Source organism: Mustela nivalis (genome assembly GCF_964662115.1).
Source record: "Mustela nivalis genome assembly, chromosome: 9".
Lineage (NCBI taxonomy): Eukaryota > Metazoa > Chordata > Mammalia > Carnivora > Mustelidae > Mustela > Mustela nivalis.
In genome coordinates this window covers 67,079,723-67,151,811 of record NC_139028.1, presented here as the reverse complement: position 1 = coordinate 67,151,811, position 72,089 = coordinate 67,079,723, and the positions used below count along the sequence as shown (strand labels likewise).

At 41.0% G+C, this 72,089-nt stretch overlaps 7 protein-coding genes and 1 pseudogene across 8 annotated transcripts; 3 read left to right on the top strand and 5 right to left on the bottom strand.

The window, feature by feature from the left end:
* Positions 1-7,245: 7,245 nt before the first annotated feature.
* LOC309840190 (olfactory receptor 51I2-like) lies at positions 7,246-8,184 on the bottom strand (the record flags this gene model as incomplete). The annotated part of the gene is made up of 1 exon (XM_082682263.1): positions 7,246-8,184. The coding sequence occupies one exon, from the start codon at positions 8,182-8,184 to the stop codon at positions 7,246-7,248; it is 939 nt and encodes a 312-aa protein (XP_082538389.1).
* A 10,671-nt stretch (positions 8,185-18,855) lies between these two features.
* LOC309840156 (olfactory receptor 51I1) lies at positions 18,856-19,800 on the top strand (the record flags this gene model as incomplete). The annotated part of the gene is made up of 1 exon (XM_082682229.1): positions 18,856-19,800. One exon carries the CDS (start codon positions 18,856-18,858, stop codon positions 19,798-19,800), a length of 945 nt encoding a protein of 314 aa, XP_082538355.1.
* A 7,007-nt stretch (positions 19,801-26,807) lies between these two features.
* On the top strand, positions 26,808-27,758 carry LOC309840136 (olfactory receptor 51I2-like; the record flags this gene model as incomplete). Its single annotated transcript, XM_082682203.1, has 1 exon — positions 26,808-27,758. One exon carries the CDS (start codon positions 26,808-26,810, stop codon positions 27,756-27,758), a length of 951 nt encoding a protein of 316 aa, XP_082538329.1.
* Positions 27,759-35,475: 7,717 nt separating this feature from the next.
* Positions 35,476-36,429, bottom strand: LOC309840122 (olfactory receptor 51Q1-like; the record flags this gene model as incomplete). Its single annotated transcript, XM_082682189.1, has 1 exon — positions 35,476-36,429. The coding sequence occupies one exon, from the start codon at positions 36,427-36,429 to the stop codon at positions 35,476-35,478; it is 954 nt and encodes a 317-aa protein (XP_082538315.1).
* A 7,877-nt stretch (positions 36,430-44,306) lies between these two features.
* LOC309840126 (olfactory receptor 51Q1-like) lies at positions 44,307-45,260 on the top strand (the record flags this gene model as incomplete). The annotated part of the gene is made up of 1 exon (XM_082682193.1): positions 44,307-45,260. The coding sequence occupies one exon, from the start codon at positions 44,307-44,309 to the stop codon at positions 45,258-45,260; it is 954 nt and encodes a 317-aa protein (XP_082538319.1).
* A 10,354-nt stretch (positions 45,261-55,614) lies between these two features.
* LOC309840123 (olfactory receptor 51J1-like) lies at positions 55,615-56,568 on the bottom strand (the record flags this gene model as incomplete). Its single annotated transcript, XM_082682190.1, has 1 exon — positions 55,615-56,568. One exon carries the CDS (start codon positions 56,566-56,568, stop codon positions 55,615-55,617), a length of 954 nt encoding a protein of 317 aa, XP_082538316.1.
* Positions 56,569-62,182: 5,614 nt separating this feature from the next.
* On the bottom strand, positions 62,183-63,605 carry LOC309840195 (olfactory receptor 51I1-like; the record flags this gene model as incomplete). The annotated part of the gene is made up of 1 exon (XM_082682268.1): positions 62,183-63,605. One exon carries the CDS (start codon positions 63,603-63,605, stop codon positions 62,667-62,669), a length of 939 nt encoding a protein of 312 aa, XP_082538394.1. The 3' UTR covers positions 62,183-62,666.
* A 5,133-nt stretch (positions 63,606-68,738) lies between these two features.
* LOC309840215 (olfactory receptor 51L1-like) lies at positions 68,739-69,660 on the bottom strand (annotated as a pseudogene). Its single transcript has one exon. The product of its transcript is annotated as an olfactory receptor 51L1-like (transcript).
* Positions 69,661-72,089: the final 2,429 nt, after the last annotated feature.

The window sequence follows — 72,089 nt, the reverse complement described above, 5'->3', positions numbered from 1 at the left end:
AAGGCTCAGATAGACAGATGATGAACAGTGGAGGATGAACACAGTGGTCTTCTGATGAAACAGGCTTGAAATCAAAGGCGGGAATAGAAGATTAGAGATATGGTTGCTTAAACCCAGCTCCTGTGGAATTTAGGACTAACTGATTTCTTTATTCTTTTATCTCCTGGGTAACTTTACACTTTATCTCAGAATTTATGGTCACTATTTGCATAGATATAGAGTGAAATGGAGGGGATTATGCTAAGTGAAATAAGTCAAACAGAGGAAGACAATTACCATATGGTTTCACTTATATTTGGAACAGAAGGAATAGCACTGGGGACCTTAGGAGAAGGAAGGGATAAGTGAAGGTCTGGAAATCAAAGCGGAAGACAAGCCATAAGGCCATAAGACCAATGGAAACAAACTGAGGGTTTCAGAGGGTAGGTGTGGGGAGATGGGGTAACTGGGACATGGGTATTAAGGGGGACACGTACTGAATAGAGCACTGGGTGTTATAGGCAAACAATGAATTGTGGAACACTACATCAAAAACTAATGATGTCCTGTAGGTGACTAACATAACATATTACAATTTTTTGAAAAGCAAAAAAAAAAAAAAAAAAAAAGAATTCATAATCAAATGCAAAGTTTGTTAATGTTAGTCAATCCATTTTGTAGACTGTGAACACTTTGCTCCAGGATTTCAGAAATTTGCCCTTGTCCTGAGCTGACTTTCCTCCCTGAACTGCTACAATGTTAATGAGTCCTAGCAACATGGACTCAAAGGACATTAAACCTGCAAGCTGAGCTATGTGTCGAAACAGAGTGTATTAGCCAGAGTTCCACAGTTAGTGGCAGTGCCCAGGAAGGAACCCCCAGTCCACGGCCTTTGCACCCATGCTGCTGGTTCTACTGTAAGCTCCTTCTTCCTAACCTCCAGGCACTCTCTCCCTCTTCTCCCTCCACTGCCTTCCCAGTTGAACTCCTTCTTAGAGCAGTGTTCAAGGAGTCAGCTAGCTGCACCCTAATGGATCTCAGAACTTACCAGAAGCCAGACAGAGGAGAGACTCTGGAGGAGCAACATGCCCATCTCTCTATCTGCTCCAGTGAATTCATACCTGCCCCTTTTGTATCTAATTCTAAGCCTCTGGAGAGAGCAGGGTGATGCTGCTTTGTGTCTGAAAATGCATCAGGAGGGTTTTAGCCTCTAGAGGTCCTTAAGGACCCTTAAGAATAAAGCATGTGTTCCTGTTTCTGAAAAAGAACCCAGCAATTAATCAGCCCGTCCAATTCTCTACCCACTGCAAGACTCCATTAGTGATGGCCGGGCACAGGTGTTAAGAGTTCAGGATTATGCTGTCTGTTGACCAAGCCCAACAAATAAGAAAGAAGTAGAAAATTTGGCTTTACTCACTGTTCAAATGGATTGACTCAGGCTGGTTCTTTCTTCTACCCTGGATGAAAACTGAGTTTCCTAAGATTTCTGGTCACATTCAGATGACAGTACATCCTCTGGTGAGACTGGCAGGTGTTCACAATTACTAATGTAATGATCAGGCTGTCCAGCATTCCTATGCGCAGCATTTCTCTTCTCCCATCCTTCACTTGCTAACCATGTCTTTGAAGTCTCCTTTGGGAAGAGAGAGAATGAACAGTGGATGATTGACAATCCTTGAGTGCTTCAGTTGGCTGCTAACAGGTTTACTATGTGTATTGAATGTATAGACCTGATTCTGTCATATTGCATCTCATAGATTATCCAGGAAACTTCTTTTCCTAATTGACTTCTTCTTTATTTGATTTAAATGAATGTCTCTTTATTCTGTATGGCAGCTCAGAACTTTGTCAAAACAGAGATCACCCTTGTGGAAACCTATGCTCTATTGGACCAGATCTAAGACCACACCATGACATTCATCTCTAGCATAGAGCTCATCCTGGCGATGCTCACCCTTCCACTATTGCAACAAATACCCACCTGAAACCAGCACTAGTCTCTCATTCCAACAGCGTGGGAACTGTCATCTCTCCACTTAAATTTACAGGCATGAGTAAGACTGAGACCACCATGTCTCTCCCCAACTTCTGAGGGAACATAATGTACCTTGTAGAATCATTGAGGTGCCTCTCTCTTGACCCAAAGTTAATGGGGATGTATCCCCCATCCCTATACAAATCCTCTAATTCACAACTCTTACAACTTTAATTAGGGTAGAATGTTTCAATCACAGCACAAATAATCTTCGGGGCTGGATAATTCTTTGTTGTGATATGATGTCCTTTGTGTGGTGGAACACTTCATGCGGCAGAGGCTCCACCCCAGTCATGACATCCAGAAATGCCCTCAGACATTGCCAAATGTACCCCGAGGGACAAAGCACCCCGGTGGAGAGCCACTGAATTCTGAGAGGAAGTTTAAAGTTTATATAACTAGTTCTCTGAAAACTAATTCCAAACTTCCCCTTAGTTGTTCATTGAGAATATAGTACCCACTGTCTTCACGTATTAGCCATTTTGAGGTATGAAGAAATCATTTAAACATTCTGGTCCATGTAAGTGTTCATCTCAAACTATTGGCAGATTGGAACATGTTCTCTCCAATGGCCATTTTCGGAGCTGCAGTTGTGCAATCTGTGATTTGCCGAATTTCTCTTCTTTTCTTTCTTTTTTTTTTTTTTCTGCCTAATTTCTTTATCAAACCCCTCCCTCTGCCAGAATTGCAGATTGAGTGCAGACAATGCCTTCCTTGCTCCTCTTTCCCATCATCTTGGTGCACTCCCTAATGTAACAACACAATTCAGGAAGAGTCATCACCGCACCTTGTGCAGGTTCCCAAACAGTGCTCTGTTTCAGGTTCTGTGCTTCCGTCACGGTGCTCCCATCATTTCCTCTGCATGGAATTCAGCCGCCTAAGCCCTTCCTGCTGAATCCCACAGCTCTAAGTTCATTCTAAGCTTTATCTGATCTGTGATTCTTCTTGTGAAGCTGGAGCTGAGACTTTGAAAGGTGGGTGCTATTGAGGCGGTGCTGGGGTTACAATCATAGGTCATGGTAAGACATGTTCTGGAAATGTGGGAAGGTGCAAAATGGAACCAGTAATGCTCTGAAATTCCTTCTCACTGGGGCTACCTTACTCCTATTAGCCGATCTTGGGAACTGGCTGGCAAAGAAGTGTCAATTGCAGAGTTCCAGCCCCAGAATCACAAATAATAACATAAAGAGTGGGATTGAGTCAGAGAAAAAGTAACGTAATAACGGGTAGGATAAAATAATGAGCCTCATCCTGGGAATGGTTTACACAGGTTTCAAAAGAGGAGAGAAACTGACCAGCAGAAGGGAGTAACACCTAGAGATTTGCAGCAAAGGAAGCCACTGACTGCTACCCGTAGAGGGGGGAGTCACAGGGGTGTTGCTGGAGCTGCAGCCAAGGTGACTTTGCCCAGAAGAAGCTAGAGGCCTGGCAAAGACGCAGACCCCTGCCGGCTACTCAGCTTCAGGTGGCAGAGTGGAGTGAGTGAGTGACAATACTCCTGTCTCCCAATGCTCCGGATACTTGAACTGTTGGATCTCAAGGTCTTTCAAGACTTCCCAGGTGTCATCAGAAACCCACCCCTACAACTGGAGGGGAGGGAAAGACCAAAGTAAGGCAGGCCTCTGATCACTAGGTGGCAGAGCTCCTGAGCAAGGGAACTCAAATGGGAGGTTTGTTTGAAGGGTAGACCCCTGCACTGGGTACCAGAAGAGTTTATGCAGAGGCCTTACCTGAGCTCAGCCTCTATGCTATCCACATGGTCTCAGCAACACAGGATTATCTCAAGGTCATACCCTTGCGGCACCTTTTAGGAGGGGCCAGACAAATGCTAGGTACATTCCAACGACAGGGTCAGGGGTGAGGAGCCTTGAGTGCTGAGGCCGAGCTCGTGGGTCAACTAGCAGTCATATCCTCTCCCTGACCTTCCCAGTAAACATTCACATCCAGGCATTGCCTGATAATGGTCTTTCTCTTCCCCTGCATGGTGTGATGCCTCCGCAGGACTCAATTACTTGTTTGAGACAGGAGGATGGTAGTTCACAAAGGGATGGCTGACTTCATGAGCCCTTTGTTGTGTCTATGAAACCTGAGCCCTCTTCAGGGCACACACCCCACTCAGCTGTGTGGAGGCCCTCTGCTTGCCTGTGCTCAATGCAGAGTCCCCAGCACATGGGTCCCCTCCTCTCTGAAATGAAATAGCACAGTGCACGGTCCTGAGCCCTCAGCTCTGAGTCCTGAGCGAGAGAGTGACACAGAGAGAGAGAGGAAGTTATTCTCCCAGTGAGGCAATGCCCTTGCTGTGGAGAACCCTAAATCAGAAGAAACAGTCTGTGCCCCTGCTCCTAGGTCTCCTTTTGCACGACAGTATTTAGGAAGGAGCTCTTCTCATCCTGCTGAATCACAGCTGAGGCATGAAGCTGACTCCTCCTAGCAGAACTGACCAGGTCTGAGGATGGCTTCCTGGAGGTGGGGCTGTATCTCAGTGGTACTGAGCAAGTGGGGCTGATGGTCAGCCATGCACAGGGGCCTGTCCATGACCCTCTGCTACCACGTTCCTGTTTCTGCAAGTTCTCCTGGTTCCTGGGCTCACACAGATATTAATCCCATAGAAGGGCCCCTGACAATGGATGTGTGTTTTCTCAATTGTGCATTACATTCTACTTGTATGGGTTTTCCTATGAGGCACGGGTGTCAGAAATCCAACACTGCCATAATTCTTGTTCTACTTTCTTGTCTGTCCCTTCAAAGACCCGCCTAACACAGACCCTGGGGGATGAGATTGACACTCCTGACAAGACCATGCAAAAGCACGACTTTTATTTCTCAGAGCTTTTTTCCCCCCACAAACCTCATTATAGTTTCCTTGCAAGCTTAGCTGAGTCGTGGTCATTAGCTAATTTCTAATGTGACCTAATTTATGCGGTAGACCTAAAGGGTCTATAACAAAAGAAGTATGCAATTTTTCTTTTCTCCTTTTTGGTTGCCCCAAATCTGGGTTTTTTCCCATTTTGATAGGGAAAAGTGGTGAGTTCAAAGAAAACTTCTTATATACAAAGAGGCAAAGAGAGTCTGTATGTAAACCAGAAACGTGGTGTTCTTATTGGCCTTCTCAGGTTGAAAGATGCAGGACTGCCTGTAAGTTACGGCACCTGCCTCACAAGAGGAAGAGAACCTTAAAAGCATCATTTCTCTATCCCCTCAAACAAGCCCCATTTCTAACAGATGATGGCGGAAGAAGGGTGGTAATAATATCAAGAGGAGCTAGAAGTGCTGATAGGATGCTCCTATCCCAGTGCTCCTTGTCTTTTTTCCTTTCTACCCTGACTGTCAACGTGAGGCCTGTAGTCATAGGATGGTTTTCCTCTCTCCCCCCAGCGTGGGAATCAGTGAGTGTTTTCCACACTTTCACATACTACAGTTTCCCCCTCTTGTTTTGCATTTCCATATTCATTCAACAACACTTTCATGACATACACATTAATACTATTTTCTTTAATTTTTTAATTTTTATATATTTTTTATTTTCTATTGTGTTATGTTAGTCACCATAAATACATCATTAGTTTTTGATGCAGTGTTCCAAGATTCACTGTTTATGCACCACAACCAATGTTCCATGTAATATATACCCTCCTTAATACCCACCTCTAGGCTCACCCGTCCCCCATGCCCCTCCCCTCTAAAACCCTCCATTTGTTTCTCAGAGTCCACAGTCTCTCAGGGTTCGTATTCCCTCTCATTTTTCCTTTCCTTCTCCTAATGTCCTCCATGTTATGTTTGTTCGATTTGACAATATAGAGCTTTTTGTAAGAATCAAAAAGGTCACTATTTAAACTGACTAAAGGCTGTGGTCTGACTCCTTCTTTTCCATTTGAAATCATGGTCAGTGATGGTACTCAGTACTTTATTTAGTGGACAAGGCCACTTATAGGAGTCTCCTGTTTCACTGATGGGCATGTTTGGAAACCTGGACTGCAAATCCTTACATCATTTCCATTCAGAAATAGTTCCCTCCCTCTGGTCCCCTGATACTATTTCTTCATGTTGTGTCAAGAGAACTACATGAAAAGGAAAACTCTAGATGACTTTATGTTCAGTTGCTTGAGGTCTCTGGCTCAGCCTCCCTGGTGGTATTTCAGCCTCCAGAGGATCTGCTTTAATTTGGTCTGTATGAGCCCAAACCTCATCTTGAGAGCACTCTAATTCTGCCAGGAAATTACATTGCTCTCAAGGAAAGAGCATGCAGAAATACCAACCCAATAGAAATTTCAAAATACTTTGTTTGTAGTGTTCAATCATATATTCTCTGTTCTGCTTTTTCCATGATTTGTAGCTGGAAATTCTAGAAAGGCATAATTATTTAATGTCTTTGTCATTGTGTGGAAAAATTTAAAATCCCAAAAAAGAAAATCAAGAGAATCCTGTACTTAGTACAATGTCAAAAACTGCAAGGGTTTATGGTTCAGCTATTGAGTACTGTTTTCCCTGTGGGAGGATGGATTGGTGAGCAGATAAGAGAAGTAGAGAAGTATCTGGAGTTTCTTCTAGATGTCAGGTTTTATCATTTCTCCTGAGTCATAATTATTCACACACTTACGGCAAGTTCTGACAGTCCATCACATTTCACTTTGTGAACTTGAAGCAGGGGAGGTGAAGGCAAGGAGACTGGGAGTGTGCTTAGTAGTGAGGCCAACAATGCACCAGGTGGGAGGGGTCCTTGGTGCCAGGTGCACACAGTGGAGACAGACAAGTATTGAGTCTCATCTGGGTCATGTACTATCTCTGTTACTCTGAAAACCTGACTTAATTCTCTACACCTCCTGATATTGTTAAGAAAATAACATGAATTAGTGCGCATCAGAAATTTCAAACAGACATTTTCAAGAACAATATATTAATTATTGTTATAGCCACGATATTTATTTTAAGTAAAATGAATAGCTTAGATTAATCTTCCTTTGGAGTGTCAAATCACTCAGTTACCTCTGATATTTACCTTTTCTGAATGCCCCGGAGTTCTGCTCAACGTACTGTCACTGGTTTTGTATTACAAGTTCAGTAGCTCCATTTCCTGAGTGCTTACTTTTCCTCCACCACACAAGCCTGTCTCATCATTTGGGATATGAGGTTGATACTGCTGATGACAATGATGTTGATGATGATGAAAATGACACCATGGATGATAACTTATGACTACAGTCAGCATCAGATATTAAAATCAAACATGACAGTCACATTTTGACAGGGCGAAACATTCTGATAATGGCTCGGCGGATCTCCTTTGTCTTGGCGCTATAAATGAGAGGGTTGAGCACAGGAGGGACAAAGAGGTACACATTGGACATGAGGACATGTACAAAGCGTGGGGCATGCTTCCCAAAGCGGTGCACTACTGAGACTCCAATCATCGGCACATAAAATGCAAGCACAACCAAGATATGTGAAACACAAGTGTTGAGAGCTTTCAGACGTTCCTTGCGGGAAGCGATGGTCATGACTGAATGCAGAATGAGCACATATGAGAGAAATATAAATATCATGTCCATGCCAAACGTGGATAAAAGAACAAAGAATCCATAGATGCTGTTGATAGTGATATCAGCACAGGCCAGCTTGATCATGTCTGGGTGCAGGCAGTAGGAATGGGAAAGAACATTGGATCTGCAGATAGGCAGCCTCTTGAAGAGGAAGGGAAGGGGAAAGAGGATTATAAAACTCCGAGCCGTCACAGCTACACCTATTCCAACAATAACTTCATTGGTGAGCACAGTGGCATAGTGTAAGGGATCACAGATGGCCACATAGCGGTCAAAGCTCATGGCCAGCAGAATTCCTGACTCCATCATGGAGAAGGAATGAATGAGAAACATCTGGATGAGGCAGGCATCAAAAGCAATATTGCGGACATTGAGGCAGAAAGTTCTGAGCACCGTGGGCAATGTGGCCATGGACATGGCCACGTCACTGAAGGACAGCATGGACAGGAAGTAGTACATGGGCTCGTGGAGGCTGGGCTCCACTCGCACGGCCTGTAGGATCAGAACATTGGCTCCAAGGGCCACGGCATACATCACGCAGAGGGGCCCTGCTAGCCAGGAGTGAGTGCTCTCCAGACCAGGGATGCCAGTCAGGACGAAGGAAGCAGGATGGGTGACATTGAACAGTCCCATGGCAGGGGCAAGCCAGCCACACACTTAACAGGATCGGACCTGGAGGACTTCTGAGAGTTGCCCTTACTGGAGGACACGAAGCCAGGGAGTAGCATGCACAGGGCATGAAGTCTACAGTAGAAACTGTTGCCTTTCTGAAATCACTGGTCAGGGGAAAACATTGGCAAACTTATTTTCTTCATGTTTCCCCATCATCAGGCTAGAAGCTGGGCTAATAACCCTCTGCTTTACACATGAAAGGAGACAATGATCAATGTTTCACAGATCTCCATTAGGTACAAGAAAATCTTCAAGTCCTATTATGTTAAGCTATGATATCCACAACTTTAAGGTGTCCTTGAAGGAGCACTGAACAGAAATAAGTCCAATTCATAGGTAGTTAGTAGAAAGAACGGTGAGAGTTTGAGTCATCAGAAACTCATGTTAGGAAGCCCTTACCAGGCAGGCACCGCCTCCGGCACTGCCTTACTCAGCTCTTCGGACAGTGACACATGCTGCTGACTGCATTCCCAGACCTTAATCACAAGGATTTCTCTGTGAGTGTGATTACAGTTTGTATTGTCCTGTTATTCTGATGTTCTGTTAACTCTTTCACCTTCATTGCCTCATGATGGATGAAGATAGGGCTGGAAGGCTTTCTGTCGGGCAGAACTGTTTCAGGCTAAGGCACCCTCCTTTGGGAGAGGAACTCCTGAAACATTTTCCATTTCCCCTTCCTCTCCCAACCCTAACAAAGCAAGGCTGGAGTATGATCTCAAAGTCCTTGCTGATCAGATGGAGCAGAAGGGGACATGGGATGTCCAGGTATCCATAGGCCCCAGAAATGCTTCCTTGAGGACTAATGCAGCCTCATCACATGGGGAACATTCCTGGCTTATCTGGGGTACTATAGGACCCGGATTGCTCTGTGGTTGATAAAAAGTCAGCGGCCACTTCTCTGCATGATGGATTGCATCCCTTCTAGTCATAGAGCTCAGTCTACACAGATCTGTCTCCCTCCACACGTGTGTTTGCTCCCCTGAACATCCCCATTCCTCACTTTGTCCCTCTTCCCTGACGACAAGTCCTATTCTTCATACAACCCTCAGTGAAGGAATTTAGGGGAGAAATATAGGAAGATTAGTGAGCAAAAGTGAAGTGAACTGAAAGAAAAGGGAGAAGAAACCAGTCTTCAATGAGCAGGATTCTCTGCAGGGCAGGCCAAAGCCAATCTGTGTGTAGACATCTACGCTTTAGTATTTGTGGAAAAAACTTGACAGTCCCAGGATCACATTCCTGATCATTCCCAGCAGTGACTCACCTCCTGGGTTCCCTGGAAGCATGGGAAGAAAGAAAATCAGTGACAGGAAAGCTACATGCACTGAGCACATTGCGTGTCAGATAATCTGTAGGAACTTTCTATCTGTTTCCTCAGTTCATCCTTGACCATGAGGTGGAGGCTCCTGGCTGTGAGCAGGCCTCTCAGAGCATGGTCAGTAGGTGGCAAGGCTTCAGCTTGAGTAAAGAGGTATAAGACTCTAGTATCTTCTTCAGTCTTGGAGGCACCATTGAGGGGCAGAAAAGAAGTCGAAAGGGAAAACAGAGTCCACATTTCTGGATGGAGACTTCAAAGGTGCTGTTGGACCAAGGAGATGGTCACAGGGAGATTCATGGGGCAAAGAAGATGTGGAAGTCCCTGTCTCCAAAGCTGGACTTTAGTTCCTGGGCCCCCAGAACTCAGAACCCTTCCTTTCTCTGCCACCACGTGGGGACCAGGTGGTTTAGGGGACAGGGTGCTGGAGGGGGTGAGGAGCCCTGGACTCACTAACCTGCTCTGGCTTGCCCTGGCTGTGTAAGCTTGCCCTAGCCGTGTGAACTTGGGAGAAGCTAGTTCTCTTTCTACAGAGAACCTCTTTCCCCTTATCACTCTTTTTTGTGATGTCTTTTATGATCCTTTAGGGCTCTGATGTTCTTTCACATTTTAATTTCTAGTCAAAGACAAGCTTATGAATGTTTGCTGTGCAAGAAGGCTCACATAGAGGATGAACAGCTGGAGGATGAACACAATGGTCTTCTGATGAAACAGCCTTGAAATCAAAGGCAGGAATAGAAGATTAGAGATGGTTGGCAAAGCTAGCTCCTGTGGAGTTTGGGACTAGCTGATTTGTTTACTCTTTTATCTCCTGGGTAACTTTATATACCTTATCTCAGAATTCATAGTCATCATTTGCATAGATATAGAGCAAACTGGAAGGGATTATGCTAAGTGAAATAAGTCAAACAGAGGAAGACAATTACCATATGATTTCACTTATATGTGGAACATAAGGAATAGCACTGGGGACCTTAGAAGGAAGGGAAAAATGAAGAGTTGGAAATCAGAGGGGGAGACAAACCATGAGAGAGTATGGACTAAAGGAAACAAACTGAGGGTTTCAGAGGAATAGAGGGACAGATAACTGGGTGATGGGTATGAAGGAGGGCATGTACTGAATAAAGCACTGGGTGTTATAGGTAAACAATGTATCATGGAACACTATATCAAAAACTAATGATGTCCTATATGGTGACTAACATCACATATTAAAATTAAAAAAAAAGTAAAGAATTCATAATCAAATGCAAAGTTTGTTAATGTTAGTCAATCCATTTTGTAGACTGTGAACACTTTGCTCCAGGATTTCAGAAATTTGCCCTTGTCCTGAGCTGACTTTCCTCCCTGAACTGCTACAATGTTAATGAGTCCTAGCAACATGGATTCAAAGGACATTGAACCTGCAAGCTGAGCTATGTGCAGAAACAGAGTGTATTAGCCAGAGTTCCATAGTTAGTGGCAGTACCCAGGGCCTTGCCCCTGCACTGCTGGCTCTACTAACCTCCAGGCACTCTCTCCCTCTTCTCCTCCCTCCACTGCCTTCCCAGTTACACTCTTTCTTAGAGCAGTGTTCAAGGAGTCAGCTAGCTGCACCCTAATGGATCTCAGAACTTACCAGAAGCCAAGACAGAGGAGAGACTCTGGACGAGCAACATGCCCATCTCTCTATCTGTTCCAGTGAATTCATACCTGCCCCTTTTGTATCTAATTCTAAGCCTTTGGAGAGAGCAGGGTGATGCTACTTTGTGTCTGAAAATGCATCAGGAGGGTTTTAGCCTCTAGAGGTTCTTAAGGACCCTTGAGAATTAAGCATGTGTTTCTGTTTCTGAAAAAGAACCCAGCAACTAATCAGGCCGTCCAATTCTTTACCCACCGCAAGACACCGTTAGTGATGGCTGGACATGGGTATAAGAGTTCAGGGTTATGTCCTCTGTTGACCAAGCGGAACAAATAATATATAAGCTGAAAATTTAACAACACAGTTCATGAAGAGTTATCACTGTACCTTGTGCAGGTTCTCAAATGGTGCTCTAGTTCAGGTTTTGTGCTTCCGTCACTGTGCTCCCATCATTTCCTCTGCATGGAATTCAGCCGCCTAAGCTTTTCCTGATGAATCCCACAACTCTAAGTTCATTCTAAGCTTTATCAGATCTGTGATTCTTAATGTGAAGCTGAAACTGAGACTTTGAAGGGTGGGTGCTGTTCAGGTGGTGCTGGGGTCTCAAGAGTTCAGACATGAGGCTTGTGTGCCTGGGACATCAGCCCCTGGATGGAGCAGCAAAGGTGGGTGGGGACTTCCCTAGCTTGTTCTGAGGTGTTTCATAGGTCATGGTAAGACACGTTCTGGAAATGTGGAAAGGTGTAAAATGGAACCAATAATGCTCTGGAATTCCTTCTCACTGAGGCTGCCTTATCCCCATTAGCCGATCTTGGGAACTGGCTGGCAAAGGAGAATTGTCAATTAGAGTTCTAGCCCCAGAATCACAAAGAATAACATAAAGAGTGGGATTGAGTCAGAGAAAAAGTAACGTAATAACAGGCAAGATAAAATAATGAGCTTCATCCTGGGAATTGTTTACACAGGTTTCAAAAGAGGAGAGAAACTGACCAGCAAAAGGGAATAACACCTAGAGATTTGCAGCAAAGGAAGCCACTGACTGCTACCCCTAGGTGGGAGAGTTCCAGGCCAAGGTGACCTTGCCCAGCAGAAGCTGGAGCCATGGCACAGAGGCAGACCCCTACTGGTTACTTAGCTTCGGGCAGGAGAGTGGAATGAGTGACATTCCCCCTGTCTGCTCATGCTGTTGACACCTGAACCCAGGTGGAGTCTGGGATATTCATGTAATGATAGAGGAAGAGCTGCAGAAGGGTCCGTAGTGGATCTGAGGGTAAAGAGGCCCATCCTTGGTACTGAAGTGAAGCATCATTCATTCATTCACTGCAGGGTGATGGTATCAGTAACACTATAAGCTCCGTGATCTCTCAGGGACTTTCAGCCTCATAGGCAGCACCGTGCAAGGGGTGGACTCACTGTAACACGTTGAGAAGGAAAGTTTTTGAAATTCTAGTGTTCTGAAGGGTAGAGATTCTGATTATCTTTTCTCTCAAAGCCAGATAACCAGATTTCTCAGGTAACTACTTCAAGACTGGCACACAATCAAAACTGAAATTCTTTTTTCTTTTTTTTTTTAATTTTTTATTTTTTATAAACATATATTTTTATCCCCAGGGGTACAGGTCTGTGAATCGCCAGGTTTACACACTTCACAGCACTCACCAAAGCACATACCCTCCCCAATGTCCATAACCCCACCCCCCTTCTCCCCACCCCCCTCCCCCCAGCAACCCTCAGTTTGAAATGAAATCTTAGCATTTGCGACAACATGGATGGAACTAGAGCATATCATGCTTAGTGAAATAAGTCAAGCAGAGAAAGACAACTATCATATGATTTCCCTGATATGAGGAAGTGGTGATGCAACATGGGGGCTTAAGTGGGTAGAAGAATCAATGAAACATGATGGGATTGGGAGGGAGACAAACCATAAGTGACTCTTAATCTCACAAAACTGAAATTCTTAAAGCCTTACCAACTCAAGTAGCTTTCATGACTCTTTCATTATAGCGTTGTTTATTTCTGCCATGAAAGCAGTAACAGCACTGTTACAGTCGGCTCTACAGGGGTCTGTAGTCTCCACTGTGGAGAGCAATCTGGGGAAGGAGCCAGATGCTTCTAGGATGGGACACAGGGATAGCATGAGTGTTTACTTGTTAATAAGCAGCTGACCTTGGGACAAAATAAGCTCCCCCTATAAGCTGGATTTTTTAACCAGATAAAAAGATATCCATTACCTAAGTATATAAATGTATCCCATAATACATTTAAGTACTGATTTTATACAAGGGATGATCAGAGTTGGTTTCAATGGGGACTTGAGATGGTTGAATTTTCACCGTGGTTTTTAAAGGGGCATGTTCTTTCAAGAGAATGGTCTATGTCTTGCTTCATTTTATTTTTATTTTATTATTTGTATTATTTGGCACCATGAAGTAAACACCCTTTGCCTCAGTTTCTCTACCCCTACTACCGTATCTTATATCCATCCAGGGAGCAGGGCCAGAGTCAAAGCTACTGGGTAGAATTAGGGATGGAGAGCCGTGTTGAGCCATCCCTTGGAGACGCCTTGTTTTATGAGGCCCTTGGCTTGGGGCAACTTCCTTCTCCATGGCGAGACACCTGGCTTCTGATTGCTTGTCCCTTGTCCCTGCTGGGTGGTAGAGAGTGGGCTGGGGGCCAGAGCTGAACTAGGTTGACCTTGTTCTGACTGAATGTCCAAGTCCCTCCCAGCGAGTCAGGAATTGGACAGGAGTGTTGGACCTGGTGCTGACATATGCGGGATTCTCCCGTATCCCCTCTGTATGAGTTCTGACGAGGATCAGCATACTGTAGACCTCAGGTTGGAGTCTTTTCCCCCAAGTAGTTAAAAAAAATCCTGAACATTTTATCAGGTACAATTTCAAACACACAAAATTGAAATAATTTTATGGAGAACATCATTCTACTTACCACAGATCCTTGATATTTTATTATACTTGCTTTATCATGTATCTACTTAGGTAACCGTTTCTCTATCATCCTTCAATCCATTTATCTTACTATTCATTTCAAAATAAGTTGCAGCATCAATGCACTTCACCTTAAATAGTTTAGCATGCTTATTATTAACTGAAATTTAACATTTTGTATAGTCCTTTGATTTCTTTCAGACATATAATGCACATAATTTACATTTGATAAGTTTTAATAAATGCATTGATTTTCTTGTGAAATATGTTTATGACCTATTTCTAGGAAGTCTCTGAGGAATTTTTGCACTGTTGAATGGATCATTTTTTCAGTATTTAGCTTCTTTGCAAGAACAGGCAATGCTGCTCTGTATAACATCAGTTTTGAGAATAACGTCTGGAGGAGAATAATGCTCAAAAATGTGGGGTTTACAATCTGAGGGGTTTGAAGTGGTGGGGGTGTGGGAGGTTGGGGTACCAGGTAGTGGGTATTATAGAGGGCACAGATTGCATGGAGCACTGGGTGTGGTGAAAAAATAATGAATGCTGTTTTTCTGAAAATAAATAAATTGAAAAAATAAAAAATAAAAAAATGAAAGTGGAGTTAAAAAAAACTTTTTTCCTTGGTTTTATTTGAATGGAAGTAAGTTTGTAATTTTTAGGCTCCATAAAGTGTTGGAGTCAAGGGAATGCTTAAATAGGAAGCAAGCTTGTGGATGCTGACATACATTTGTACAAAAATATGCAATGCATTTAAACTCCATATATGAATCCATGAATAGATGTGGTGGACAGTCATTGAATGTCTTGTTGATCTCTTAATGTCCAATGATTTATAAGATTATGTCCATAATCTACATGAGTCTCTATAATTAATGAAAGAATAGAGAGTCTGGTGTGTTTGGTGTGTCAAGATGGGTGACTGATTAGAGATTTGGGCAATTAAACATATTTGTGTTTATCTGTTTGTATGTGTATGGATTGAAAAGAGGCACTGCAAATATTAATAAATAAATGGCTAAATATGACTAGCGCCATATTTGTGGGAGTCTTAGAATGTCCAAGACTATGCATGTTTGTGTGCATACATGTGTTTGCATCCCTTGATCAAGAACAGATTCACATAGTAATGGATATGGATGATGACATCAGGGATGATGAGGCCAAGAATGGGATTCTCCTGGGAGCAAGTCTCATATGGCCTAGCTCACTGCTCATTGATACCACCTTCTCTATTATTTACACTTTCCCTCCTCCCACCACAAACAAACCCTGGGATTCTAAGATGGTCATAAATGTGTGAGTCCTAGGAAAATGAGCTGATGTTACTCTCCCAGCTGGACTCACAGACCAGTACATCCAGCTAAAGGGAAAAGAACCGTCTGCCACCCAGTGAGTGTCCATCCTTTGGATTGCCCATGTGGACTCCTTATCTAGAAGGTGTTCCAAACTTTAATACTCTTACTGCAACTTCAGACAGACTCTGCCCCTCATATTTTCCCTCCAAACATCAGCCAAATCTTTTTGCTGACAAAGTCAAGGATCACAGATACTGATGCCCGGTCTCATCTTAACAAAAACCCTAATACCAAACCATATACCCTTAAAGTTAAGGAGACTTAAATAGCATCAGATCTAGATTTTATCTTCTGTGTATTCCATGCTTTTGTTTGCCTGCAATTTGAATTATTGTCTCATATACCTAACCATTAGATATGCAGGTGGAGACAAGATCACAGAACCAAATGAACTGAAGTCATTCAACTTCATGGTATTCAATCTTAGCTAGATTTTTAGGATTGAATATGTCTTGGGAATGTAATTGAGGTGAGGATATTACTGTGGGATATTACTGTTATTACTGATGTATTATTTGTGGCACTGTGTGTGTATGTGTGTGTGCTTGTGAGTGTGTGTATGTGTGTTTATAAGTCTGTGTTCTGGAGAGTGTACATATGAGAGGATATCTGAAACATTGTATAATGTCAGTGAGTAGCTATGAGTCTCCTTAAATTCTGTGGTTGTGATGGTGTTGAGTGTGACCAAAGGAGTGCATGATGGTTTCTGTGTGTGCGATGTGAGATAGTCCCCATGGAAAGACCTGAATGTTTACGTGTGTGTAGGAGTATAAAGATGTATATTTAGTGACACTTTTGTGTGACCATGTTTATGTTCATCTACATCCTGTGTAAAAGACCCACATTTTTGTGTCTGTCTCCATCGTCTTGACTTTTCTTCCTAAATGAGTCACATTTAGGAAGACTTAACTGACACCCTTATGGTCCAAACAATGAAAAATGTTTGTTAGGTGGTGGCAGAACATGTTTTTTTTGGAGTAGAAGTTTTCAGAGCTGCTTTCTAGACCGAGGAAAGTCTGGAGTGTCTGCCTGAAATATGACCGTCTGGTTTACCTAAATTTGCACACCAGTATTTAACTAAGTATTTAATATATATTGTGAGAGAGACCATAGTATCTGTTGGCATGGCACTCTTAAGAGTCTTTCCACTTCTTCAGTATGTGAAAATAATCTTGGAGTGAAGATGATAAAAAACCAATCTGGGTAGGCTGGATTTGAGAAGACTTTTTGGAGAGATTGTCTTTGAACCTGGGTCAGGAGAAAGAGAGACATTTAGAGGGGGAATAGGGAAAAGAAACTCTACTCGTTAAAGGATTCCTTTGGATTCTCATTTGGATGAGCAAAAACGAAGGAATATACAAATTTCCTTCTCATGGTCCACGTACTTTCAGGATTATTCCTAACATCTGGGGGTTCTCCAGCCTCTGGGCACCATCTAATTTCACTGTATTTATTAAGAAGACAGGGAAAAAGATGGAAATTTTAGAAAGTCAAAGGAATAAGGAGTTGTTATAAGAAAATAGGGGAGTCATTATGCCTAAATTCCAAAGGGGAACTTATTTTATTTTTTTAATTTCAAATATAGATTTTTCCAGTTTTATTGTGATATTATTGACATATAGCATGTGTCAGTTTGGGGTATACTGTGTGAGATGAACAGTTAACCTACTGTACTACCCAGGTGCCCTAAGACTGAGAAGAAGTCTTTCATGGTATGATTTTCTCAATCTGCACCATTCTGACTACTGTTTACTTTTCCTGGAGTTAGACTGCCACTGCTTAAGGAGAAAGACAAAGAAAGAGTCAGTAAAGAAGCTATAAAAAGAGATGTGAAGTAGGAGGAAACTAAGCTGCCAACAATATTTACTCGGATGGAGAGCTTACCTGGATGAAGAGAGAGAATGTTTTCATCCAGTTGAGCAACAAAGAGGTGACTGGTGAGCATAGAGGTGAGCACAGAGTGATCAGGGGGAAGTGTGGCAACCACAGTATAATAAATTGAACAGTGATAGAAGGTAAGGCCAATAAGTTTGAAACCTTGATGTAAAATGTATCAACCTGATGATTCACAGACCTTTACCCCTGGGGCCAATAATACATTATATGTTAATAAAATTAATTAAAAAAATAAGTTTGAAACCTTGACTTTCAGGATCTCAGAATGGAACTAGGAAAGCAGACATATAAATAGGCTCCCTTTCCACGATAGGGAGACAGTGTTTCAGGGAGTTTGACTAAGAATTAAGGAAGAATTAAGAGAGGGACAGTTACATTTTTATGGTGGTCTGTCTGGTCTTATACATGCTTATTGCCTGAAGGGCAAGAGACAGGAAAGGAGAGACTGAACTTGAAGTACAGTAGACTAAGGGAGAGATAGCAAGAAATAGAATTCTGGAGGTGGAGGTCTTGGCCTTGGACACGGGGAGACACACCTTTCTCAGAAACCAGTGGGTGAGAACAGATAAAGATGTGAGTTTAAAATTTAAGTAGTGTTAAAATGACTCTGTCAGTCTGTCTCTCTGTTTTCCAATAAAACACTTGTTTCTTTGGTTTTATCCTGCTGTACACTCAGAAGTTTGGTTATAGAAGTTATCAAAGGTTGGTGTTTCCTGTATGAATGTGAAAGAGAAACACAGAGAAGATAAGGGTACCAGTCCCAGTGGGAGAGTGGGTCAAAGAAAAAGTAAGGAGGAACTCACAGACAAATAGGCCAGTTATTGAGACACTGAGAACACTGTATGGGTTTGAGAAGGTAGGAGAGGTGGAAGGTAGAAGACTATTGTAATAAAGTAAAAAATAAAGGAATTTAAGATTGCAGAGGTGAAATATTTTTTGGTGATGGCAGGTCCAGGGATAGTTGTGGGACTGGGAATCTGAGGAGACCTGAGTAAAGGTTATTGAAGCTATAAGTTCACAGGGTAGAAGTTTCATCTGCACCATCAATCAAAGGATTCCCAAAGGAATGGGTGGTGTTTTTTTTTTTCCCTATTTATCTTAATTTCTATATGTCCCAGATTTCCAAAAGATGGCTTCTAGGATGAGATGGGGGAAGTGAAGGAATGATGCACTTTAAGGTAAAGATTAAGGGCATCATTCATGCTGTCTCCTACTTATTGCCTTGCCATGCCATGGCACTCACCTGATCGTCACATCTTCATGGAGTTTCTACCATGGCCTAGACAGGGTACTGAGCACCGGTGATAGAGAAATGAGTAGAACCCAGTTACTACCCTCAGAGAGCTCATAGTCTAATGAGAGAAGCAGGAACATAGACAAACACTTTCAATCTCTAACCTTTTGTGTTGGAGACAGGAGGTCTGAAAGAAAGTGAAGAACTCCCCCAAAACACCCACCGGGGGTCACCCCCTGTCTGTATTCTCCCACCTGCCTGCCATGCTGAGCCTCAATGATACCCCCTTCCAGCCAGCCACACTCCAGCTGACAGGCATTCCAGGGATGCAGAGAGGCCATGCCTGGGTTGCCCTGATTTTCTGCATCCTCTACCTGATTTCCATCATAGGCAACCTCAGCATCCTCACTCTGGTGGTTCGGGAGCCTGCTCTGCACCAGCCCATGTACTACTTCCTTTCTATGCTCTCTCTCAATGATCTGGGAGTGTCCTTCTCTACACTTCCCACTGTGCTTGCTACCTTCTGCTTCAACTACCACCACATTGGTTTCGATGCCTGCTTGGTTCAGATGTTCTTCATCCACATGTTCTCTTTCATGGAATCAGGCATACTGCTGGCCATGAGCTTTGATCGTTTTGTGGCTATTTGTGAACCACTACGCTATGCCACTGTGCTCACCAACAGCCGCATCTTGGCTATGGGCCTGGGCATCCTTGCCAAGAGTTTCATCACACTCTTCCCTTTCCCCTTTCTGGTAAAACGACTGCCCTTCTGCAAGGGCAGAATTTTACATCATTCATACTGCCTCCATCCAGATCTCATGAAAGTGGCGTGTGGAGACATCCATGTTAACAACATCTATGGGCTCTTTGTTGTCATTTTCACCTATGGTATTGACTCGGCATTCATCCTGCTTTCCTATGCATTGATCCTGAGAGCTGTGTTGGCCATCGCATCCCGGGAGCAGCGGCTCAAGGCACTCAACACCTGCATGTCACACATCTGTGCAGTGATGGCTTTTTATGTGCCCATAATTGCTGTCTCCATGATCCATCGCTTCTGGAAAAGTGCCCCACCTGTTGTTCATGTCATGATGTCCAATGTCTACTTGTTCATACCTCCCATGCTCAACCCCATTATCTACAGCGTGAAGACAAAGGAAATACGCAGAGGGATCTTCAAAATCCTTCATAAATCCCAGAGCTGAGGAAGGCTACTAAGAGAAGTCCTTTGGAGAAAGGACTGGGGTTGGTTTGCCAGCTTTAGGGGGCTGGTCTGCCAGCTTTAGGAATGCTAAAATATGAGGAGGGGAACCAAGATCTTGAGAGCTAGAATATGGAACTAATAAGAGAACATCTGACTCAATAAAATGTCATAAATATATACTGAACATTTACCATGTAAAAATTTTGTGCTAGTCTCTAAGAATGTTATAATGGTGAATAAGGCATATTGTTAAGTAAGAGATATATCAAGGAAAAAAAACATAAAAGTGAGTAACAGATGCCCTGAACAATGTGTGGTATATATGGAAACAATATATATGGAAATTTTATATGTTTATAAACAGTATATATGGAAATTTTACCAAGCAAACAGGCTGAGCACAAATAATGCTACTACCACTCAGAGTGAGGAAAATGATAGACACTAGACAGCAAATTCTGTGGAGGCTTGGTGCTTCATGTTCAAGAGAAGACCCACTTGATGTTCAGAGATCAAGATCAGACTGTGTGTGTGTGTGTGTGTGTGTGTGTGTGTGTGTGCATGTGTGTTGTGTGTTTATATAAAGTAATTTGTGAAGGATGAGAGGGGTTAGGATACTTGGTACAGGGTGATAGGAAAAAGAGAAGGTTATGGTCTTAGCATAAATTACTGCCCGAGAAGAAATCTTTAGGCAAAGGAAGTTTAGAACCTTATGTTCCAAGTATGGCCCAGTGAAGAGCAGCATTGGTATGTCTGGTAGTTTTTTAGAGAAACAGAATCTTAGACCTCATACTTAAATGTTCAGTATATATTTATGACATTTTATTGAGTCAGATGTTCTCTTATTAGTTTCATATTCTAGCTCTCAAGACCTACTGAATTCAAGTTGTATTTAGTAAGACCCATGGGTGATTAAAGCTTGAGAATCACAGTGCTACTCTTTCAAACACCTCTCAGGTAATATCCATGGAATGTGTAGCAAAAATAACAAGGCTCATGAGTTACAAAAGTCTGCAAAAGTGGTTCTCAAAGTGTAATTTCCAGACCAGCATTACCAGCAAAGAATGGGAATTTGTTAAGCATGAAGATTCTCTGGCCCTTCCTCAGATTTCCTGAACCAGAAAATCTGGGAGGTGAGGTCTAACAAACTGTGTTTTAATAAATTCTCCAGGTAATTCTGATATAATTCTCAAAGGTTGAGAAGCTTTAACCTAGAATATTAGTCTAGAATATTTAGAACAATTGCAAACAGATTTGTTTAGACAAAGGGGAAGTTTCATATTGAGAAATTTGGGAAGTACAATCTTGAGAAGATTGTGTGTGTGTGTGTTTAATATTTTAATTTTAATATTTACTTATTATTTATTTATTTATCTTTAAAGACTTAACAAGGTTTTTGTTGGGGGCGAGTCAGGCAGACAACTTCTATTGGTAATATCAAAATTGCAGACCTCCAAGAGGAAATCAAGTGCTCAGCATAAATCACATTGTTTGCATAAACAGTTTAGGCCTAGTGAGTCACTCTTAACAATTTGGGTTGTGGGAACCCTCTGGAGATCCATGTTCCCAGATGCCAACCGAGGGACTCTTTGCAACATGACCATTCTAAGAATATGCTGTCTTGGACCTGCTATGTTAACTCTTTCTGCACACTGAACACCCAACTGATAGTCTCTTGAATAGAGTCAAGCTTATGCCATGAATAAAACTGAATATACATGAAGTTTTCATAGTAAAGAACAAAACGTCCCTGAGAAGGTTATTCCATGAAATTTGGTATGGGTGAGTCCATGAAGGATAAAATCAACTACAGATGTTGGTGGTGATCTGGGAGAATGGAGTTCTGACAGTCACCTATATTCGTAGACCAGAAAACTTAGTTGAAGATTCTGTATATTGTGATGCCACAAAAGCATTCAATGAAGAAAGAACCCAAATGTTCCACCTGTTCAAGTAAGAATCACTGTTTCCTGGGTTTTGAGGACTAGAATTGTTTCCAGCATTTGCTCATGTGGGTCTGCTCTGTCTTATGAAAACTCTCCCCATGTGCACACCCTTGAATTAACACAAGATCAGAGATAGCAGAGAAGTTATGGCACTGTAGGTGAGCACACAATGTCTGAGGACACTTTGGCATATACATATTTTCTCATGGTGTCTCGCAATTAAAAGTCCCCAAATAATCCCAGCAAGGGCCTGCTGTAATTGTTCTGCTTGACCGAGATCCAGTCACAGGGCTCCTGGCTTCCAAGGAGTGCCAACTTACCCCCCTTTCCCCTGACACCCTTGCCCAGAAGGTTATTCCAAGGATGTAGTACTCACAAACAAGATTTTATTTATTTATTTTGGAGAGCGAAAGAGCAAGAGAGAGCGAGAGAGCGGGAGGAGAGGCAGGGGAGGATGAAGAGGGAGAAGCAGACTCTATGCTGAGATCAGTACCTGAGCCAAAATCGAGTCAGACACTTAGGCTTAATCAACTGAGTCCCTATGGATGGTTTTGAAAGCTGTGAGTAGACTGAGTGAAGGGCAGGGGCATACGGTGCTGTGGTGAAGGGAAATGCAGATTACAGCCTTTTATCTCCACGAGGTGGTGCAAGTGGAACACTGAAACAGCTTCACAGAAGGATTTGATGAACAATCCCCCCAGCCATCCCACAGTCACTCGGAGGCCCCTGTCCAGCTGCCCCTGTGATTCCCTTCTTTACCCCCCAGTTCTCACCCCATGCCATCACAACGTACCTGGAATCCAAAATTCAGTCAAGCTCTAATTTTAAGGCTGCCCTCTAGGCAATTAGAACCTGGGGGGGGGGGGGATCAGTTGTTTGTCACAGTGAGATGTGGGACCTTGCCAGTTGTCAGTAGGATTTCAATGTATACAAGTTCCCTGACCAACACCTCTTCTGAGGCTTCTCTCTCCTTTCTACAAAGTCTATGAACTTCTTTCTAAACAGTGTATTTCTTTTTTAGAAACGATATGCCTACTCTGGTTATATTCTTCTACACCAAACATGTACCTGCTTTGCTTTGCTCTATTGTGGAAAATTCCACTTAATACTCCACAGGGTACATTTATCTCTCTACTTAAGCTTTATGGGGGAAAGTGTTGCATAATTTCCCATAGATAACCTTTAACACTTATAAAAGTCCCCTTTTTTGGGATTTGTACAGATGCTAGGTTTACTATTGTCACTTGAAACCAGTACTTAGGGTTTCTGTTGACTTTTCCTGTCAATTAATGGAAACAGAATCTTCAGAAACTGAATCTTTAAAAAGGACTTTTTAAAAGTAAAAAAACAAAAACAAAAGCAAAAAACAAACAAACAAAAACAACAACAAAAAAACCCCAAAAGAGATAATGACAGTTAAACCTAAAATTCTGCGCCTAGCAGTGTTTGGTACGCCTAGTACATGTTAATTCAATGACCAACCAAATGACTAATTAAATAAATGAATGAATTGGATCTGATCTGATGCCTGTTTCCCATCATGTTGTCCCTAAAGACATACCTAGAGTCACTTAACTCTATTACTTCTCAAAGACTTGCCCCTTCTCACCAGGGGCTTATGCCTAGTCTGCATTGTTTTGGTCTCTGTTTTTTTCTCCTCTGATTCTCTGACTTCATTCACAAGGTTGTCATCTGCATTCTCTTGAATTCCATCTCCGGGGTCCCAACTCATTCATCTGATACGAGAAATTCTACAATAATGGAAAGCAAAAAATGCTCTTTGGAGATATTTCTCTTGGAGATATTTCGAAGTTCCTCATAGGGAAGGGGAAATTTTCTCTATATTTATCTTCTGTTTGCTTTCCCTAAGTATCCCACTCTTCAGTTTATAAAGGAGAGAGAGCTCTCCTGCTATGCCTTCTTTTTTATTTTATTTTATTTTTTTAAATTAACATATAATGTATTATTTGCCCCAGGGATACAGGTCTGTGAATCATCAGGCTTACACACTTCACAGCACTCACCATAACCCATACCCTCCCCAATGTCCATAACGCAGCCACCCTATCCCTACCCACCACCCCCCAACAACCCTCAGCTTGTTTTGTGAGATTAAGAGTCTCTTATGGTTTGTCTCCCTCCTGATCCCATCTTGTTTCATTTTTTTCCTTCCCTACCCCCAACAATCCCCTGCCTACCTCTCAAATTCCTCATATCAGAGAGATCATATGATAATTCTTTCTCAGATTGACTTATTTTGTTTTCCTGTTATGCCTTCTTCAAATATATCTTTATCCTATTTGAAACTGAAACAAGGATGAGGCCAACTGAAACACTTAGTGGGAGGATTAAATATTTGGGAAAGGATTTATTAGGGGTATTTGAAATTGGGGACTCCAGCAGAATCTATGATAAGGATAATTATCATGTGAGGTACAAGCACATTAAAAACTGTTACTTTCTTCTTTTCATTTGAACATCTACCCCTATAGATAGTTACTAACCCCTTATGAATTGAGTTCCAAGTTCAAGAAATGCTAATCTCTTGAAATCATGAAGCTGGTAGATGGTAAAACTAGGACTCAAACCTACCTCTGTGTGATTGTGAACCCTACAGTCTTTCAGCATTCTAGGATGTCTCTCCTGAACTAGACCTCTGAATGTGGTGAGGGGTTGAATGTAAGGGATGGGAGTGAGTATTGAGTAGGGAACAACTACGATGAGTGGGTGAAGGAAGCTCACTCATATCCCTTATTGGTTAAATCCTGGGCTCCAAGCTCTCTTCTTCTGAGCTCTGAGTCCCGGAGTTTGCCCACTGGGGTCTAAATTTTAGGTTCTGCCTGCGATACAGGCTTTAAGTCCAGAATTTGAGGATGTAGATTCCTGGTTCTGGGCTGAGAGTTCCAGTTTCGAGACTGGATTATTGGGGGCCAAGAAGATGTTGCAATGGAGACTGGGAGATTTGTCTTCATCCTCTGCATCACAGGGAAGCTGCTGAGATTTTTATTTTCTGTGTGGAGAGAGGGAAGTATATTTAGGGGATGTATTTTTCTTTCCATTCTCTTCCCAAGGGGAGATATAATCCCCCTCCTTTTCCTATCACCAGCTCAGCATCACCCTCAGGCACACCAGGGCCCCAGGGTCCTGGCCCCTGGAGACTCTCACTCAGAGACATACAGAGCGCTCCTCCCCTCTTACTCCTGCCTGTCTAAAGCTTTTTTCCATGCCTTCATGAGCTCTGGCCTATGCTCTTTCAATCTCACTGCCATTTCACAAAGCTCTCTCAGGTGAGTCTGAGACTGTTTGCCTCTCCAAGGCATGTGTGCAAGAGTATATTTTGGTCTCTAATTCCATTTGGGCCTCTGAGGTTCTCCCAGTCTCTCACGTCTTTGTATCTTTGAGTGAGTCTCCATCAGGGAACATATGGGCTGTGTATTTGCTGCGATTTGTTTGGTCTGTGATGGAGAGGTTTAAAAAAAACAATCCCCAGATCTTATTTTCATGTAGGTTTCCTACGAATAGAGTAATATTTATTCAAATGTTCCTGGTCCTCCCACACTTTCAGATAGGGTGCTGGAAAGTGGTTTAAGGAAAGACGCATGAACCCATGACACGCATTGAGAACCGGCCTCTCTTGGGCCCCACACAGATCCACAGCCCTGATATTCTCAGTGTCACAGGATGAGAGAGAGATCTTGGCAGGCTGGACATCAGGCCTGAGGGCAGAAAAACAGTTGAAAAAGGTAGAAAGGGCCTTTAGTCCCAATGCAGCAGGTACTGGGATTGTCCTGCCAATATTCCCAGCAAAGACTATTCAGTCTTTGCTTGAACACCTCTGCTGACCAGAAGATTATCACCCTTCTGTGCAGCTTTGAATCTTAAATAAATAACTACACAAGTAAATACATGTTTGTGAGTTCAGACGTATTTTGCAAGCGGATACCAGGAAGAATAATATTCAGGTGAAACTTGAAAGAGATTGTTTCTCTGTGTCTGCAGCAATTACACCAATATGGAGGAAGCATCTTTAAGCCCCAGGTAAGAAAGCACTTCAGAAGTCAGTGCATCTAACCAGGATAGTGGCGTTAGGTGCAGTGAGCTCCCCATCATCGGGAGTGGTCCAGCTGAGTGTGGGTGACAGTTCAATAAGGATGCAGTGGAGGGGAATCTATCAATAGGTGCAAAACTGGAATCTGGTTTCAGGTCCTAGAGAGACTGTTGGCAACTGAATCAATGGACATCTGAGAGGGGCCACTTTAGAAGGTTTCTAGACCTCTTCCACCTGCCTCCTCCCACCCCATCGTCTGCAGAGAAGGCAGGAAAAAAAAAAATGTGCATCTGATACTCTGTCCTTTTCACCGCCTGTGAAAATGAAGACCAACTTCTCCAGCATCACCTCATTCTTCTCCCTTAGGTGGCTTTTGTTAAATACTATTCTTATTCCACATTACAAGTAAAAAACTGAAAACAAACAAACAAAACCCCCTTTGTATTAGAGTATAAGTAAGTTGCCCACATCACATCTAGTAATCGGCTGAGTGTGGATTTTGACAGGTCTGATTTATTCTGTTTCTGCTTTCAATTTTTTTTTAAGATTTTATTTATTTATTTATTTGACAGAGAGATATCACAAGCAGATGGAGAGGCAGGCAGAGAGAGAGAGGGAAGCAGGCTCCCCGCTCAGCAGAGAGCCCGACATGGGACTCGATCCCAGGACCCTGAGATCATGACCTGAGCCGAAGGCAGCGGCTTAACCCACTGAGCCACCCAGGTGCCCTCAATTTTTAAGCTATGCGGTCTCTCCTAAGATTGGGCAGTTTCAAATATTTCCTTTACATGTAAAGTTTTAGGGTTTTAGAGGTCAGAGAAAGAGGAGGTGAGAAGAAAGTGTCTGTTATATTTTTATCCAAAATGATGTAGATGGCTGCAACTTCCCTCACTTCCTTCCATCTGCCTCCTTCAGCCTTTGAGGTGAGCTGCTAAAGCAGAAGACTTTCAGGAGGAAGCTAATTTCATTTTTTTGTTCCAGATGTCAGGTGAAGACATCTCTGCTTTTGGTGACATGCGAGCTGAAAGCAATGAAAGTCTTGATGTCCTGTCTGTCTTCCTAACTGGCATCCCAGGATTGGAGGCTCAACATGGCTGGCTTTCTATCGCCTTCTTCACCACGTATGTTGTGGCCATTGTGGGTAACAGCCTAATCATGGCAGCAGTGCATGTGGACACTGCTCTACATGAGCCCATGTACCTGTTTCTCTCCATGCTGGCTGTGACTGAGGTGGGTGTATCTGTGTCTACATTGCCCACTGTTATGGGTATTCTTTGGTTTGATGCTCGCCAGATTGACTTTGATGGCTGCCTGGCTCAGATGTTCTTCATCCACGCCTTCTCAGGCATGGAGTCAGGGGTCCTTTTGGCCATGAGTTATGACCGCTTTGTAGCCATCTACAATCCACTGCGATATACAGCCATCCTAACCCTGTCCCGTATCATCTGCATGGGTCTGGGAATCACACTGAAGAGTGTGATGTTCATGGCCCCACTTCCAATCCTTTTGAGGCAACTGCCCTATTGCCATGTTAATGTCCTCTCCCATTCCTACTGTCTCCACTCAGACCTGATCCAGCTGCCTTGTGCTGATACTAAGCTCAATAGCATCCTGGGTTTGTCCATTGTCCTGGCCACTTTTGGGCTGGACTCACTGCTCATCGTGGTCTCTTATGTGCTGATTCTTTACACAGTGCTAGGCATTGCCTCTGGGGAGGGACGGCGGAAGGCCCTCAACACATGTGTGTCTCATATCTGTGCAGTGCTTTTGTACTATGTGCCCATGATTGGTGTGTCTGTGATGCATCGAGCTGCCAAGCATGCCTCACCCCTGGTCCACACACTCATGTCTAGCATCTACCTCTTTGTGCCTCCTGTCCTCAACCCCATCATCTATAGTGTCAAGACCAAGCCAATCCGACAGGGAATTTTCAACTTGTTCTCCTGCAAGAGGAAATGGCTCTGAATCCTTCTAACAGGGCAAAGACTTCAAGCCACTCCATAAACTCTGATGGTGTTACTGCTGTGAGCAAAGCTGGACACCAGGCATTTTGTGAAGGAATAAGAATGAGGAATTCTAAGCATTGTCAAAGGCTTGACTCTGGATCATGACTCTGGCCCCTTTTATTTCACATCCTGTCAACATCCGTGTGTCTCTGTATGTATGTATGTGAATGTCTTCTCTCACCAGATGTGATCGTCTTGAGGGCAGAGATCGTGAATTTCACTTTTTTATTTACCCCCAAACGTCCTAAACAAAAAAGCCCAATAAATAATAAGTTAGCAGTAAAGTTAGTAAGTTAATATTAAGGCTGGGGTCTTGATGTTTGAATTGAAACAAAACAAATTGCTGTTTTTGAGAGGTTAGGCAGGGATTAAGAATATCCCCCAAGAAAGAGATTGTCCTAGGAATGTGCCTCTGAGTAAGGTGAGCATACTTTTTGGCTTGCCCAAGATAATCATGGTTTACACTTATTTTCCTCAGCATCATTATTTATACAGCACTCTCTTTCCCTCCCCAGAATGTCCTTGTTTAAACGATAACTTGTATGGGAACCTACTTACGAAGCAGCCTCCTTCCTGGTATGTAAGGAACCAGACTCTGTACAATCCACATTCAATGATCTCTACACTTAGAATTTACGTACTTGGAGACTCTGAGGTTGAGGAACAGCTGATTAAATTACCTCAGTTTAGGCACAAGATAAAATACAGACAATCTCAGATTGTCCAGGTTTCAGATCGTAAGAATTCTACCAAAAGCCCCAAATTCTGCTCCAGTACACTCTCAGACCCTATTTGCAGGGCCAAGTAGGTCTGGTGTCACTGTGCCTGAATATTCCTGTTTTTCTTTCCTCCCCTCCCTTCAGCCTACAGTAACCTCAGCTTATGGTATGATGGGTATATTTTTATATTTTTCTTGACCTTACCCCGCCTTCAGCCCTGTCAGCATGGGGTTGTTTGTATCTACCTATGCCTTTCTAGGGTTTCCTGGAAACCTTTAGTCCTATGGGAAAGACCATTCTCATACCTCTTAAGGAACACAGACAGGGCTTCGTGTAAAGTGCATTGATAGGACTGGGCTGGTTGACCAGTAACTGGTCTCAGGTTTTCAGCCTTTCTTACTTCAGGGCCTCCAATTACAATGCAAATGTTTTCCTCACTATATACAGTTCTTCCTGACTTTGTACAGCTCATTAGGTGATTATTACTTTTTTGTCACTAAGTACTAGATTACATGCCCACTAATAACAGTTTCTATAAAGTCAGGGTGACTGATTATTTCTTACAACTGCATGTGCACCTGCAATTATCCCCAAACAAAAGATTTACTTTTTTTTTTTCTTAAGATTTACTTTTTAGGGGCTCCTGGGTGACCTAGTTTGTTAAGCCTCAGACTCTTGTTTTTGGCTCAGGTTATGATCTCAGGGTCATGAGATAAAGGCTTGAGTTGGACCCCATGTCTGTTTAAAGACTCTCTCCACACCCCCCAAAATAATTAAAGAAAATCTTTTTTTAAAAGTTTAATTTTTTTAAAAGGACATGAGAAATACAAACCCAAATTTTATTAGATTTAACAGGCATACAATTCCTCAGAATTTTAGAATGTCTGCTCTTCATAACACGTTATTAAGGAAATAAAAAAACAAGTTAAAGACAGGGAGATTACAAGACATGCATCTTACAAAAGACTTGCATACAGAGTATATAAAGATCTTTTATAATATGATAAAATACAATGCAACTAAAACCACAGTGAGCTAGGACTTAACAAGTTAACATGACTAACATTGAAAAGACATAACGAAAATGTTACACATTGCTGGTGGAAATGTAAAAATAGTATGAGTGCTTTGGAAAAATGCATGGCAGGCACAAGAGAAATGAAAACATGTATTCACAAAAAAGCTTAATGCAGGAGTGCTTTTTCATAATAGCCACAATATGGAAACAACTGAAGTATCCACTGGTAGGTGAATGGATAAGCGAAATGTGAATATCCATATAGTGGAATATCGCTGAGCAATAAAAAGGAACAAACTATCATACACACAAAGACATGAACGAACCTCAGAAACATGGTTTGCAAAACAAGAAAGACACAAAAGACTACACATGATAATTTCATTTATATGAAATTCTAGAAAAGGCAAAAACTAATCTATCATGACAGAAGGTAGATCGGTGGTTGCCTGGGGCTGGGTGCAGGGGAGGGGATCAACTGGAAGTGGTTAAGAGGGAAGTTTTGGGAGTGATGGAAAAATTTCATATTTTGATTGGGTGGTGGGTATAAGTATTTGTCTACATCATTAAACTGTACCCTGATAATGCGTGCATTTAATTTTATGTAAATTAATGTTAAGGTTGAATTTTAAAAGACAAAACACAAGATTATATTGTGTCTTAGATTCAACACATACAAAAATACTCTACAACCTGCTATTACAGTTTCTGTATGCTCACTAAAAAAAAAGAAAAAGGTCTGATCTATTTCCCCAGCAACATTTCTCATGTGACAATGTGTTAGTAACAAGTTGATAGGCACAGCTGGGTGCCTGGGTAGCTCAGTTGTTAAGCATTTGACTTCTGATTTCTGCTGAGGTCTATGATCTCAAGGTCATGAGATGGAGACCCTTGTGGGGGTCCGTGCTTAATGGAGTCTGCTTCTCTCCCTCTCCCTCTGCCCTTCCTTACATGTGCTCTCTCTCTCTCAGATAAATATATCTAAAAAAAAAAAAAAATCCACCCTCTCCCCCGAAAAACCAAATAGTGATATGCAGATAGATAACTTCTAAGAAAAACATGTGCAGTACGAATGAATGTGATAGCATAATGAATGTGATATCTATAGTAACATAATATTAGCCAATTTTTAATACATATAATGCCACTACTTTTTTCCTGCTAATTCACAGGTTAAACGTTATTGCTGGAGTCCTGTGTTTTGCATGTATTACTTGCTGTTCGATAGACCATGCAGATACACCTTCAATAAAACACACACACACACACACACACACACGTATGTGCATATATTTACATTCAAGCTATGACTAGACTCTTGATCCCAAGGTGAGAGGCAAAGAAATACAAATAGATACCAGGCTAGAAATCCATAATCATAAAAATCCACCAATAAAAATGCTCATATTAGGACATAAACAACATGTCAAATGTTTTATCCTTTGCAAACAAATGCAGAAGGATTGTACAAGCATGTACATTCATATTTAGTCCTGGTAAGAGTGGATTGTTGGACAAATTAGATGAGTTTAGCATTTTTATTAAAAAATGTTTAAATATTTTTCCCTGTTATTTTTCCAGTATGGAATATAATGTTGGAATAAAATTTTAATATATAAATTGAATTAATTTTCTCATTGAAAATCTAATAATTTTTAGCTTCCATATTTCTTTCACTGATTTATCAGATAAATTAAAATTTCTTCTAAAAATATTTGTTTCTGTTAATGAGTGTGATTGTGGCTACTAGTTTATCATTGTTTCTAGGCCCTCTTAGCTGGCAGAGCCAGGAAATCTGTGTCCATATACTCACCTGGGTCTATACAAATATGTCTGCATTCAACCATAGGCAAGCACATTGAGCTAACAATGACTTCATATTGACGTCTCCAGCTCTGTTGCATGGATCACTCAAGCCATCTCCTCTTGTTTTTCTGTAACCTCCCACTTGGATAGTGAGAACCTGGCTGCCTCCATCTGCCATCCATTCACTTAGGTGTTCGATTCCAGCACACATGTAGAGTGTTGGTAGAAATGCTTATTACACTGCCATGAGAAATTACTTCATCAAGCAGATTACGGCATTTATTGTTCTTCCTGTCTCTACTCTTACAGACTCCAGCCAGTTTGCAAGCTCAGTGCAGCAACTCCACCCCACACCCATCCAGCACACACATCCTTCAGTCCAATACCCATCTCCTTCAATGCAGTTGTTTCATATTTTGTAATAGAATTCTTTTTTTTTTGCCATATTCTGCATTCCATCCTGGGAATCCCTGATATCATAAGTATTTATCAAAAATTAATGTACATTATAGTTCTTTCTGTACTGCTATATAGTGCTATGGGATGTGGCAAATGCACGGTGTCATGTATGTACCATTCCAGTATTATAGAATGATTTTATCCCTCTAGAAAATCCTCTGTGCGTCACCAATTCAGCACCCTACTCTCCCAAATCTTTGGTGATGACTGATTAGTTTATTCTTTTTCTAGTATTGCCTTTTTCAGAATTTCATATAAATGAAAGCAAACATGTAAGTTTTTAAAACTAGCTTCTCTCATTTAGTACACATTTAGGGTTCATCTATGCCTATATGTATCTTGGTATTCCATTCCTTTTTTAAATTTCTGAATAATATCCCATCATCTGGATGTACCACATTTTTTAAACTTTTTACCTGATGAAGGGCAAATTCGTTGCTTCATTTTTTCTCTGTCTTTGCTTTTTTGCTAATTATTTGCAAGAAGATTCTAGGTGCCCAGTTAGAATTAGATCCCTTTTTCTGTAGCAGCAACCTGAGCTCTCTTCTGCTTGAAATAATACAATCCACTTCACATTTCTAAAATATCAATATTCAATCCTACTCCCTCTTATATACCTCATTTAAAATAATTTTAAAAGGGTTAAGAAGAACACCTTCTAAATTTTATGAGATACAAGCACATTTCCATATTGACATGGGACTAATAGAGTCATTTACTTTCTGGGCACTGAATAACTTATGTAGAAACATTTCACAATAGCTAAAAAAAAATTCCAAAATGCAAATCTATTTTGAAATCTAAACATATCATGTCATTTCTTAAGTCGTGAAGGCTACACACATACACACATGCACAAGTACACAGAGGAAAGAAGAGTTTTGTCCAGGAAAAGGAAACGGAAAGATGGAACAAAGAATTAGGGCAGACTTCTTCATTTAATCTTCATTTAGTTTCCACTTAAATATTGGCAGATGTCTGGGAGTTTGGTGACTATAACATTCAGTTGATAGAAAGCTCTCACTAAGAGATTATTTCATTCTTAATAGCTGCTGGAAAGGCAGCACACCGAGACATGACCCATGCAAGCATATGGGCTTAGAGTCTATGGGTGCCTTGTCTTCCATTACTTAGACTATACTTTATATACAGACAGTCAGCCAGACCATTCACCAGTCATTGAACAACCTACTTTGCCCAATAATTCTTCTTTGTGTTTCCAAACTCTAGCCTTTTTAGTGTAACCAAAATATTTCTACTTTCTTCTACAGCCGACTTTAGTTTTACAGTTACAGAAACATAGGCCATGGATTCGAATAGTCTGCCAGTGCTGCCAAAAAAATGTACCACAGACTGGGTGGCTGAAACAACTTATTTTCTCACAACTTTGAAGGACTTGCACAATTTCTCACCATGCTGGTTTTCTTTGAGGCCTTCCTCCCTTGGCTTACAATTGGCTGTCTTCTCCCTATGTCACCACATAGTCTTCCAGCTGTGGTTGTGTTCATCTGTGTCTAAACACCCATTCTCCATGGGAAACCAGTCATATTGGAGTAGAGCCCATCCTAGTGAACTCATTTTAACTTAATTACCTCTTTAAAAACCCTATCTCTAAATATGCAAAGATACGGGGATTAAAATTTCTACATATGAATTTGCAGGGGACACAATTCAGCCCATGACACTGGTAGTTCTCATTGTCCTAAGTTGAATTTTATTCTGTCATCTCCACCTCAGAAACCCATCCTCCCATCGGAGAAGTCTTTAGAGGGTAGTGGAAGTATCTGTGTGTGTGGACAGGTACCATCTAGCTACTCCAGTTCCTATTCTCGTGATGATGGAACCATAGATGTTTCCATTGATGTTCCCATCCATAATCTACAGTGTAATTTTTTGGAAGGGAGTTGAAGAAAAGAATTCACATAATCTGAGCACCTCGGTTTGCAAACCTGTGTCTTCTGCATACTGTGATTTATTGAAAACTCAGCCTTATGAGATGGGTATTATTATCTCAGTTTTAGAAATCCAAAAAGTAAACTCAGAGTTTTATTAGCTGGTCAAAAATTCATACAATTAGTAACGGGGAAAAAAAAAGAGTGATTATTAATGGTGTCAGGTGCTCCACTTGAAAATCTGGCATAATCCTAAGACTTACTTTCCCCTCATGATCTTTTAGGAGATTCTCAAGCCTGTACTATCCACTGGGGGGAAAGAAAAAAGTCTTCTTCTCCTCCTTCTCCTTTTTCTTCTTCTTTAAATTTTAGTTAGTTAACATTTAATGCAATATTGGTTACTGGAGTAGAATTTGGTGACTCATCACTTACACATAACACCCAGTGCTCATCACAAGTGCCCCCTTTGACATATTCCTAACCCATTTATTGACTTAAAAAAAATTGGGTTTCCTGGTCCTCATTTCCCCTCTTCTGAGATTGCACATGCTTCCCATTCTGCAATTTGTTTCCTTATACCACCTGGCCCATGGTTCTCTGGAGAAACCTGGTAACTTCTAGGCTCTGGTTAAGAAGGGGGAAAATAAGGGAGAAAAGAGTATCAGTGGAGAAAGACATCCTTTCCCCCCTTGTTCTCTGCCTTTTGCCTCCTAAGCATCCCTTGCCGCACTACACTCTCACTGAAGTCCTGCCTATTTTGATTCAAATCTAAGTCAGTCTTCCTACTGGCCACCTGCATTATGGGTTCAGGAATCAGAAGTTGTGACCATAACTATAGCTGCCTTTCAAACTGATATGTCTGAGATCCAATCTCATTCCTACAAAATAATGATCAGGAAGGCCATATTCCTTCTATCTGAACCTTTTCTGGTACAAGAATTCATGATGACAAAGGGAAATTGCCCCTAAGAATTTGAGCCACATCAAAGATATTAAGGTTTAAAAACAAAGCAAAAGAGTCTGCTCTGGTCAGAAAATTGAGTTCTTATTCCCACAAATGTTATATGTAAACTCACTGAAAGTTTTAATTCTAAACACTAAAGGACCTCTAGCATGACAAGAGCCTTAATTCTAGTGGTGGGGACCTAACTAACCATTCCGCCCCAATCTTCAGATTACATGTGCTCATTTGGTCTGCTGAAATCATGTTCTTTAGGTAAACTGGAATAGCCAAGAAACTTGAACTGTATCCATCCTTCCTGGAAGATTTGCCACTTTTTCTTTTTCTTTTCTTTTCTTTTCTTTCTTTTTTTTTTTTTTTTTTGCAAGAGAAAATAGGAGTATATCTTTGCAGGAAGATGAGCCAGTACAGTGGACCTCGAGTTTACCTGGATGTCTGAGTGAAGCTGCCTATGAGAATGGGTGGTTGGGGCAACAAGTAAGGGATTTCTTCAAACTTATTTAACCAAGCCTGTAGGAGAAAAGCCCATCCTTCCTTCCAGAAAGGAAGACGAAACTTAAATCTTTACTCAATTAATGAAGCTCATCCCACTATTGGTAAATGTGCTAGAATTGAATCAACTCAGGCCCACATCACTTTTGGACAGAACATTTGGTGGTATGTCCTCCCAGATGAAACTTTGAGAAAAGCCAGGACGATGTCATACTGCCTTAAAAATATGATGGTGTATTACTGTACAGTCACCATTTTTCATTGTGGCTATACTGTCCTCATAAGCCTGTGACTCTCATCTCCTGAGTAATCTAAATAAATTCCTTCTTTCATTTCAAACACATATTTCTTTTGAAAAGGAGGTTGTTGATTCCCTGGCGGATCTGCTTTGTCTTTACACTGTAAATGATGGGGTTCATCACAGGAGGTGCCAGCAGGTAGATATTGGCCATGATGACATGGACCAGTGGAGAGGCATGTCTGGCAAATCGATGAGTCATAGATACTCCAACCATGGGGACATAAAGGACCAGAACAGCCAGAATATGGGATAGACAGTTATTGAGGGCCCGGAACCGCTCAGTCCAGGAGGCTGTGCCCAAGATACTCTTCAAGATGAATGCGTAGGAGAGCACAATGAGCAGAGGGTCCATCACTATAATGAGCAATACCAGAGCAAATCCATACCAGCTGTTGACCCGGATGTCAGCACAGACCAGGCGGATCATATCCTGGTGGAGGCAGTAGGAATGAGTGAGAAGGTGGGAGCGGCAGAAGGGCAGGCGCTTGAGTAGAAAAAGGGAGGGGAGAACAGCCAGAATGCAGCGGCAAATGATGGCTAAAGCAATCCTGCCAATGATTTTACTGGTGAGGATGGTGACATAATGGAGGGGGCGGCAGATAGCCACATAGCGATCAAAGGACATGGCCAACAGTACTGAAGATTCCATGAAGGAAAATCCATGGAGGAAGAAGAACTGCGCAAAGCAAGCTTCAAAGCTGATCTTACGAATGTTGAGCCAGAGGAGCTGCATGACTGTGGGCAGGGTGGTGAGGGTGAGGCCCAGGTCAGTCAGGGCCAGCATGGAGAGAAATAGGTACATGGGCTGGTGGAGCGATGGCTCTGTGCGGATGACAGCGAGAATGGTGGTGTTACCCACAATGGAGATGGTATAGAGGCAGCAGAAGGGAATGGAGATCCAGATGTGAGAGACCTCAAATCCAGGGATGCCCGTTAGGATGAAGTAGTAGGAGGCTTGGGTGGTATTAGTTAATTTGGCCATGACTTGTTGAATGCAAAACCAAAATCTGTGTGTTTCACAGTAAGAGATTTCATCAGTATGCTACTGCCACAGGATTATTATCTAGTCTTTAATCTAGGACTGAAATAGGTGTCTGGAATTGATTTTTTTTTTAGTTTTTCTTTTTCTTTTAAGGTTTATATATTTATTTATTTGTGGGGGGGGGGATGGGGAAAAGGGAGAGGGAGAATCCGAGCATATTCCCCTAATGGGGCTCTATCCCACAACTTCGAGATCATGACCTGAGCCAAAATCAAGAGTCAGACATTCAACTGACTGAGCCATCCAGGTGCCCCTGGAATTGTTTTTCATAAAACCATTGAGCAATATGCTAACCAAATTGGTAGCACATAATCACTATGTACTAAATCTTAGCTTTCTGCAAGCCTCATAATACACTTCCTACCAGCTCTTGTACACATAAACTTACAGATGCTCGTCTACTAACTGAATCATTGGTCATCAATATTTCAAAAAAACTTCTAGTAACCAAATCAAGAGACTTTTCTTTTTTCGTTTTTTTTAAGTTCACCTTAAATTTGACACGCAGGCAAATAAGATTCTGGAGACCACCTCCTTCTATTCAGACAGAAGTATGGTGATGTCCAGGGGTCGTCTTTGAGCATCAGTATGGATGATAGTGACAATTTCATTCTGGGCAGTAGAGAAGCAGGCACCTGGAGAGGAAGGACTACAGTTTGGTTTGTGCGTGTTGAGTTTGATGTTTGTAGGAGCTATCCAAGAGAAACGACGATTGGACAGACAGATATGAGGCCGAGCAGGACAGGAGAAATCTACTAGGGGTAGTGGAGTCTCTGGCATATTCAGGGTAACTGTAAATCTGGAAGTTAATGTGATAATCTACGCAAGAATTAGGGTGAGAAAGGAAGAAGGTGGAGGACCCATCCCTTTAAGGAAGTGTAAAACTTAGCAACTTCATAGACGGGGAAGAAAAGGCAAAGGAAACAATGAAGTACTGCTTGGAGAAGTGGGTGGAAAACAGAGGAAATGGGAGTCACAGAGGCAGAGAAGGTAAAGGGTGTGGTCACTACAGTTCAGTGCTGCTCAGCCACTCAGTAAAAGCAGTGCTGGAAAGCACCTATTTGGTTTAAGGATGTAAATGTCAGTAGTAAGCTTTTGAAAAGACGTTTCAATAGAATGATGGGAGAAGCAACTGAATTAAAGTGGCCTGAGGAGTGAACAGAAAAATTTGACAGTTCTGAGGACCATGTGTTCCAAATGGGGAGCTATACTGCTCCCTAGGGGGTGAATACGACTTGTATTTTTTTAAATAAAATAATTTATATAATGAGAGTAAATGAATACTTACTAATTTTTGGAGTGCTTTGAGATGGAAAGCTGTGAACTTTCTTTTGAGGAAATACACACAGAAGTTACTAGGTTCCTAGTATTCATGGTGTCTAACTATATTCCTCCTAAAGTGTCTATAAATGCCAAACGAAGAATCCCCAGAAAAACATAAAACCCAAGACTTTAGAAAATAATGCAAGAAAAAAAAAATTAGGGAAAATGGGAAAAAAGAAAATGGATATAGATATGGGATTTTTTGAATTATAAAAATTAAAAAGGATATAGAACATTCAAAAATTGTTTTTTTGAAAGGATCAATGTAATTGGAAACCTTTGGCAAGTCTGACCAAGAATAAGAAATATAGGAAAATATTTAGAAATGAAATGTAATGAGAGAGATAAACTGTAAAGAAATTGCAGAAGCCAATGAGAGGTGATCTTACCACTGACCACCCATGGAGCATTCCAGCCTCACCTTTGTGCTTCCTGGTTCTTCAGGGCTCTCTGGGGCATCTGTTCTCTGCCCTGTGGCTGAGTGTGGTTATATGCTCATGAAGATCCAAGCTGGACTGCAGGAGGTGGGTAGGGAAACCCCTGGAGAGATCTTACATGAAAGTGAATATTGTGCCCTGAGACCTGAGGCCCTAAGGGACAGAACCAGGAAAAATAACAGTAATGATGAATATAATAGCTTCTAACATTTACTTAGTGCTCAGCACGTGCCAACAACTGAGCTAGCCGACTTACAGAAATGTGAAGATGTTGTTAGGTGACATGTGAAAGACACACTCCATATCCTGGCAGAATTTTTTCCTCAATGATTATTAGTTCCCTTCTGCTTACTGCCATAGCTATGTGGTTTTAAAAGGGACTACTTGTTGGCAGGATTACCATTTGTTATTGTCACCTTGAATATGGTCAAACTCAGATTTGATACAGCTTGAAGATTTGGGGGAAGGTATCCCTTATCTCTTGATAGATTCAAAAGTCAGAAAGGCAAAATGGAATTTCTTCTTTCTGTGTCTTACAGATGCTAGCCTCAACATCGTACTTTCCTTCTTCCCCAGGGAGTCTGACTCTCTTCTTAGGCAAGAAGGGGCTATGATGAGTGTCATCTAGAGATAATTGACCTTAGGTTTAATATGTGACTTTATTTAGCTTATACTTCTCTCTAGAGAGTGGAAAACGGCAGCTATTCACATGTTCACAGTGAATGGCTCCTTTGTTTTCTACCACTGAAGGCACCGTGTTTCTGCAAATGTGCCTTGGCATTCTGATTCCTTCTGTATCTGGCCTACTTAGATTTTAGGATCTATTCTGGTTTCAAGGACTATCCACCTCTATACCATTTTCACTGTTTCAAAAAGAGATTATGATTATAGAGCAGAACATAAATTTATAGCAGTTGAGAATGTAGAAATTTAGTTGGGATGGTAGTATTACATTTGGGATGCAGTATTAGGTATATGATTACTCCATCTTTAGTAGTTAAGGCTTAAAATACATAATTTAAAATTGAAAACTAAAGGTTTAAGCTATACACTAATCAGTAGAAAGGAAAAATGTCAAAATTGATAAAATATTGACTATACAGAAAATTCTTCAAGTTGAGTTTGAATGAAGAGTACATGGGAATTCTTATAATGTTCTTTTTCAATGCACTCTATTTGAACATCTTTCTAATAAAATGCTTTAAAATAAGATAGTAGATAGAAGATGGTGGTGGACTGGGAAGTTCATTAATTTCATTATTATTTATAGTAAGAGATTAATAGATATTGTCTAAAATATATTATTAAATGTGTATGTTTTTGTATGACTCACAAGATAAGAATTGTTTTTACATTTTTAAATGACTAAAAAAACAAAAGGCAATGGCATTTTGTGGCACATGAAAATTATATTAAATTCGAAATTCAGTGTCCATATATTGTTTTATTGGAATACATTTATACTCATTTATTTATATGTCGACTATGGCTGTTTTCATACTACAGTGGTAGAGTTGAGCAGTTTTGGAAGAAGTTGTATGGATCACAAAAAGCTAAAATTACTTACTATCTCGTCTTTTGTAGAAAAAAAATTGCCAAATTCTGACCTAAATAAGAAATGGACACAGGAGATAAACAAATGGAAAAATAAAATTTCTTGATAATATGAAAAGATACTCACTCTCACTTATTATAGAAAATAATTGAGGGGCGCCTGGGTGGCTCTGAAGGACCAGGAGGCTGGCTGAGGACAAAGCAAAGGCTGGCGCCTTGCACCCCCCCTTCACCCGCTCCCCTCCATATGTGTGGCATTCCTCAGGCACCCCTGACTGCCATAAAATGATAAATGGTTAACTTGCTGAGATCACAATCCTGCAAGACAGGAGTCTCCCTGGTTTGCAAATGTCCTTGAGATTGACAAACAAAGAAGTTACCTTATCAATAGCCCAATTTCCAGGGACACAGAACTCAGTTCCTCAAGCCCTAATGTCACCCTCCCCTCCATGAAAAACGGAAGGAGGCGGAGGTAGAAGGAAAAGTAAATAAAGTTAAATTTCTTTTAAACCTAAATCTCATTAACAAGGATGCTTGATAGCAGGAATGTAACATTCCACCAGGAGACTCCCAATTGTCTTTACTTGATAGTAACCAGGCCTTCAATATCCTGATAGTGCTTTTTTCGCATGCGTGGGCTAACCGGCCAGTTCTGCTTCTATAAGTTTGCTTTGTCTGCTTTCGCGCGGGGTCCCCTGACCCAATCCACTGACGCCAAGTATGCCTGTTCAAACAATCAATCAATCAGCTCAGCCCCACCCGAAACTTGTTTGTATCTGTCTATAAAAATCCTGCACCAACCCAGCTCTGGACCTCTCGGCGTTATGGGCAACGAGCGCCGCAGAGGTCCAGGTTCGAACCTGCAATAAACGACCCTTGCTGATTGGCTTTGACTCATGTCTCTGGTGGTCTTTTAAGGTGGGGGTAATACTCTATTGGCATTTCAGCTCAGTGGGCTGAGCTGCTGCCTTCGGCTCAGGTCATGATCTCAGGGTCCTGGGATCGAGTCCCGCATCGGGCTCTCTGCTCAGCAGGGAGCCTGCTTCCTCCTCTCTCTCTCTGCCTGCCTCTCTGCCAACTTGTGATCTCTGTCTGTCAAATAAATAAATAAAATATTTAAAAAAATTAAAAAAAAAAGAAAATAATTGAAATCAGGGGCACCTGGTGGCTCAATGGGTTAAGCCTCTAGCCACTTAGGCAGAGGTCTAACCCACTGAGCCACAAAGGTGCCCTCCCAACACTATATGTTAACTACACTGGAATTAAAATAAAATACAAAAAATAAAAAATAATTTTAAATGGTGTTCTTGCATTGCATTGCAAAGGTGCCAAAACAACCAAATATATTTTTGTAAAAGTTAATTCTGTTATTTTAACTCCAGGTTTCCAGACAAGCATGTTTCTGTAGATTCTGATCTAGGGATCTTAAGCTGCCTCTAGCTATGCCCTAGATTCATAGCCCACTGATAGGTGACTGCATTCTGCTGTCAGCTGTGACTTAGAATTATCAAATGAAACCAAACAGGCAAACCATAGGAAGGGCCATTCCATACATGACCAGAGAAATGAGAGTGGCAGTTCCTTGGGAGAAAGGAGAAGAGGTAATTTTAGAGTATCTGGAGAAAGGCATTCTATAGCTGGAGAAGTACAGGAAGGAATGATAAGAACAGATTGTCAGGAAGCTTGACATAAAAAGAGAATTTTAGGTCTCACTTTCATTCTCTTTCTGAAATTTCTGATGAACCCTTAGGCTCAGGCCTTAGGTCAATTATCTCTAGATGACACTCATCATAGCCCCTTCTTGCCTGAGAAGAGAGTCAGACTTCCTGGGGAAGAAGGAAAGTACGATGTTGAGGCTAGCATCTGTAAGACACAGAAAGAAGAAATTCCATTTTGCCTTTCTGACTTTTGAATCTATCAAGAGATAAGGGATACCTTCCCCCAAATCTTCAAGCTGTATCAAATCTGAGTTTGACCATATTCAAGGTGACAATAACAAATGGTAATCCTGCCAACAAGTAGTCCCTTTTAAAACCACATAGCTATGGCAGTAAGCAGAAGGGAACTAATAATCATTGAGGAAAAAATTCTGCCAGGATATGGAGTGTGTCTTTCACATGTCACCTAACAACATCTTCACATTTCTGTAAGTCGGCTAGCTCAGTTGTTGGCACGTGCTGAGCACTAAGTAAATGTTAGAAGCTATTATATTCATCATTACTGTTATTTTTCCTGGTTCTGTCCCTTAGGGCCTCAGGTCTCAGGGCACAATATTCACTTTCATGTAAGATCTCTCCAGGGGTTTCCCTACCCACCTCCTGCAGTCCAGCTTGGATCTTCATGAGCATATAACCACACTCAGCCACAGGGCAGAGAACAGATGCCCCAGAGAGCCCTGAAGAACCAGGAAGCACAAAGGTGAGGCTGGAATGCTCCATGGGTGGTCAGTGGTAAGATCACCTCTCATTGGCTTCTGCAATTTCTTTACAGTTTATCTCTCTCATTACATTTCATTTCTAAATATTTTCCTATATTTCTTATTCTTGGTCAGACTTGCCAAAGGTTTCCAATTACATTGATCCTTTCAAAAAAACAATTTTTGAATGTTCTATATCCTTTTTAATTTTTATAATTCAAAAAATCCCATATCTATATCCATTTTCTTTTTTCCCATTTTCCCTAATTTTTTTTTCTTGCATTATTTTCTAAAGTCTTGGGTTTTATGTTTTTCTGGGGATTCTTCGTTTGGCATTTATAGACACTTTAGGAGGAATATAGTTAGACACCATGAATACTAGGAACCTAGTAACTTCTGTGTGTATTTCCTCAAAAGAAAGTTCACAGCTTTCCATCTCAAAGCACTCCAAAAATTAGTAAGTATTCATTTACTCTCATTATATAAATTATTTTATTTAAAAAAATACAAGTCGTATTCACCCCCTAGGGAGCAGTATAGCTCCCCATTTGGAACACATGGTCCTCAGAACTGTCAAATTTTTCTGTTCACTCCTCAGGCCACTTTAATTCAGTTGCTTCTCCCATCATTCTATTGAAACGTCTTTTCAAAAGCTTACTACTGACATTTACATCCTTAAACCAAATAGGTGCTTTCCAGCACTGCTTTTACTGAGTGGCTGAGCAGCACTGAACTGTAGTGACCACACCCTTTACCTTCTCTGCCTCTGTGACTCCCATTTCCTCTGTTTTCCACCCACTTCTCCAAGCAGTACTTCATTGTTTCCTTTGCCTTTTCTTCCCCGTCTATGAAGTTGCTAAGTTTTACACTTCCTTAAAGGGATGGGTCCTCCACCTTCTTCCTTTCTCACCCTAATTCTTGCGTAGATTATCACATTAACTTCCAGATTTACAGTTACCCTGAATATGCCAGAGACTCCACTACCCCTAGTAGATTTCTCCTCTGTCCTGCTCGGCCTCATATCTGTCTGTCCAATCGTCGTTTCTCTTGGATAGCTCCTACAAACATCAAACTCAACACGCACAAACCAAACTGTAGTCCTTCCTCTCCAGGTGCCTGCTTCTCTACTGCCCAGAATGAAATTGTCACTATCATCCATACTGTTGCTCAAAGACGACCCCTGGACGTAATTCCATCTGAATAGAAGAAGGTTGTCTCCAAAATCTTATTTGCCTGCGTGTCAAGTGTAAGGTGAACTTAAAAAAAACGAAAAAAAAAAAAGTCTCTTGACTTGGTTACTAGAAGGGTTTTCGAAATATTAATGACCAACATTTCAGTTAGTAAGCAAGTATCTGTAAGTTTATATGTACAAGAGCTGGTAGGAAGTGTATTATGAGGCTTGCAGAAAGCTAAGATTTAGTACATAGTGTTAGAAAGTTGGAAAAATAAGATTATTTTAAATAGAAATTTATGGGGCACCTGGGTAGCTCAGTGGGTTAAAGCCACTGCCTTCCGCTCAAGTAATGATCCCAGGGTCCTGGGGTCGAGCACCAGGTTGGGCTCTTGGCTTGGCAGGGAGCCTACTTCCCTTCCTCTCTCTCTGCCTGCCTCTCTGCCTACTTGTGGTCTCTGTCAAATAAATAAATAAAATCTTTTTTAAAAAGTAAGTAAGTAAATAAATAAATAAATAGAAATTTATGGCAAAGGAATCCATAATTATTTGCTACCACTCTGGTTTTATGCTACCACAATGGTTTTATGAAAAACAATTCCAGGGGCCCCTGGATGGCTCAGTCGGTTCAATGTCTGACTCTTGATTTCAGCTTAGGACATGATCTCAAGTGTTGTGGGATGGAGTCCCATGGGGGGAATATGTTCAGATTCTCTCTCTCCCTCTCCTCCACCCCCCTGCAAAAATAAATAAATAGATCTTAAAAGGGAAAAGAAAAAAAACTTAAAAAAAAATCAATTCCAGACACCTATTTCAGTGCTAGATTAAAGAAGAGATAATGATTCTATGGCAGTAGCACACTGAGAAAATTTTTTATTATGAAACACACAGATTTTGGTTTTGCATTCAACAAGGCATGGCCGAAGTATCAAACACCACCCGAGCCCCCTTCTACTTCATCCTCACGGGCATCCCTGGATTTGAGGCATCTCATATCTGGATCTCCATTCCCTTCTGCTGCCTCTATACCATCTCCATTGTGGGTAACACCACCATTCTCGCTGTCATCCGCACAGAGCCATCGCTCCACCAGCCCATGTTCCTATTTCTCTCCATGCTGGCCCTAACTGACCTGGGCCTCACCCTCACCACCCTGCCCACAGTCATGCAGCTCCTCTGGCTCAACATTCGTAAGATCAGCTTTGAAGCTTGCTTTGCACAAGTATTTTTCATCCATACATTCTCCTTTATGGAATCTTCTGTGTTGTTGGCCATGTCCTTTGATCGCTATGTGGCCATCTGCCGCCCCCTCCATTATGTCACCATCCTCACCAGTAAAATCATTGGCAGGATTGCGTTAGCCATCATTTGCCGCTGCATTCTGGCTGTTCTCCCTTCCCTTTTCCTACTCAAGCGCCTGCCCTTCTGCCGCTCCCACCTTCTCACTCACTCCTACTGCCTCCACCAGTATATGATCCGCCTGGTCTGTGCTGACATCTCGATCAACAGCTGGTACGGATTTGCCCTGGTTTTGCTCATTATAGTGATGGACCCTCTGCTCATTGTGCTCTCCTACACATTCATCCTGAAGAGTATCTTGGGCACAGCCTCCTGGACTGAGCGGTTCCGGGCCCTGAATAACTGTCTATCCCACATTTTGGCTGTTCTGGTCCTTTATGTCCCCATGGTTGGAGTATCTATGACTCATCGATTTGTCAGGCATGCCTCTCCACTGGTCCATGTCATCATGGCCAATATCTACCTGCTGGCACCTCCTGTGATGAACCCCATCATTTACAGTGTAAAGACGAAGCAGATCTGCCAGGGAATTAACCACCTCCTTTCCAAAAGAAATATGTGCTTAAGATGAGAGAATGAATTTATTTAGATTACTTAGGAGTTGAGAGTCACAGGCTTATGGGGACGGTATAGTCACAATGGTGACTATACAATAATTCCCCATCATATTTTTAAAACAGTATGACATGGTCCTGGCTTTTCTCAGTTTTGTCTGGGAGGACCTACCACCAAATGTTCTGTCCAAAAGCGATGTGGGCCTAAGTTGATTCAATTTTAGCACATTTACCAACAGTGGGATGAGCTTCATTAATTGAATAAAGATTTAAGTTTTGTCTTCCTTTCTGGATATACTTTTCTCCTATGGGCTTGGTTAAATAAATTTGAAGAAATCCCTTACTTGTTGCCCCAACCACCCATTCTCACAGGCAGCTTCACTCAAACATCAGACTTGAGGTCCACTGTACTGGCTCACCTTCCTGCAAAGATATGCTCCAATTTTCTCTTGCAAAAAAAAGTGGCAAATCTTCCAGGAAGGATGGACACAGTTCAAGTTTCTTGGCTATTCCAGTGTACCTAAAGAATATGATTTCAGCAGACCAAATGAACACATGTAATCTGAAGATTGGGGCGGAATGGTTAGTTAGGTCCCCCACCACTAGAATTAAGGCTCTTGTCATGCTAGAGGCCCTTTAGTGTTTAGAATTAAAACTTTAAGTGAGTTTACATATAATATTTGTGGGAATAAGAACTCAATTTTCTGACCAGAGCAGACTCTTTTGCTTTGTTTTTAAACCTTAATATCTTTGATGTGGCTCAAATTCTTAGGGGCAATTTCCCTTTGTCATCATGAATCTGTACCAGAAAAGGTTCAGATAGAAGGAATATGGCCTTCCTGATCATTATTTTGTAGGAATGAGATTGGATCTCAGACATATCAGTTTGAAAGGCAGCTATAGTTATGGTCACAACTTCTGATTCCTGGACCCATAATGCAGGTTGCCAGTAGGAAGACTGGAAGACTGACTTAGTTTTGAATCAAAATAGGCAGGACTTCAGTGAGAGTGTAGTGCGGCAAGGGATGCTTAGGAGACAAAAGGCAGAGAACAAGTGGGAAAAGGGTGTCTTTCTACACTGATATCCTTTTTTTCCTTATTTTCCCCCTTCTTAACCAGAGCCTAGAAGTTACCAGGTTTCTCCAGAGAACCATGGGCCAGGTGGTATAAGGAAACAAACTGCAGAATGGGAAGCATGTACAATCTCAGAACAGGGGAAATCAGGACCATGAAAACCAAATAATTTTTTAAAAAGTCAATAAATGTGTTAGGAGTATGGGTCAAAGAGGGCACTTGTGATGAGCACTGGGTATTATGTGTAAGTGATGAGTCACTGAATTCTACTCCAGAAACCAATACTGTACTAAATGTTAACTAACTAAAATTAAAAGAAGAGGAAAAAGGAGAAGGAGAAGGAGACTTTTTTTTTTAAAGATTTTTAAAATTTATTTGACAGAGATCACAAGTAGGCAGAGAGAGAGGAAGGGAAGCAGACTCCCTGCTGAGTAGAGAGCCCAATGTGGGGCTCGATCCCAGGACTCTGGGATCATGACCTGAGCTGAAGGCAGAGACTTTAACCCAGGAGACTTTAACCCAGACTGAGCCATCCAGGTGTCCCCCCCTTTTTTTTCAATAGACAATAGAGGCTTGAGAATCTCCCAAAACATCGTGAGGGGAAAGTAAGTCTTGGGATTATGTCAGATTTTCAAGTGGAGCACCTGACACCATTAATAATTACTCTTTTTTTCCTCCATTACTAATTATATGAATTTTTGACCAGCTAATAAAACTCTGAGTTCACTTTTTGGATTTCTAAAACTGGGATAATAATACCCATCTCACAAGGCTAAGAGTTTTCAATGAATCACAGTATGTAGAAGACACAGGTTTGCAAACCAAGGTACTCAGTTTATGTGAATTCTTTTCTTCAACTCCCTTCCAAAAAATTACACTGTGGATTATGGATGGGAACATCTATGGAAACATCTATGGTTCCAAAATCACGAGAATAGGAACTGGGGTAGCTAGATGGTAACTGTCTACACACACAGATATTTCTACTACCCTCTAAGGACTTCCCCAAAGGGAGGATGGTTTTCTGAGGTGGAGATGACAGAATAAAATTCAACTCAGGAAAATGAGAACTACCAGTGTCATGGGCTGAATTGTGTCCCCTGCAAATTCATATGTAGAAATTTAAATCCCCTTATCTTTGCATATGACAATATTTAGAGATAGGGTCGTTACAGAGGTAATTAAGTTAAAATGAGTTCACTAGGATGGGCTCTGCTCCAGTATGACTGGTGTCCCATGAAGAAAGGGGTGATTAGACACAGATAAGCACAACCACAGCAGGAAGACTATGTGGTGACATAGGGAGAAGACAACCATTTGAAAGCCACGGAAGGAAGGCCTCAAAGAAAACCAGCATGGTGAGAAATTGTGCAAGGCCTTCAGAGCTGTGAGAAAATAAGTTGTTTCGGCCACCTAGTCTGTGGTACTTTTTTTTGGCAGCACTGGCAGACTATTCCAACACATGGCCTATGTTTCTGTAACTGTAAAACTAAAGTCAGCTATAGAAGAGAGTAGAGATATTTTGGTTACACTAAAAAGACTAGAATTTGGAAACACAAAGAGGAATTACTGGGCAAAGTAGGTTGTTCGATGACCGGTGAATGGTCCAGCTAACTGTCCGTGTTATAAAGTACAGTCTAAGTAATGGAAGACAAGGTACCCATGGACTCTAAGCCCGTAAGCTTGCGTGGGTCATATCTTGGTGTGCTGCCTTTCTAGCAGCTATTGAGAATGAAATAATCTCTCAGTGAGAGCTTTCTATCAGTTGAATGTTATAGTCACCAAACTCCCAGACAACTGCCAATATTTAAGTGGAAACCAAATGAAGATTAAATGAAGAAGTCTGTCCTAATTCTTTATTCAATCTTTCTGTTTCCTTTCCCTGGACAAAACTGTTCTTTCCTTTGTGTACTTGTGCATGTGTGTATGTGTGTAGCCTTCACGACGTAAGAAATGACATGTTTAGATTTCAAAATAGATTTGCATTTTAGAAAATTTTTTTAGTTATTGTGAAATGTTTCTACATAAGTTACCCAGTGCCCAGAAAGTAAATGACTCTATTAGTCCCATGTCAATATGGAAATGTGCTTGTATCTCATAAAATTCAGAAGGTGGTCTTCTTGGTCCTTTTAAAATTATTTTAAATGAGATATATAAAAGGAAGTAAGATTGAATATCTATTTTTTAGAGAAGTGAAGTGAATTGTATTAGTTCAAGCAGAAGAGAACTCAGGCTGCTGCTACAGAAAAAGGGATCTGATTCTAACTGGGCACCTAAGAATCTTCTTGCAAATAATTAGAAAAAAAGCAAAGACAGAGAAAAATTGAAGCAATGAATTTTCCCTTCATCAGGTAAATAAATTTAAAAAAATGTGGTACATCCAGATGATGGGATATTATTCAGAAATTAAAAAAAAGGAATGAGATACCAAGATACATAAAGGCATAGATGAATCCTAAATGTGTATTATTAAATGAGAGAAGCCAGTTTTAAAAACCTACATGTTGGGGCGCCTGGGTGGCTCAGAGGGTTGGGCCTCTGCCTTCAGGTCGGGTCATGATCTCAGGGTCCTGGGATCGAGCCCCGCATCGGGCTCTCTGCTCAACAGGGAGCCTGCTTCCTGCCCCTCTCTCTCTCTGCCTGCCTCTCTGCCTACTTGTGATCTCTGTCTGTCAAATGGATAAATAAAATCTTAAAAAAAGAAACCTATATGTTTGCTTTCATTTATATGAAACTCTGAAAAAAGCAATACTAGAAAAAGAATAAACTCATCAGTCATCACCAAGGATTTGGGAGAGTAGGGTGCTGAATTGGTGACGCACAGAAGATTTTCTAGAGGGATAAAATCATGCTATAATACTGGAATGGTACATACATGACACCGTGCATTTGCCACATCCCATAGCACTTTATAGCAGTACAGAAAGAACTATAATGTATGTTAATTTTGATAAATACTTGTGACATCAGGGATTCCCAGGATGGAATGCAGAATATGGCAAAAAAATAGAATTCTATTACAAAATATGAAACAACTGCATTGAAGGAGATGGGTATTGCATTGAAGGATGTGTGTGTTGGATGGGTGTGGGGTGGAGTTGCTGCACTGAGCTTGCAAACTGGCTGGAGTCTGTAAGAGTAGAGACAGGAAGAACAATAAATGCCGTAATCTGCTTGATGAAGTAATTTCTCATGGAAGTGTAATCAGCATTTCTACCAACACTCTACATGTGTGCTGGAATCGAACACCTAAGTGAATGGATGGCAGATGGAGGCAGCCAGGTTCTCACTATCCAAGTGGGAGGTTACAGAAAAACAAGAGGAGATGGCTTGAGTGATCCATGCAACAGAGCTGGAGACGTCAATATGAAGTCATGGTTAGCTCAATGTGCTTGCCTATGGTTGAATGCAGACATATTTGTATAGACCCAGGTGAGTATATGGACACAGATTTCCTGGCTCTGCCAGCTAAGAGGGCCTAGAAACAATGATAAACTAGTAGCCACAATCATACTCATTAACAGAAACAAATATTTTTAGAAGAAATTTTAATTTATCTGACAAATCAGTATAAGAAATATGGAAGCTAAAAATTATTAGATTTTCAATGAGAAAATTAATTCAATTTATATATTAAAATTTTATTCCAACATTATATTCCATACTGGAAAAATAACAGGGAAAAATATTTAAACATTTTTTAATAAAAATGCTAAACTCATCTAATTTGTCCAACAATCCACTCTTACCAGGACTAAATATGAATGTACATGCTTGTACAATCCTTCTGCATTCGTTTGCAAAGGATAAAACATTTGACATGTTGTTTATGTCCTAATATGAGCATTTTTATTGGTGGATTTTTATGATTATGGATTTCTAGCCTGGTATCTATTTGTATTTCTTTGCCTCTCACCTTGGGATCAAGAGTCTAGTCATAGCTTGAATGTAAATATATGCACATACATATGTGTGTGTGTGTGTGCGTGTGTGTTTTTTACACACAGTATATTGAACAGCAGGTAATACGTACAAAACAGAGGACTCCAGTGATAACTTTTAACCTGTGAATTAGCAGGAAAAAAGTAGTGGCATTATATGTATTAAAAATTGGCTAATATTACGTTACTATAGATATCACATTCATTATGCTACAGTACTGCACATGTTTTTCTTAGAAGTTATCTATCTGCATATCACTATTTGGTTTTTCGGGGGAGAGGGTGGATTTTTTTTTTTTTTTAGATATATTTATCTGAGAGAGAGAGAGCACATGTAAGGAAGGGCAGAGGGAGAGGGAGAGAAGCAGACTCCATTAAGCACGGACCCCCACAAGGGTCTCCATCTCATGACCTTGAGATCATGGACCTCAGCAGAAATCAGAAGTCAAATGCTTAACAGCTGAGCCACCCAGGCACCCAGATGTGCCTATCAACTTGTTACTAATACATTGTCACGTGAGAAATGTTGCTGGGGAAATAGATCAGTCCTTTTTCTTTTTTTAGTGAGCATACAAAAACTCTAATAGCAGGTTGATAGAGTATTTTTGTATGTGTTGAATCTAAGACACAATATAATCTTGTGTTTTGTCTTTTAAAAATCAACCTTAATGAGTTATAATTTACATAAAATTAAATGTACTCATTATTAGGGTCCAGTTTAATGATGCAGACAAATATTTATACCCACCACCCAATCAAAATATGAAATTTTTCCATCACCCCCAAAACTTCCCTCTTAACCACTTCCAGTCAATCCCCTCCCCTGCACCCAGCCCCAGGCAACCTCCGATCATATTCTAATATTGCTGTTGCCCCAGGATACTCTACTTCTGGGGCTCTAGTTCCATGTGTACTTGACCTTTCCAGCAAATACCATATATTCTTTAAGGTTTTTATTTATTTATTTTGTTATGCTTCATCCTTTCATTAAAAATTAAAAATTAGTGAAATATTTTTGAAGTCATTTACGAAATATTTCTCTTAACCTTTCTAATTGTTCTTGTCAGTAGAATTGGTCTAAACAAACTAATACTTACTTTGATGAATGTGAAAATGCTTATAACATGTCATACATTTTTCTCAAGGGTTCTAATTCATAATTTAGCTTCATGCCTAGTTTACTATAATGGCATCATTTTGTTCTGTTGGCAAAATCAAGAATAAAGTTGGTATGAAAAGGTCTAAATTTTAAGTCAGAATAGTGACTATGTCAGAAAAAGATGGAGCCAAACTTGATACTTTCCCAGTCATATTGGACTTTGCTTATTTTTTAATTTCATAGACACCCAGAGACTTCTATACTCTTCATTGTGTGATTTTCTAGGATTTTGTCTCATCTCTGAGACTGGACCTCAGGGAAACAAAGTGAACAAGATTGGAAAGAAAGAAGCTAGAAAAGGGGGTTATGCATGGAGTCCTTTCTGGATGGAACTTTTTGAAGGGCAACCATTAAATTAGCCATGATCTGACAAACTACCACATTTAGAATCTCAGTGTCTTTGATAGCCTTAAATATAAGAGTAATCACAGTGAGGAAGCCTGAGCCTGAGGGTTCATCAGAAATTTCAAAAAGAGAATGAAAGTGAGACCTAAAATTCTCTTTTTATGTCAAGCTTCCTGACAATCTGTTCTCATCATTCCTTCCTGTACTTCTCCAGCTATAGGATGCCTTTCTCCAGATACTCTAAAATTACCTCTTCTCCTTTCTCCCAAGGAACTGCCACTCTCATTTCTCTGGTCATGTATAGGATGGCCCTTCCTATTCCTATGGTTTGCCTGTTTGGTTTCATTTGATAATTCTAAGTCACAGCTGACAGCAGAATGCAGTCACCTATCAGTGGGCTATAAATCTAGGGCATAGCTAGCAGCAGCTTAAGATCCCTAGATCAGAATCTACAGAAACATGCGAGTCTGGAAACCTGGACTTAAAGTAACAGAATTAACTTTTACAAAAATATCTTGGTTGTTTTGGCACCTTTGCAATGCAATGCAAGAACACCATTTAAAATTATTTTTTATTTTTTGTATTTTATTTTAATTCCAGTGTAGTTAACATACAGTGTTGGGGGGGATGCCTTTGTGGCTCAGTGGGTTAAGCCTCTGCCTTCGACTCAGGTCATGATCTCAGGGTCCTGGGATTGAGCCCCGAATCAGGCTCTCTGCTCAGCAGGGAGCCTGCTCCCCTCCACACACCTGCCTCTCTGCCTACTTGTGAACTCTCTCTCTCTCTGTTAAACAAATAAATATAATCTTAAAAAAATTACTTTCAGGTGTACAATATAGTGATTCAACAATTCTTTTCTTTTTCTTTCTTTTTTTTTTTATCTGATATTTTCTTTATTAATTTTATTTATTTATTTATTTATTTAATTTTTTTATTTTTTATAAACATATATTTTTATCCCCAGGGTTACAGGTCTGTGAATCACCAGGTTTACACACTTCACAGCACTCACCAAAGCATATACCCTCCCCAATGTCCATAATCGTCACCTAATAGTAAAATTTACAAGTCTCAGTGACAAAGAGAAAATCCTGAAAGCAGCCCGGGAAAAGAAGTCTTTTTCTTTTTTAAAAAAGATTTATTTATTTGAGAGCTCAAGCTGGAGGGGTAGAGGGAGAGGGAGAGAAAATCTCAGGCAGACTCTGTACTGAGCCGGGAGCCTGACATAGGCTCATTCCCAGTTCCCTGAGATCATGAACTGAACTGAAACCAAGAGTCAGACGCTTTACCAACTGCTCACTCAAGTGCCCCAGTTATGCAACAATCTTATACATTATTTAGGGCTTATCATGATAAGTGTCCTGTTACTCCTCTTCACCTATTTCACCCAACTCACCCCCACCCCTGGTCTCTATAGTTAAGAGTCTGTTTCTTGGTTTGTCCTTTTCCCCCCCTTTGTTTGTTTCTTAAATTCCACATATGAGTGAAATCATATGGTATTTGTCTTTCTCTGACTGACTTATTTGACTTAGCATTGTACTGTTCAGATGCATCCATATTGTTGTGAATGGCAAGATATCATTCTTTTTATGGCTGAATAATATTCTATTCTGTGTGTGCGTGTGTGTTATTTTTATATATTCATCATCAATTGACAGGCACTTAGACTGTTACCCTGATTTGGTTATTGCAAATAATGTTGCAATAAATATAGGGGTTCATACATTCCTTCAAATTACTGTTGTTGTATTCTTTGGATAAATGCCCAGTAGTACAATTCTAGATCATGGGGTTGTTCTATTTTTAAGTTTTCATTTTTAAAAAAATTTTAAAGATTATTCATTCATTTGAAGGAGAGAGGGAGCAAGAGGAGGGAGAAGGGCAGAGAGAGAGGGAGAAACAGACTGCACTGAGCAGGAAACCTGACAAAGGGCTGGATCCCAGGACCTTGGGGATCATGACCAGGGATGGAGACAAAGGCTTAGCTCATTGAGCCACCCAGGCATGCTTATTTTTAAGTTTTTGAAGACCCTTTATACTGTCTTCCATTGTGGCTGCATCAGTTTGCATTCCTATCAACAGTGCATGAGAATTCCTTTTTCTCCACACCCTAGCCACAGCAGTCAGATAAGAGAAAGGAATAAAAGGCATATAAATTAGTAATTCCATCATATCATTGCAGATGACATGATGCTATATGCAGTATGCAGAAAACCCTACAGCTCCATCAAAAAAACTGCAAAAATTGATAAGTGAATTCAGTAAGTTCGCAGGGTAATCAATGTACAGAAATCCATCGCACTTCTATAGACTGATAATAAAACATCAGGAAAAAATTACAAAAAAATCCCATTTATAATTGCATCCAAAATAATAAAAACCTAGGAGTAAATTTAACAAAAGAAGTGATAAACTTGTACTCTGAAAACTAAAACAACAATGATGAAAGACATTGAAGATACCACAAGGAAATAGAAAGATATTTCATGCTCATGGATGGCAAGGGAAAATATTGTTAAAATGTCTATACTACCAAAGAAATCTACATGTTTAATGTAATCCCTACTGATATGCCAACAGCAGTTTTCACAGAACTAGAGCAAACAACCTTAAAATTTGTATGGAACAACAAAAGACAAATAGTCAAAGCAATCTTGAAAAAGAAGAATAGAACTGGAGGCATCGCAATTCCAGCCTTCAAGTTGAATTACAAAGCTGTAGTAATCAAAAAAATATGGTACTGGCATAACATTTTTAAAAGATACATTAAACAGCTTTATTTGTGTGTGGGAGGATTACAGGGTCTATTTTAAATTGGTTCTAAACCTAGTTTCAGAAAGTACAAAGTATACCAGAGACGGAGGTAGAAATTTCTAAGCTCTATAAGGGAAGGAACACGTCTCTTTTGTCACCACTTTATGTCTAGGGGTTAGATTTCTGTTTGATCCATGCATGTGCTCAATTAATGTTCTTTGGTTTTGGATGAATGGGTTTGAGCAAAATGCGTATTTATCTAAGGACCAGTTTTTCTTTTCTTTTTCTTCTTTTATTTATTTATTTATTTTTGCACCAGTTCTTCATCTTTAAAAAAATAACCTTAATACTGAGTGGGAAGTGGGGGTTGTGGGAAGTGATTGAAATATTAAATATAGAGTGTTTAGTATACATTTGCCTCTCATAAGTCTTAGTTCATTTCCCTGAAAATACGAATGTGAAATTTCTACATTATTTCGAATGTCTGCAAATAAATAACCAACCAGACAAAAAAATACGAATATATGTAAGGGGCAAACTTTCCTTTTTAAAAGATTCTTCATCCTGGGAGGGAGATTTGTATGTTGTTTACATAACAAACAAGATTTGTAATCTTTGTCACATTCAGCTGGGAGCCCTGGTGTCTGAGCAAGTACCAGAGTCAGTACTGGAAGCCTCCTTTAAGCTAGTTAGTATATCCTCCTGCTATTGAGATCAGGTACCAAAACCTCAAGAGAATATAATCCATTTCACATCCCCATTCCCTAGAGTGAAGAGCTTAGTAGGTTTCCCAGGACACCATCCAACTCTTGATTACTTTTCACTTATGGGAAGAGTTATGTTTTCATAAGAAATCCTTCCTACATTCCTGCTCCAGCTAGGTGAGATAATGGAAAACCTCATGTAAAATAACATCAATTCTTTATAGTGCTGTATCACAGACAATCCACCCTCACTGGTACCCCACTTCAGTTTTTTTGCTTGATTATTCAGTACCTTCATCAGATAACATATTTTAAAGTAACACCATTTGCATAACATGTGAGCTAGGATCACCTTTGATTATAGAGGAAAGTCCCCTCCTACTTTATCCTTTGTCTAAACTCTGGCTCTTTTCTGGAAGAGCATTCGGACAATGCCATGATGGATCTCTTTGGTCTTAATGCTATAGACAATAGGGTTGATAACAGGTGGGAAAAAGAGATAAGCATTGGCCATCATAGCATGAACCAAAGGGGAGACATGGAGTCCAAAACGATGCACCATAGATAAACCAATCATAGGCACATAGTAAGCAAGCACAGCACAGACATGTGATCCACATGTATTGAGTGCCTTCCTCCTCCCCTCCCCAGTGGTGATACTCAGTACAGTGTGGAGTATCAGCCCATAGGAAACCACAATAAGTAGTGAATCCAGCCCAAAAGTGGAGGTAACAATGAAAAGCCCATAGATATTGTTGATAGAAACATCTCCACAAGGTAGATGGATAAGGTTGGGGTGGAGGCAATAGGAATGGGAGAGGACATTATGGCCACAGAAGGGCAAGTTCCTTAAGAGAATGGGCAATGGGGCCATGAGAATAATACTTTTCAACCCCATGATAATTCCTGTGCCAAAGATACGGGGAAGGGTGAGGATGGTTGTGTAGCGCAGTGGGTTATAGATGGCCACAAATCGATCCACAGACATGGCCAGCAACACTGCTGACTCCAAAATGGAGAAAGAATGGATGAAGAACATCTGAAAAAGGCAGGCATCAAAAGTAATCTCAGTGATGCCAACAAGGAAGATGCCTAGCACTGTGGGAAGTGTAGATGCAGAGACACCAACCTCAGCCAGTGCTAACATGGCAAGAAAGAGGTACATGGGCTGGTGCAGGGCAGGGTCTGTTCTGATGACATGAAGAATAGTGCCATTCCCAAGGAAGATGATAATGTACATCAGGCAGAAGGGGATGGATATCCAGATGTGCTCTGTCTCTAGCCCTGGGATGCCAACCAGAATGAACGTTGTAGGTAAGAACTCCAAAGAGCTATTGGAGTTCTTCATGTTGAAATCTCATCCCATGGAACCTTAAAAATTAGAAACAAGCTAGTGAGATCACATTATAATGGAGAAAGACTTCTGGACTCTGTGGAAGGGAAGAAGAAAACAACGTTTAGAGATTCAGGTGGCCATAGGTCTCCTGCCAGAAATTGACAAGATGGCCACCATCAGGAAATGTACAGGATTAAGGGGATTACAGTCTCCATCAGAGTAAAGTTTAAAGCTGAAAGAAAATTATCCCTCTAAATTGTACTTGACTTTGGATCTGGGAAAATTGTCTGTCTTGTCTTGCAGTGCCGCTGCTTTGGTCTCAGAAAGCTGCTGGGGAGAAAGGCATGTGTAGGCAATCTCAGTTTTAAGGTATGGACTAATGTCAGGAATAGGTGGACAAAGATGTTGATAAATATGGATGTAACACAAGCAGCATGGTACATGAAAACAAATATCTGTGGAATGAATGTAGACATGTGGAATAATTGAGGTCCAAAGCAAGGCTAACAAGTGGCAGTGAAGAGCCTGGAGCAAATGGTTGGAAAATAAACTAGAAAAAAATGGGGTATGAATTCATCCTAGGTTTAGCTGTTCTGTGCTTTGAAAGGACTAGGAAGCAATTGAAAAGATGATGTGTAAAGGATAGAATGAGTCAAGAACCAAGGCTGAAGGATTTGCATGCAGACTTTAAAGTTCATGAAAATATTCTGTCACCATAATATACACAATCTCTTAACTCGCAGCTCTCCAGGACAATTTACCTGATCCATTGGACCTTCTTCCTGACTCAGGAATACGCTGCAACAACAACACTGGGAACCTAAACAGACTTTCAAGGAAGATTCTCTTGGGCAGGGGAGGAAGGCACCAGAGAGGAGGAGAAAAACAACTCTCTAAAGTGGGGATATTTTAAGCTCAGCTCTATCTGGGATGTCACCAGGTGTAACAGTAGAATTCTGAATTCTGGGCTGACAGGGCAGGAAGAACCTCTGGAGAGGTATTTTCAATTAACTCATCCAAACACACACACACACACACACACACACACACACACACGTGCTCCTGCTCACACACTTGCATATGCAATAATTTCCACACATGCTTAAATCTTGTCTTCATCTTCTCTGATGAGGATTCCTCACTCAGCCACTGCTGAGCTTTAGGGACCTCACTATTATATGCTCGTTGTTATTTAGTTCTTTGCAAGTTAAGTCAAGAAATAACATGAGTAAAAATTAGTATGTACATGGGTGACTTATTTTATTAAACTCATTGCATTAGATTTACAAACATGGTGGAGTTTACTACTACAAGCACAGTTATACAGTATTTTGTGGGACAAGGGCACACAGACATAACCAACTTCATACTGATCCCATTAAACAACTTGTCAGGGACAAGTTATTGACCTCAAGACATGACGACACATGTTGGAACGTCCCATGGCTGGGGACATGGAGGACACTAACATTTACCAATAGCTATGGAGAGCTTCTTTTCTCCCTTCTCTGCCCAAAGCCCGATGCATCTTTCTTAACCTTTACAGTGGACCGAAGTTGGTCTGCCTCTGGGTCCAGCAGCTGTTTCTTCTGTGTGAGGCCTCATTGCACTCTTGATTCCGCTGCTACCTATTTCTAGTTTATGCCACTCTGATGACTTGATATTGGAAGAAACAAATCTTGAGGGAGACTTGCAGCTAGGATCTATCCTCTCATGTTATCAGCAGCCTTCTCTGGCTCTCCTTGTGCTTCTTTCTCTCACTCTCTGTTTGTATCCCTTTTGCTTCTTTGCATCCTTTTTGTCCTGGTCCTTCAAAATCTCCCCAGCCAAGCAAGGCTCTTTTAAGAGCCTTCAAAGTCTCCTTTAAAATTGTATTAAAAGGCAATAATTCCCCTCAGCTTCAGATTCATATGACAAGGACATTTCCAGTTTGAGGAGGAAAAAGGGGATTGTTTAATCCAAAGCCTAATGTAATACACAGTGGAACACCACAGGTCAGTAGAGAGAGAGGAGAGAGCAGCACAGTAAATACTACACTCCTGGAAGTGGGCAGAAGTGGAAGTGAATGCTGTGTGCAGGACAACTCTACCTACTTAAAAGTTAGGAAACTCCTTTATTTTTAAAGACAGAGGTGTTGATACGTACCTCAGAATGGCTCTGAGCATTGAACGGGAACCTTTAGCAACCAGTGACTATCAGCATCCCCACACTTCCTGCCTCCTTTCTCAGTTAACCTCAGAAGGGATCAGTCAAATTCAAATTGTCCCCAAATTTCTATTAATAATGATCTTTCCTGTTGGAGAGGGACTGGTTCCCTCAGGAGGAGTGCCCAGATAATTTCATCACTCCTTCTCAGGGGCCCTTAGAGGAACCAGGCAATGGCAGAGTCAAAACCTATTTGAGATGAGCATAAACATCTACTACAAGAATAAAATAATTAATATATGTAAATTGTGTATAAAAGGGTCTGACTTATAAAAAGTGCATTATAAGGGTTAGCTATTATTCTAACAATTATAGAACAATTTGTATCTTGGAGAAATAATGTATTAATTTACTTACAATGGTCATCGGCTGCCACTTTTATAAACATGTAGATAATGAGTAAGGAACAGGGCACAGAGGTTATGGTATTCATAAAATATCAAAGGTGTTTAATAAAAGGACATGATGAAATTCAAGGGGTTAAGCTCTGTGAGAAAGGTTTCAGATTGGTTTGGGGGCAGGGGAGGGGAAGATTGATCAGAAAGATCACCAGCTTAAGATGACTACAAAGAACTGGCAGAGCGAGCCTTTCCAGACCAGGGTTAAAGAGGATTTAAAATTGCTGAACCAAACTTGAGTTTCAATTATTTGTGGATGGCTGGTTCATTGGCTAATTTTCTGACCAGCAAGGGGAAAAAAAATCTATCTATCTATCTATCTATCTATCTATCTATCTATCATCTATCTATCTATCTATCTATCTATCTCTCTTGGCTTCAAAATCCACCATGACTCATTTTTATAGGACTTTTAAAAGTTCTTAAAATAAACTTCTTGTGCTGCTGGTTTAACCAGAGAGAAGAGAGTTTTGTGTGATTGGTGTGCAAATGCATTAAATGATATGTAGGTAGATGAGATTCAGATATGTATGAAGTCAGCAGTGAGCTGACAGACTCGGAGAGAATGCAGGGACTGAGTGAGACATGGCCTTATCAAAGTCAAATAAATCTAGTGTAAGTAAGAAAATAAGGAATTGGAAGTTAAGTATCTGCAGTCAGAAAATAGGCTTGTAGAGGTCAGGAGACACCATGGAGTGAGCAACATGGAATTGAATTAAACCCACTGACACTGAAGATGAGAAGCTAGATAGAATGTATTTATTAACTATTTTTCTCAAGTAAGGACACCCCATACCTTTCTCAGAAAGACACATTTCAGATCATTGCAACTAATGGAATGGGCAATATTTCCAATGTTTCCATGAGAAATATTTACCCTCAAATTTTGTTTTCAGTTTTGTTGCAGTTTTTATATAAAAATCTTGCTGAGGTAAATATATTTTAGATGAAGCACTGGGATGAGATTATGATTTTAAAAGTGAAGGCTATAATTTTCTACAAAAAAACCAGAAATTACATAATCTGTATTTCGTATAAGGCTGAGAATGTTGGAGTGTCAGACAGAGTATACTTTTGGAACTCCATATATCACATAAAGTTTTTCTATACCAAATTGAAATGAGTGAAATCCTAATACTTTACAAATACATTTGTGCCATGTGTAAGAATTTAATTGTATGTAAATTATGTGCATTTTAAAGATGATAATTTAATCATGTATTCTCTTACTTTAGCCAAAATGATCTATCATAGATTTATCTCTCATTTTGTCTATCTTTAAGATAAAAGCTTCTTTTAAAAAAATTCTTTTCATTTTCCTTGCTTTTGTTTTTTGAAAGCATTCTGTAATTTTGCTTTTGACAAAAATGAAAATGCCAGCAATGGGACAATGGTGGGATACCTGTTCTCTTAAAAAGGAAATCAGGTCTTTTGGACCTGATGAGGTTGGTTGGACCCACGGGGTTGGGTTGCGATAGATTAAAGCAAATGAACAAACCAACCAACCTAAAACAAAAGCAAAACCAAACCTATTTTCAAACTTTCTTCCAAATGCAATCATATCTCACATACCGTATCTAAAATGTTACCATAGTTTTTCTATATATGATTAAGATTAAACCACACATGCATTTGCCAAGAGTCTCTCAAATGTTACTGGGAATGTTTAATTAAACACATGTGCTGGGACTGAGGATGGATTTTGCGTTGAGACCACTGATGTTTTACCAAGAAGTTAAAGGGCTTAGCATCTGCCAGGAGCATATCTTTTGACTTTAGAAAGAGAACCTGAAAAAGTAAGAGTGGGAGAAAAATGGTAGTCAATGCAGAAAACAGAGGGGAAAGAAAGAATACTAGGGATACAGTGTCATCAAATGGGATTCATGCATACAGGAAATTACAAGGTCAAGGAAGTATTTGTTGACTTGTATTAATTCACTCAATGATTAATTTGTTCATCACCAAGCATTTATCAAATAGTATATTCCGAGTGAAGAAAAAGACATCGTTCTACCTTACTGAACTTAATATGTACTGGATGTAGGAAAATAAAACAGTATAAAGACAATTACTTGATTACAATTGTGATGTACAGTATGAGACAACAAGAATTCGAGTGGGGGGACAGCTCCTCTCATGAGAGGGAGAGAGACATTTGTAAATCCAGGTCCCTACAAGGAAAACACAGCTCTCAGAATCTGCCCCTCCCATGTTTCCCTACTAATACTCCAGGTGCAAAGACTTCAATTTAGCACATCTTCTGGAATTTCACATTTCAAATTCTCAGGATGACTAAGCATATTTAGCATTACCAAATTATGCTCTCTACTTTCCACTTCATCATCTCAATGTCCATGTCAATAGATTTTTTCAATGAGGGCTTTGGAGGAAGAATTAGTTTTATTCCTCCCTTCATATTCCTCAAGAACAATACAGATTCCTGATTTACAAAATTATTCCTTCTGGGCTTATTCTCAATTTTAGGGCTTTGTTCTTAGTATCTAGTTTGCTTCTAATTGTTCTAAGGTTTGAACAGTTTTTTAGTGTGTATATATATATATGTATATATATATATATATGCACACAGCTGTATACATATAACTGTATATTTTTACAATGAAGGAAAATGTGGAATGCCTTATTTTTTTAAAATAGGTCAAGGAAGAATTCCATTTGTTCTTCTCTTCACCATCACAGACTCTACCAAAAGAAGCTATTATTATTATCAATGTAGCATGTATTTTTGAATACATAAACTGATATTTATATGATTAAATTGTTTTATAAAAAGTGTTATCAAATATGTGAGTGTGCACCTTGCTATCTCTTGCTTAAACTCTGAATGCTTATCAATCTGTCTTTTTTTATGCTGTGGAATACTCCATTTGTGGGCTGATATCAAGTCATTTAACTATTTACTTATTGATGGCCAGTCAGGATTCTTTTTATTATTACTATTATATTATTTCAAACATTGCTGAAGTGAAGATTCTTTTTTTTTTTTTTTTAAAGATTTTATTTATTTGACAGAGAGACAGCCAGAGAGGGAACACAAGCAGGGCAAGTGGGAGAGGGAGAAGCAGGGAGCCCGATGCGGGGCTCCATCCCTGGACCCTGGGGACACGACCCGAGCCGAAGGCAGATGTTTAACAACTGAGCCACCCAGGCACCCCTGAAGTGAAAATTCTTATTCAAGTCTCTCTGTTCATAAACGAACGTCAGAGTATAAATCTAGGGCAGTGCTAAGAACTGGAATTTCTGGATGAAAGAGTAGATGCATTTTTAAGCTGACACATGTAACAAAGGAGCTGACAAAATACTATACAATAGAGATTTAGATTATGACCTCTTGTGTATGAAATATGAATTCTCAATACATTCATCAACATGCAGCCTTATCAAGCTTTCTAACTTTGAGAAGGTGATGAGCGTCCTGTGCTTCCCTGGACCACTTTTGGTGATGAAAAGGACTGGCTCGTGGATGACATCTCACTGGCCTTAACCCCGTTATTGCTTTCTTGGAAGAAAGAGTTGGATTAACCCCTGACGAATCTGCTTTGTCTTAACACTGTAGATGATGGGGTTGAGCACAGGAGGCACCAGAAGGTAGACATTGGCCAGGAGTAGACGGATCGCAGGGGCTGCATGCTTCACAAAGCGGTGCACGAGAGCCACGCTGATCATGGGCACATAGTACACAAGCACGGCACAGATATGTGACACGCATGTGTTAAGGGCCTTCCGCCGCCCCTCCCCAGAGGTAATGCCCAGCACCGTGTAGAGGATCAGTACGTAAGAGAGGACAATGAGAAGCGAGTCCAGCCCAAAAGTGGAAGTAACAATGCAAAGCCCCAGAATGCTGTTGGGACGTGTATCTCCGCAGGGCAGCTGGATTAGATCTGAGTGAAGGCAGTAGGAGTGGGAGAGGACGTTGTGGCCACAGAAGGGCAGACGTTTCAGGAGGAAGGGCAGTGGGAACATAAGTATCACACTCTTCAGTCCAAGTGTAGCATCAGCAGCAGCAATACGGGATCTGGTCAGGATGGCGGTGTACCTCAGTGGCTTGTAGATGGCCACAAAGCGGTCCACAGACATGGCCAGCAGAACTCCAGACTCCATGATGGAAAATGAATGTATGGAGAACATCTGCAAAAGGCAGGCTTCAAAGCAGATCTCATTGGCACCAAAAAGGAAGATGCCCAACACTGTGGGCACGGTAGACGCAGAGACACCAAGTTCTGCAAAGGCCAGCATAGCTAGGAAAAGGTACATCGGCTGGTGCAGAATGGTGTTTTTCCTGATCACTGCCAGGACCAGGCTATTGCCCACAAATGCCACGAGATATATGGAGCAGAATGGGAAGATAAACCAAGGGTACAGGGCCTCCAGACCAGGGAGACCAGTTAGCAGGAAATATTTGGGGTTGAATTTACTGCTGTTGAACATTTTCCTATGGAGTCTGAGTATTTTGACCTAGGCGGGTGCCAGAGACACAACCTGGGGTGAGACACATGAAGTTATTAGAAGCTAAGAGAGCCTGCAATTTCCTCTGCCTCATATGATCTGCCAACTTAGGTCCCTCCTCTCATTCATGACCAGTTCCTTTTGGTCTTTGATGGGCAACAAAAATGTGGATTCATACTTGCAAATAAGCTTATCTCTAGAATAAGGGAATCTGGTAGAATATTTTATCACTCATATTTAAAACTAATCTCCACTGTGGTTTCACTGTGTTTATCTGGTATGAATTGAATGTTTTCCATGTTTTTATCAAGACATGGCATTGTGTAGTTTTAAAAAGACATCATTGGAAAGACACTAACACAAAGAAAGCTATAATCTGTCAGACATTCTCTAAATTCCCTGTTAAAGAATGTTGGATTTTAAGTAATCACTGGGTACAGGGGTTAGAATAAAACTACTTCAAAGTTAATAGAGAATTGCTCAGGAGATAAAGATTCTAAATGCCCATATCTGCCACTCTGAGCAGCACTGAAGAATGTTCTCCGCTGGAGACACAGACTTATGTAGTTTTACCAGATAAAACAGCTCTAAAATGGTCTCCATGTTCTTTCTACAGCCTTCTGGATGATCATTTTGGCTTTTACCCACAGTGGGGTAGAGCACACAAAGGTTAATGAAGAGAAATACTTTGCCCACTGGAATTCCTATTAATGGAAAGAAGTATTCTGCCCAATGGAGAATTGCTTTCCCATTGTCAATCCACACACATTATACTTAAACAATACTTACTGTGGTCTATGGGAAAGATGGGCATAGTCCCAGAGTTGTCCCTTCAGACCAAGTTTTTGAAACTGCACATATAAAAACAAAAACTTTTTATTAAAAGATTTTTTCTTATTTATATATTTATTTATTTGGTTGGTTGTGGGTGGAGTGTGGGAGTGAAGGGGAGAGAACTTGGGGAGGGGCAGAAGGAGAAAGAGAATCCCAAGCAGATTCCCTGAAGAGTGTGGAGCCTGACAAAGGGCTTGATCTCATGACCCGGAGATCATGATCTGAGCCAAAACCAAGAGCTGAAACCAAAAGTTAGACACTTAACTGACCCGGGCACCCCCAAAGCAAGTCTTTTTATTCATGATGGTCCACTTCAATAGTGCTGATGACTTCTGAAAGCCTGTCTGGAAAGCCAACCTATATAGGAAACTGATTTTAAAATGCCTGGTGCCCCTGGCACTTCAAAATGGTTTGGTGGAGAGGAAGTCAGTGGCATCTGAACGTCATCCATCAATTTAAAATAGTAAGAGGAATGGTGATTTTTGTTCCCCTGCACTGTTTAAGATAAAGGAAAACTCTTTACATCCCATGCAGACATCCTTTTTGAATGGCACACTTCTTAATGACAACAAAACGCCTGTGAAATCTACCTGCTTAACTTGACTTGTCTGCAAATCCTGACACACCCTAACTCCTCTTTTCCATCCTGGTCATTCTTATGACTTTTGTTTTGCTTTTTGTTGTTGTTTACTTTGTTTTTCTTTTCTGCCTTCCCTTTCTTAAGTACTTCAGCATATAGCTCAACTAAAAGTTGTGTTTTAAAACAAATGCAGGGATGCCTGAATGGCTCAGTTGGTTAAGCCTCTCTCTCTGGCTCAGGTCATGATCCTAGGGTCCTGGGATCAAGTCCAGCATTGGGCTCCTTGCACAGTGGGAAGCCTGCTTTTCTCTCTGCCTCTGCCTGACACTCTGCCTGCTTGTGCTTGCTCTCCTTCTCTCTGACAAATAAATAAATAAATAAAAATCTTAAAACAAAAAACAAATACAACCTGCACTGTTGTTTGAGAGCATCTGCCTCAGATGTCAATCCTGTGATGTCTTTCTCATTTGGGCATGTGGTTAACCACTTTCTGCAGTAGCACCTTCCCCTAATCTATCACTCTGTCCCCTGTGTTTCTGTTTAGATTTTTGTGTGCCTTCTCCTAATTGTTCATAAGATCTTCCAAAGAAGACATGGAGCCTATATTTTGAGCATGTCACCAGGGCTTAATAAAAGGGAAGGGGTACAGGGAGGCAGGGAACAATAAAGAAGGTACATATTGATGTATGGTGATTTAGTCTAGGCTGGGAGCTTGGGGCAGGAAGCCAGGGAAGAACTTTGTCTTCTTCTATCAAATGAGAGCCTCATTGAAGGCAGAAAAATCATGGAATATCCCTTTACTTCGCTGTGTAGGAATTTAAGTAATTAAAATTTAACTACTTAAAATCCATTATTGTAGGAAATCAGAGATTGATGCTAATGAAAGAGGTGTGTGCATTGAGAGGGAAATATTAGAATAAGAGGTTAAAGCCTGACATTTGGTAGGGAAAAGGTAATTCTTACTTAGAATTTGGTAATTTTTACTTAGAATTTACAAGGAAAAAAAACACCTTGATTTAGTATGATGTATCAAGTACTGTGGAAGGGTGCCCTATGTTATCTTTGTAGAGAGGTGATCTAACTTATCCTCAAAATACTCAAAACGACCTATTCAAACATATATTACAACTTTGGAGAATGAGGAATTGGCATTTTAAGTGACTTGCCAAATCACACTGGTAAAACTGTAGTTAAAAAGGAGAGAAAGGAAGCTTGAACAAAAGAGATACAAGGAAGACCATGGTAACAAATGGGATGGGAGAGGTGATGAGTAAGCTAGATGGGGAGGAAGGACCCTGAAAAGCACAGGACAGGGAGGAGCTGGGTTTAAGACTGACCAGGCCCGACAGGCTCTGTGGCTTCCTGCCTGGGATGGAGAGGACGAGGACTATTGACTGTCATGGAAGGTAAAGGAGAGGAGAGTGAATAGGTTTAAGAAACAAAGATTTAAAAAGGAATTACATATCTAGTTTTAAAAGATTTGGATTTGGGGGGGCGCCTGGGTGGCTCAGTGGGTTAAGCCGCTGCCTTCGGCTCAGGTCATGATCTCAGGGTCCTGGGATTGAGTCCCACATCGGGCTCTCTGCTCGGCAGGGAGCCTGCTTCCCTCTCTCTCTCTCTCTCTCTGCACCAGCCTCTCTACCTACCTGTGATCTCTCTCTGTCAAATAAATAAATAAAATCTTAAAAAAAAAAAAAAAGATTTGGATTTGGGGACAAAATGGAGGTTTTCCTGCCCCAGTTTTCCTGAATCAACAGAGAAAGGCTGAATAAAAGAGATCAAGTATTTCTCTGCCACATTGAGGATTTCTGGATAAAAGACTGTGTCCTACCAGAAGGGGTCTTTTTCATGATATGAGGGAAGGGGAACATAAAACCCGTGCTGGAAATAAGCTGCATCTCTGAAAGAAAACCCTAGGTTCTGCTCACCTGAACAGATTTACCATCCTCCTGATCCCATAGACTGGACTTTCAGGCCAACTCACTCATCCTTTATGCAGGCCCACCAGCCCTTCAAGATAGCTGGTCTCAGACCTGGTCTCTAGCTCACTACCTGGAAGCAGGAGTTGACTGGCCTTCTTAGTTATCATGACTTCAGAACTAGCCTTTTCATTCCCTCAATTTTGCCAGTCAGTCCCTTGGGTGACACAGGCAAATCAGCCTCAGAAGAATTTGCATCCTGTAGGAATAGTTGGGCCAAGAGCAGAGGAGCCCAGGACATGCCTTCTGGGGTAGAGAAAAGTCAGATTCTAAGAAAATACACAAGATGTGCATGAGTGTGTGGGTGTGTGGATATACATGCCTATGTGAGCATACTTTTATGTGCATTTGCAAGTGTGTAAGTTCATGTGAATGTGCACCTGAAAACGTGTGTGCGCATGTGTGTGCATGTGTGTGTGGATGTATGCATATCCACATACCCTCATGTAGAATTCTATTTGCAAGTTTGCATGAATCTATGAGCATGTATATCTTCTCACATATTTATTTACTATTGAATGTACATTCATGTAGGTGTTGATATGACAGAGGTGTATCCTTGAGTCACTAGCCCAAGGAAAGGACCCTCATATCTGAATATAAGGTGGAAGTGAATATCCATTCATGTCTGTATATGTGCACGAATGTCTTGCATTTCTCTATAATTTATGTATTGTATGACAGTACGTGGTTTCTTAAAGATACTTCTAAAATACTCTGATAATTGTCTTATATCCTAAACTTTATTGGTCAGTGACATTACTGTGTACCTTGGGGATAGCAGAAATTGCCTTGTACTGAAACAGGCAAAATATGATCTAAGAGACCTGTTGAGTTTGCATCTTGCACTCGGATCTGGGGGTTCTTTCCTTAGGTTATTGACTCAAGGACATACTTCTGTCATATCACTACCTACAGATCTGACACACTGTCAACCCCATTTTTTCTCATCCTGGTTATAAATTAGGGTCTGTTTATTTATTTGTTTTGAGAGAGAGAGTGAGAGAGAGCACACATAAGTTGGGGTCGCACAGGGAGAGGAAGAGAGAATCCTAAATAGACTCCATGCACAATGTGGAGCTAGACTTAGGGTTCAGTTTCACAACCCTGAGATCAAAATCTTAGCCAAAATCAAAGGTCAGACACTTAAATGCCTGAGCCACCCAGGCATCCTATAAATTATGCTTTTATGCCTCCCTTGGACTTAGTTCTGTCCCAGACTATGATATGGACCAAAAATGCAACATTGGAAAATTCCCCTTAGATACACACTAAAGTTATCCCTGATAAGTGTATATTATAGAATTATTATATTTTAAAGAAATATACTCATTTGTTTAAAGAAATTAAACTCATTTGTTAATCCAAAGAATCTGAAATGAAGATTTAAGTCTCCACATCATCAGAGTAACTTATCACTAATGATATTATTATGGAATTAGAGTTCTACCAAATCAGTAGAGGAGCAAATATAAAAATCACTTTGAGCATGTAAACATTTAAGTAAAAAAAATTATAATTATTTTTTAATGTAAGAAAGTAGTGGGTGTATATTTATAAGTATATACATGCATAGTAATGAGCATAGACTTTTTTTGATTTAACAGTAGAGTCAAGTCAAACTAAAGTGGGTAAACAGAACTTGCTCTGTGGTATGAAGGCTTAATAAAGAAGCATTAACTCATTCCTTATTTTGAATCACTATAGTTCATTGCCAGTGTCTCACTGTATCTTCCCCAGTGAAACCATCTTGAGGATGGCCCTGCGGATCTGCTGGGTCTTGATGCTATAGATAATAGGGTTCATCAGGGGTGGGAAGAGCACGGAGATAGTGCCCATGAGGATGTGCACCACGGGCGAAGTGTGGTGCCCAAATCTGTGCACGAAGGACAGGGCTAGCACAGGCACAAAGAAGCAGAGCACAGCCAGGATGTGCAAGACACAAGTGTTGAGAGCCTTTAGCCTCTCCTTGGCAGAGATGATGGCCAGCACAGTGCGGAGGATGACAGAGTAAGAGATCAGGATGCAAAGGCCATCAGAGCTGATGGCCAGCATGATGATGCACAGCCCATAGAGTTTGTTGAAGCATGTGTCCGAGCAGGCCAGGTGGATCATGTCCTGGTGAAGGCAGTAGGCATGAGAGAGTGCCCCTCGGCGACAGTAGTCAAACTTCAGCAGGTTCAATGAGGGGGCTGCAGTGATGGCACCACAGTCCTGGCCAGTGCCACACGAGGACTGGTGAGCACAGATGCATAGTGCAGTGGGAACCGGATGGCTACCAGGGGGTCCAGGGCCATAGCAAAGAGTACGGCTGACTCCATGAAGGAGAAGGAGTGAAGGAAGTACTGCTGCAGAACACAGGGCATCAGGCCCACCATCCAGACATCAAACCACAGCAGGCCCAACACATGCACAGGCCCAAGTCTGTCACAGCCAGGATGGCCAGGAAGTAGCACATGGGCTGCTGGAGAGAAGAGTCAGTTTGTACCAGATGCAAGATGCTAGCATTACTGACGAGGGCCACCAAGTGTCCTACAAAAATGGGTAGTGAGATCCAGCGGTGAGCCCATTCCAGGCCTGGGGAGCCTGTCAGCAGATATATAGAGACGCTCGCATTGTCATTTGGTGGAGCAGATGTCCTCATTCTCAAGTCTGTTCATTCTAGGAAAAGGTGGTAATATATTGAGGGTTACTAGGCCATTAAGCATGAGCACTCCTATCACTGAACACCAGTCCCCTGGGGGCCGGTTGGGCCTCTCTGCACACTGTGAACTCAGTGACCTCTTGATTAACTACTGCCCACACAAGCAACCTGTTCTTTTTCTGCTTCCCCCCTTCTTTCTCTTATTCCTAACCAAACCTTTACTTATTTCATGATAGTGAGCCTCAAAGCGTTTTCTCTACTTTTGTTCTTAACCAGTTGTGAAAGATAGAGCTTGACCTTAACAGAATGCTGTGATTCTCTGGAATTCTGTTACTCCCAAATTGTATGACCCTACCCCTTCACACATTTCCTGTAGAATAAATTCTATCTAATTTGTCTAAGCAAGTCAAGAATGCATGTAGAGAGCTTCTTCATTCAGTCTGTTCTCCACTTTATATCCTTATTGCCATTACGAGATTCTGCCCACATGTTCCTAGGATCAGGAGAAGAGATATGCTGCTTTTCTCCAAACTCAACCCCTTTAAAGAACCATGACTAACTCTGCAGTACCTCATCCCTCAAACACCTCAGGTCCCTGGAAAGTCACACTAATCCATCCTACACTATCTATATCTTTGGAGCTGCTACCTTTAATTCCTGGAATTTATTTTCTTTTTCTTTCTTCCTTACTTTTTTTCTTCCTTCCTTCCTAACTTCTTTCCTTTCTTTCTTTGTTTCTCTTTTTCTAGATTTATTTATTTATTTATTTTAGAGACAAAGCGCACGAGAGGGTGTGCATAGGGGAAGGGGCAGAGGGAGAGAATTTTTTTTTTTTTAAGATTTTATTTATTTGACAGATGGAGATCAGAGAGGCAGAGAGAGAGAGGAGGAAGCAGGCTCCCTCCAGGGGCTTGATCCGAGGACCCAGGACCCTGAGCTGAAGGCAGAGGCTTTAACCCACTGAGCCACCCAGGTGCCCCAAAGGGAGAGAATCTTAAGGAGACTTCCTGATGAGTGGGAAGCCCAACGTGGGGCTTAATCTCATGACCCATGAGATCATGACCTGAGCTAAGGCCAAGAGTCAGTTACTTAATTGACTCAGCCACCCAGGCACCCAGGAATTTCATTATTTTCCAAATCAAATTTGAGAATCCACTGACATGCCTGCTACTTTCTTCCTCCCTTTCCTCCCCTCTTTCTTTCTTTTTTTCCCTCCTTCCCTTCCTTCCTTCATCTCCATGTTTTTAAAGGTTATCTCTCCTCCAAAATCAAGCTGGAGAACTGATACAGATTTAATGAATCAGGGCAACTTATTAGAGTAGTATTTCTGAAATAGGTGTTGCAAAAAAAGCAGATCAATAGTGTACCTTGAAACAGAAGGAGTAATGACAAAGCTTGTTCCTTGTTCAAACTAGTTTATTAAAAATTAAAAACCGGGGTACCTGGCAAGACGCTCATAAGAGAAGCCCTTCTATTCTAGATCTTGGTGTCTGATATAATCTTGCTTCTGTATCCTCATCAGTACAATAAAGAAGTTGAGCCCATCTGGATGGTATATGTGGCTGAACCAAGTTAAGATTCTGGTGGTGGATGCAGAGAGTTACTTTTCTTGTGGTGTCCAAGACATGCCTTGTATATAAGTTCCCTCGCTTACCAGACCTGCCATCTACCAATCTGGAGTGAACTGCCTCTTTCTTCAGTCTCTCCCTGCCTGCCATGTACCAGGGCCAGTTTCATATCCTAACCAGGAAGCTGCCATGTTTGCAAATAAAAACCCAGGAACAAATTCTGGTCTGTTTCTAATCCAAAAGGTCACAGGGAGATAACATACTGCAGATGGCCATAATGCTGGAAGTTGCCCTATCCCATCACCCTACTTATAGACTTTTTAGATAAGAGGTACCAGAGAGGTCACTGCATTGGCTGCCTCTGCCCATCTGCAACAACTTACTGGTCCTTGTTTTCTGTGGCTTCTTCCCCCAGTCCTGCAGCACTTCTCACTTCCTGCCCCAGCCTCTTCTGACTCAATCAGGATGCCCATCTGCATCTGCTGCAATGGCAGTTATATGGCTCTCTGTCCTTTTCCCTTGGGTCTTAGCCCTCAGAGGAAACTCCTTAGATGGATGTAGATCTGTAAACACCAAAGAGGGATCAGTGTCTTCCCAGAACTTGGTCACTTGGCACCCCATTTATCTTTGATGGAAACTTAGTGACCCTTCAGTACCACCAATAAATACTTTGTCAATCAGATGAGTCTTCATTCTCTTCTTCCACTAGCTGTTATTGTTGTAAGAAAATTTACTGGTTGACCCTTAGTCCTCTTCTCTGTGATCCTCTTTTCCTCCATCCAGGCTCCCTTTGAGACTCTCTTCCCCACCAGGTAGTTACTCATGCTCATTCATTCAGCAAATATCTACAAATTTGGGGAC